At 39.8% G+C, this 72089-nt stretch overlaps 2 protein-coding genes across 2 annotated transcripts; both read right to left on the reverse strand.

Moving 5' to 3' along the window:
* Positions 1–8409: 8409 nt before the first annotated feature.
* GPR63 (G protein-coupled receptor 63) lies at positions 8410–36842 on the reverse strand. The gene is made up of 4 exons (XM_058802183.1): positions 36762–36842; positions 21418–21503; positions 16843–16920; positions 8410–13827 (listed from the first exon to the last, which is right to left on the reverse strand). The coding sequence occupies exon 4, from the start codon at positions 13683–13685 to the stop codon at positions 12426–12428; it is 1260 nt and encodes a 419-aa protein (XP_058658166.1). The 5' UTR covers positions 13686–13827; positions 16843–16920; positions 21418–21503; positions 36762–36842; the 3' UTR covers positions 8410–12425.
* A 24178-nt stretch (positions 36843–61020) lies between these two features.
* Positions 61021–66113, reverse strand: NDUFAF4 (NADH:ubiquinone oxidoreductase complex assembly factor 4). Its single transcript, XM_058802235.1, has 3 exons — positions 65965–66113; positions 65263–65357; positions 61021–63166 (listed from the first exon to the last, which is right to left on the reverse strand). Exons 1-3 carry the CDS (start codon positions 66089–66091, stop codon positions 62852–62854), a joined length of 537 nt encoding a protein of 178 aa, XP_058658218.1. The 5' UTR covers positions 66092–66113; the 3' UTR covers positions 61021–62851.
* Positions 66114–72089: the final 5976 nt, after the last annotated feature.

A 72089-nucleotide genomic window follows, 5' to 3' on the forward strand; every position in this document is an offset into this window, starting at 1 on the left:
TTGAACTGATATGATGATGCAGGCTCTTTACCTTCCACCCCAAAATAGCATGAGTTTTGCAAATCAGGTCATTTGAAAATGGTACCACCTTACTTGGGCAAGACATGCATTTTACATCACCATGAATGATGGCTTTGTCGTTTTCCACTCCAGCTGGGAAGAACGTCAGTACAAAGGACTATAGTAATCTCATTATTTTTACGTATTCAAGGTGCAGTAAGAAATGTGTAGCAGTAGAGCCTTCCCTTTTCCACTGTGGCTGCATCTATCTTTGAAGACCAATTCTAAACTATAGGATTCATTTTATGGAGCTTAGTGTAGATAAATCTGTAAACATAAATGACAATGATGACATTGACAACAACAATATGTAAGTACACACACACTCAATCACAGGCCACAGAATACTCTGATTTGAAAGGGATCCAGAAGGATCATCAAATCCAACTCTTAAGTGAATGGCTGATATGAGGATTGAGCCCACAGTCTTGGTGTTATTAGCACCATGCTCTGTGTAGAATCATACAAAAAATTACTTAGTTCTGGAGAGTGTCATACCTTTTATACTGGCATGTGCCTATGTTCAGAAAACTAGGACCTACTGCAGAAACATAACCCAAAATCCTCCATGCCAAGTTATTTTTGAGAACAATTACTCCACCAGCATCAGAACTAAGGAATTCTTGTTTCCCAGTTTACAGATTATGCATGCTTATGCACTTCCCCCTACATTAACTACATTTTTCTCTTCGTTCCTTATAATTTTGGATATAACAAAATGTACTGAAGCCAGTAAAAACAGTAACTGTTCTATGTCACTTGAACGCCAATTTTGAAGTAGTGCTAGTATCAAAATTTTGAAAACCATTAGTTTTCTCAACATTTTTATAAAATATAAGCATCATTACAGATATGCAATTGCAGCGAGGGTGTATCTGGCCTGGGATGGTCAGTGTCTGGCTAGCAGGGGCAGGCCGACACCCTGCTGCAATTCCATGTGAGCACCCCTGGGCGTCTGAGGGCCTCGGGCTGTGCTCGCACTACGAACCAGTCTCACCGCCGAGGCAACTGCGAAAAGAGCTGGACTCTCGGTGGGGTTAAATCCGGTTTAATGAATGAGCCAAGATGACATCCAAGGAGAGGCCCCAGGGAAGGACCCCAAGGAAGAACCCCAAGGAGAGACCACAAAATGGTGGTGAAACAAGGTTATAACGGGGGTGGGTGTACCAAGGAGGGGTTTACATTGAACCAGTCATGAAGGGTGGAGGGATGAACTTAACATAATTGACATAAAGGGGAAACCAAAAAATACAAAGTAAAGGAGGGGCCCTGGGACCACAGCCAACCACAACCCCTAGAGAGGAGAAGATTCTGGAAAGTTGGGAGGAGTGGGGAGTGATTGACTGGGCCCAGGGAGGAGAGAAAGTCTACAAATAAGGGAATAAGGGGGAGGAGGAATTATATAACTTAACTGACAATTTATACCAATGGCGGGAAAACTGGGGAGGGCAGAACCATTTGCAAACATAGGGGGGAACAATACAAAATGGGGGAGCAATGCAGTAAACTTAACAAACACACTACTACATGCAATTGACCTGTGGGAGCACTGCAAAATCTTTACTGCTGTAAGACTGAAAGCTATACTTACTGTAATCAATTAATCAGACTTCTCACAACTTACTTATTCCAAACCCTTGCTTAAATGATTTATAGCCAACAACATAAAATGAACATAAAATTAAAGAAGAGAACTTATTTCTAACTGCACATTCATTTTTAAAAGCCTTCCAGTCACTTGATACACATAATAGAAGCCGAGGAAGTGGTGATCTTTAAACTGAGCTGCAAAATTTCTGCATAGATTGGGGTGGGAGGAATATAATGGGTTCAGATTCCCAGGCATTCTGTCCCTGATTATTTTTACTTCATGTACTCTCACAGAGAAGTCACGGGGAAACAGACTGCCCTTTCTAAATCTCAATCCCTTTAAACTGAGTAAGGTTTAACATTCAGAATCAGTCATCTGGAAAAAATCCATCATGCAAAAGTTATGTACAAGATATAGAACGCTCTGGAAAAGGTGCAAGGCATTTCAGGTCTGAAATGAGAACAGACCTGACGTTGAGCACAGCCCTTATCTGCAGCTTCAGGTCAGTCCTATTCTATTTTCAATTTATTTGCCTGTTTGAGTACTGAGATAGTGCTTCATGGTGGTATTGCCATTCTCATGTGACAAGGCATCTCCCAGAACAGCCAGCCAAACATGAGCTGCCGAGAATTCCTGGGACAGCACCAAACTGTGCTGAGATGCTCATTAAGCCCAAAACCAGTTATTGCTACAATGTGTGGTGGCTGCAGGGACTTTTTGTGGAAGGAGAGAGACCTGGATTTAAGTCCTTGTGTAATGAATACACGTGTTTTATTAAAGTCCTGGGTCCTTGAGGAAAAGAGTGGGCATGAGATAACTGTACTGCCTCTGTAGGCAGGAGATGCATTAATGCCTGGACACTGGCAGGGCTTTGGTGTGACTTAAGCACCTCCATCACAGCCAGATGAGGACACAGCTGCTCCTAGAAATGTCCAAAGAACCTGCTTCACACAGCTTGGGAGTGTAGACACCTGCTGACCCTCAGTACCTCCAGGGACAAGGAAGCATCTAGCCAGAGGTTATGTTTAGTTCATTTCTCTAAAAATTAGTGTCTCTTGTGCCTCACTGGTCACTTCAAAAAACTTTGGATAATAATAAACCTTTCTTTCATGGTGTCAGAAGATATATTTTGGAAAAAAACCTGTGAATATAATAATCAGAGCAGTTAGAAAATACTTGGATTTCTCTGCTAACAACTGCTTTGTATATTCTGTTCCTACCTTTGGGGAGACATTTTTAGCTCAAATGTTTAGAATATTTTACTTATTTCCAGATTGTACATATCCTACGTGTACCATGATTAGTGGTTCAAGTTGCATGATATTGTAAAGTTCATTAATTCTACTGATCTTATTTTGAATATTGAAATTCACCTCGTACAAATTCTACCCCAGAAAACTGCACCATTTACAGAGTCAACCAAACTGAACACAAGAAAGAAAAGAACAAGACCAAATGAGCTCACTCAAACATTTCAAAGGTTATTGGAAGTAATCGAGGGGTTTGGGGTTTTCCCCTCTTTATCATTTGTACCTTATATTTAGCTAAGCTGGTGGGTAAAGGCAAATTAAAAGGACAGAATGAAATTTCTATCCTCAAAAAGCTGAATATCCAGGTGAGCTTTTTTACTTAAGCAAAGTGCAAATACATATTTCTACTCTGACACAAAGCTGTATAGCAGATGACACCATCTTTTGTGACTCAAGAAATCACTCCTGTATTTCATTTTCCTCTGCTCTCACAGCTGGAATAATCATTCTTCTTTTAATATCACTAAAGTATATTACAGGTGATTGCTTTTCTCCAAAGAATAATGGATGCTGAAATATATTTGAGACTCGTTCTTTTTTCCCCTAGGTCATGCTCTGGTGTACCTCTACATTTGAGTACAGGCTGAACCTTGCATTACATTCACCACAGATGGTGATACGGTTTATGCTGATCTTTTGCTATTGCAGGAGCTTTCCCATTGGTCAAAAAACAGCTTTCAAGGAAGGATACTCCAAAACAGGCCCTGGGCATGGTGCTGTATGTGGCCTCTGTGTCTGGGGATAGTATTTCATCATTTTTTGTGCTGTGTTTTGCTTTACTCTTTGTACATATTACAGTTTCAGCCCCCCAGGAGACATTCTGCAGAATCTGTTGCTTAGTAATAGTAACCTTCATGGAAATTAACTTGAACTTCAAAAGAACAAAACATCTTTCATTAGTCACAGGTTTTCAGTTAATGAATTCCTCTGAGAAAGTTGATTAGAAAAGCAAACTTTCCAGAATCAAGTGCCACCAATGTTGACCTAGGCTGAATTAGCCTCTCGAAAGTGCAATTTCTTTGTCCTCTTTAAATTATGTTTGAAATTCTTTCTATCAATAGTCAGGCTTACCTTGACAATGGCTCTAATAAAACTAAGTTTCCTGTAAGTGGAATCAGGCTCTCATATAGAATACAGCCAGAAAAAGTTACTACAGTCATGTAGTCTGGCCTCCTGTGTAATGTGAATCACATGAATTAATTATTGTGCTAACGAAAGCACCTCTCAAATTATCTCAATATAAAATACTTTTAGAAATTTTCTTTTTTCTTGACGACCTGCTTTAGTATTTAAAAAGTCTCCTGTTGTGTGATAAAGATGAGGCATTAAGGAGCAGAAGGGCACCAGAATTGCTGCAGCCTCCTGTTGAGAGGGTCCGAGGTAGGGACCCTCACCTGCTGCCCTGTGAGTGAAGTCAGCCACCCCTGCAGGCTGTCTCAGGTCCTCCAGGAGACAGAACAGCAGCTGTCCAGCAGAAATACTTGGCAGGACTGACACCTTCCTGCTAAAGTCCTGGTTTCCATCACCCACAGCACCTACCTGAAACAATACATTTCCAGCTCATGTGGAGGAAGGCAGGGATCTAATGATAAAAAACTCATCTTTAAAACACAGACACATGGAAAAGGACTTATCTCTCAGCAGGATGGTTCAGCACGTGCTGCTGAGGAGGCAAAGCGAGATCCAGGCGCCTCTCCCACCACGTACCTGGGAGGCACAGCACACTGCAGGAGGCCACAAAACTTCATGGGGACAGAATGAGGGGAGCAGGAATAAATGACATGCTGGTGCCTGGAGATCAGGACATGGAAAGCTTCAGCTCCCACTGACATTTACAGGATTGCTCCTGCAGTTCACATCAGGTAATACCCAAAAAAAATCTGACATCAAACGGGCTGTTAAGACTGTCTTCAAGGATTCTCACTTGCCCAAATTAGTAGGCTGCAAAGTCAAGTCCCTCAAGAGAGTCCCTTGGCTTCATTCTTACTTAAATTTAGTTTTACAAATCTTCCATTACTCCCTCTATCTAGTCTAACAAAATAGTTATGAGAGCAACTCAGCCTATGCAGTGATGTCTTCTGGATTTCTAAATTTGACATAACAGAAATGGTATCATTTTAAAACTCATGCTAGAAGGCTGGGTAATTTTAGAAGTGACTTTATAAAATCTTGTCTACACTGAAACACAAGAAATCAAAGACCAAGTAATTAAAGGTACAGGGGCAAGGCATTCCTAGTTTAACAATACTAACTCTCTTGTAGGGGTTCTCACATAGAAACAAAGGGCTCTAATTCCTTCTGAAAAATTGGACCAAACCGAGCCAAATTTAATTTTTGAGATGAAAAACCACATTGTGGTTAGAAGTACAGGAATTTGCATCTCATCTACAAAGAAGCAGTAGAGGAAGTGCCCAATTTTTTTTCCAGTGGAGTTATCACCAGAAATAAAAAAATCGTTTAGGGCTTTTTCATGCTCTTTCTCTCACTCCTTTTGGAAGGCAGCCTTAAAGAGGAGCTGCTTAAAACTTCACAGCATCCACTCATCTCCACTGGCTGCAAAAGAGCCTCAAGTGATTGGTGGAGCTACCTATGTTATAGATAGCTGAAATATGAGAGATGTATCTTCTCATGTACACCTGCTTCTGCCTATGTCCTGAAGTGCTGCAGCACTGATGGCAGTAAGCCATGCCCATCCCAAACTAGAATTTACAAAACAGGCTTTACATTATCTATGCCACAGAGAAGATCCAGCCATAGGCATTTTCAGAGCTCAACCAACAGCTTAGGCTGCAAAAAAAAGCCCATAAATTAAACAATAAGTCTTGGTAGACCACTCCCTTAACCTAATAATTCAGCAGTGAAAATATTAGGAAGAGGATGTGGTTTCAGTTGTTCTCAGGATCACAGGGGATTTTCAACAGTCTCTCACCTCTTGAATCAGTGATAATCCTATTACCTAATCTCAGTTAGGAAAAGAATGGGCACCCTCCCTCACCTCTGTAAAAGCTGTTTCAGTTTTAAAGATTGCTTAAACATTCAGCAGAAGGGAGACACCTGGGCTGGGGTAGTTCCTGCACTGATGGAGAGAGCCTGGCTTCCACTGCTGCTCTCCCAACAGCCAAACTGTGAAACTCTACATCATCTGGTACCAAAGAGTGGCTGCAGCACATCCTCCCACTTTCCTCCCACACTCACCCTTTCTCTCCAGCCCAAGGAGTGTTAAATGTGAAGGAGTTCGCAGGAGGGGCTGATGGTACCAATCCTCTCCTCTAGATGAGATGCAGAACACAGCCTGATAAATGACAGCTTCAATTCCCCTTCAGTGAGGAAGGGAAAGAAACCCAAGTCCAGGAAACCAAATTTAAAATCACTATTCTCACAGTTAAAGTGTCAATAAAGAAGCAAGAAATTATGTGAGATGCCATTTCATCTCTCTTCCTTTGAAAGGAATTACTTTTACCGAAAAAAGCAGCACTGACACCCAAAAGAACAGCGGGGCTCAAACTGTAGCAGTGAGATTTTAACATGGGCTTCAGTGGCTCCCTCTTGCCATCCTGGGTGTTCAGGCAATACCCTCAGCCACCAAAAACTTCCCTCTGTCTTTGACACAGAGCCTAAGCCAAATAAATCAAAGAAAGACATTGTTAAATTTATTACAGCTGTGATTACATCCCCTCTGGAGTTCAGACTGACTCTTGGAGGAACTGTCATTTATTTCACAAGACCTTCTCTTTCAAAAGACAGGGAAATGTTAGTGAAATTTCTACTCATGATGGCAAAAAGGCTTAATTTTATTTCAGGTCAACCACAGAGGTTTGGAGTGCAGTAACCTATTGAAGGCAGAGCACCGATTAAATAAAGAGATTAAAGGAGAATATCTCATTACTGCTATGTTCTGTGCCCGCACATTGCCAAAGCTGGTCATGCAGTCAGGATAATAATATAAGCCAGGAACAAGTTCTACTTTGGTATTTATGAACACTATGTTACCTACCAGCAGTACTGTAATGATTTGGTATCAAGCTGCATTCACTGTCACACAATGAGGCAGAACAACACAACCCAAGAGTCAGTGCATAAATATCCATGCATCAACTTTAAAAACAAACACCGTGTCTGTAAGGGGCACTTAAGAAGTCCCATCGCAACTCACATTTTCCTCCACCATACAGTGCAGCCACTGACTTAGGACTGTTTTACCACTCACTGAGCAGGGTTGTGGCTGTCTCCATGTATGCCATTTTGTTTTGGGAGCAAGCTGCAGGAACTTTTGTTAAGCTGGAAGCTCACTGGTGGATCCTGTGCCCAGAACACTCACAGAGACACAGGTCAGCTCAGGGATTCTTATTCAGTTGTGAACTGGCTGAAGATGGATGAAACTCAGTTGCTGAAAGATGAGGTAGAATAAAATTTCTAACACTACTGGGGATAAAATAAGGATCCTGCACTAGCACTGGAGGCAAGCCTATGTGCTCCTGTAACACCTCTTCTATCCTGGCACAATGTTAAAACCAGAGGGGGTAAAACTCATGCTCAGCCTGTCATTGATGGTCCAACCTGAACTCAGAGATAGGAAAGACTGGCACTGGGTGAGAGTTTTGCTGCCTCCACAGCTTGCCCAGGGACCTCCCCTTCCTCCTGCCACCACTGTACCCACCTGCTGCAACAGAGTGGTGCAGAAATAGCCACCTTGGGGGGATGGGGGGGCACCAGGAGAGGATGAGGGAGGAAAAAGTGGCTGTTGCAGAGGTATGGAGTCTCAGAATGAGGCACTTCAGCAGCTGAGCACAGCCATTTTCAAACAACCAGAAATATCTATCCCCTCTCAGGCACTCTTTGGGGACATGTCTTTTTTCATTTAGAGAAATTACTCCAGCAGCATTTCTGCTAAGTCATCGTCAAGCTGAAAGTTTTCCCCAAAACAGCTGAGAGCTTTTTTCGCTCTATTAATATGAGGAATAATCCATCACATACAGACATGAGCACTTGAATCATAAAGGTCACTGTCTTGTGTTGATATGAATCATGCCCTGCAGTACTACTGTCTGCTTTATTTATTGCACAGCAAGATGATCTTAATTACTTAGTGCAAGCTAAAAGGTGGGACACCCAGTTCAGGTAGTATTTTAGGAAAGTTACTTCCTTATTAGGCTCTCTCTCTGCTGGCTGGACACTATTCCAATTATTCTAGATATCTTGACAGTGTCTCACAAAAGAGCATTTTGCAAATGCTTTATGCAAGAAACATTTTGGCTTAAACAAAACCCCCTATATCAGGAAATCCTGGTTATTTCATAGACAGATAAAAGAAGTGTTTGAAATTATGCAGGTAGGCATTAAATACAAGAAACAAGTTCATGTACTAACAAGACAGTCAATTCTAAAGTCTTTTGCCACATTTTTGGGAATGTTTATGTTTATTTTCTCTTTTTTGTTGTTTCTCAGGTATTTTCATGGGTGTATTATATACAGAAAAGACAATGCAATTCTACTTAACAACTTTTTTAAAACAATAATTCAAGGTTTCTCCACATCAGAAAATGACTAGCCAAAAAAAAAATAAATAAATGAAACCAAAGTAGTGGCAAAGTAGTGGCTCCTGGAAAACCAGACTTAAGATATTTCTCACCATTCCAACCACAACAAACTTGTGCTCTGAATTTTTTGTTTTCACACTAAAATAAATAAAAATCTCTTTCAAGGAAGGCATTGTTGAATGATTTAGGAATTAAAAATCTCAAATGGGTTCAGAAAGATCACTGAAATCTCACAGTTATTTATGCATATGCCCAAAATAAAATATAAAAGCATTAAGCATACAAGTGAAAAAATAGGGACAGAAAGCAGTAAGAGGCAAAACAGTTTTCTTCTCTATATACAGAAATATTTTTACATAAGTAACAAGAAATGTCAAAAATACACAATTTTGAGTACAAAAGAATAATTTCAGCAATAGATTTGTACAATTGAGACCTGTGTAAGCAGCATGCTTTGACTGAATGAATTAAACTGCAACATACTTCAAAATACATTCATTTAAATCCTCCATACTAAAGATGTCTGAAAATAGAACATGAGGGAATACAGATTAGTAATGACTATCATCTCTGGAGAGGAAGAAAATAGTAATTTCCCTTTAAAGTCAAGAAGGATCAGTCTGAGTTTTTAAACTGCTTGGTCTTGGTCAAGACCATTAAATTGCCTCAGGAGACCCATTCTGCCAATATGGATGTGTTTTAACATTACAAATCTCAGTGAGGTTATGCAGGATTCTTGGCAGGATCACAGACAGCAAGACTGAGCAGTTCAGAGGTCTTCAACTTGGTCCTAGGACTTCAGCTGTAATTATCAAGGCACTGCTCTCGAGACAGTACATAGACACAAGAGCTCAAATGATTCTGTAAACACATAATTACCCTGGGGATACTTCTACACCACACCTTGTTTCTTTTTTTGAACACACTTTTGTTCACTATATGCTTTGATCGCCTCAAAAAACCTGGCAAGTGTGAATACTGTATCTCTATAGAAATCACCTCTGAATTTGGGCCACACAATTTGGGTTTCTTTTCTCCAAGGATCAGCAGATGCAGCTTTGACCAGAAACCTTGTTACAGTCAGTGTAAACAAGTGCTTAATTACCAAGACAAATTAACTGTCTGATGTTTGCAATTTATACTTCACAGCCAGTACATATCAGAGATCACAAAAATTCCACAAAATGTTTTTCCCTCTTCCTTCAGGAATGTAATTTCATTAATTTTCCTGTATTGCTCATCTTCTTTCCTTCTTGAATTACTGTGTTTTACAACATTCAAATCTCTTGCCTCATAGAGCTGGAAGACAGCAAAAATACCTGTTCCTGCCATTTAGAAAATGTACACTCTCACTCTGTTACATTAACTCTAAGCAGAATTTTGCTGCTTTCAGAGATAAACAGGTATGACAGCTTTGAAACAGAAAATTCATACTAACCAGGTCATAAACTTGTGCTATCAATGTAAATGTAATTGAAAAATAAAAGCTTTACTGCAAAGACACACTAAAACATTCTGCTTTATAGTGGAACTCCTTTAGATCAGAAAAATCTATACCATCATCAGTAAAACTGACAAGAAAGGGAAAGCATGGCCATCAATAACACCACCACTGCCAGATGCCTTTACACGTAATCCACAGTCTCAGCTGGCAGTTTGTTAGTTTTTTTAAAATGAAATTACAGAATTCAAAATTTTTCCTTTTATACTCCTAAAATTTAACAACAACAGCTTTACCAATAGCTATCAATGAGAAGAACAGAGCTAACTTAGCTTAAATTAGTTCTTTATTGAAGACCTTTAAAAAAAAATCTGGGATTGAACGCTTTGCTGCTGTCAGGAAGCAAGAAGTCCCTGGACACCCACATAGGACATTTCCTTCATACACACATGTACTGTGCAGACACACAGAAGCAGATAAAACTGCTATTATTTTTGCTCCTCTGGTACAAGAACAACAGAGAGCTCCCCATGCTTTGGGGCACTGAAAGACAGATGGAAGCAAAAGAAGCCCAAACCCTAGCTCTTGTTCTTCATCAATCCCTCTGCTCTCGATCACAGCCCCAAAAAGCTGATTCTGCAGGTATTCTTCCCAGCCCCAGAGCAACTGGGGATCTGGCTCCAAAGCCCAAACCTAAGTCTTAACTTTACTTGTCTCACAATAAATATTTATTTAGCTGATTGAAAAAAAAAAAGTATCTGAGTTTGGTTTGCTCTCATCAAGGAAAATCCTTGTTTTTCTGCTTTCCAGGAGGATGCCAACACAGTCTGATATTAATCAGAAAGGTAGTTTGGCATTTTAGGGAGAGAAGCTGATGCCTAATAGATGAGAACAGTGAGTAAATCCTTGAGGCAGCAGCCACTACAGAGACAAAGAGGTAATGAAAAAATCAATGTGAAGTAGTATCAGAGGGAAAAGGGGAATTTAACTTACATCCCCAGCAAACTCTGCTGGCTGACTGTTATAAGGGGTAATGGCTGAAAGAGTGTAGATTTAGAAAAGATATAGGAAGAAATTCTTCCATGTGAGGGTGGCGAAGCACTGGAACAGGTTTCCCAAAAAAGCTGTGGATGTTCCATCCTTGGAAGAGTTCAAGGGCAAATTGAATGGGGCTCCGAGTAGCCTGGTCTAGTGAAAGGTGTTCCTGCCCATGGCAGGGGTATTGGAGCAGGATGATATTTATGGTTCCTTCCAAACCAAGCCATTTTATGATTCTGTGACTGTTTATGGTCTTGATCCAATACTTAAATTGCAAAACACATCAAGAACTCTTTTTCTCCCAGCAATTACTATGTAGACCAAATGCTAACCTCAACTATGGTTCATTTGCTATCTGTGTGCTGGTTTACCCTACTATTTCTACTCCTACTCCAACAAATGCCTGACAGCATGATTTCAGCTCTGTAGAGCACACCTAGCCTTATATGAGCTCCAAGCAGAAACAACCTTACACCAACACAGTATAAATTGCAGGCCCAAAAATCACTATTTCAGATAGGTTTTCAGGCACATCATGAGGTTTGGATGACTTGTAATAGCCTCAAGTACCAACTGCAGTCACCCTTTACCCTGTAACAATTTTAACACAAACACTATTCTTCTAAACCATATGTGAGCCTAAATCTCAGGTTATAGTATTTTTCTTTCTTTCTCTTTCATTCCTCTGTTTTCTCCTTCTAAGTCTCCTGATAACTGAGCAAGTAATTTTGATCAATTGCTAGAAAACGAGAAAATCTACGACTGTACACATAGCTGTACCAACATAAATCACCATCCTAGAGCTTACATGGGTCTTTCATTGAAATTCACCAACTTAACAAATAATAATAAGCAATAATAATACATCTTCAATACAGAACAAAACATTCAAATGAACAAACTATATAGTAAATTTTGTAAAGTGCACAAAAATATTAATGGAAATATTAAAAAACCAGGATTTTAATGTTACCATGAAAACTTCTGAAATATCATTAAATTAGACAGAAATAATCTAATGAGACTTTTTGGCTCTAATATACTGGCAGACAGCAGCAACAATTTTCCAAAAAATTACACCAACTAAATACACTGTATCTTAGCAGCATAAAAAAAAGTTCCTACAATTAGGTAAAATTGCAGGCCTAGTAAGCATAAACCTGACAAGATGTTCCAAATATAGTTTTCATTAAAAGAATGGATTTCCATGGAATCCTAGAGGTAACATTTGTTATTCTGCTTACATTGTATTCTGGTAGTAAACCCAACTATAACCAATCACATTCCCTCCCTCTATCTTCCCAAAATTGCACAAAGTACTAAAAATTTAATCAAGTTATAAGATATGGCCACACTGAAAAAGCCATATGAAACAAAACAAAACTCAACCCAAAGCCTAAAAGCAAATTATCCCAGCAAACAACAATCATTCTCAAACAACTGCAGTTTCAAACCACCGAGCGATGCTCCCCACACACGTAGATGGCGCTGGGCCGGATGCGCCGCCGCGTGTGGCCAGGGAGCTGTGGCAAGAACTTGAAGAACCTGGGCATCAAGTCTAAGCATGCATCATGAAACTTCTTAATCCTCCAGTAGTAAATCAGTGGGTTCAGTGCAGACTTGAGGTAGCAGAGCCAAAGGAGCCAAGTGCTTATCTCAAAAAAGTTGTGCTTGTAGTAGAAGTGGCTGTTGAACGTGGCAATAAGGCTGTAAGTGGTGAATGGTGCCCAACAGACTATGAAGACAAGGAACAAAATCAGGATGGTTGTGAAGGCACGAGTTTTAAAGCTCATATCAATATTCATCTGGAAAGGTCTCTGTAAGCTCATGAGACCAAGTTTGCTGGCCTGGCTGAGACATATGCTATCAGGGTGGCTATGGATACGAACTGCGTTGTGGCGGACAGTGTTGAGTATGCCCATAAAAGAATACAGCATTACCAGGAATGGAATAAAAAAAGCAATTAGCAAGATAACTATCACATAGGCTCGGTAACCTGGGCTTGTAGAGTAGCCAAAAACACACTGAGGTGCTCTCGAGGGTATCTGCAGATTAGGATTCCCTACTGATAACGGAAAAGCAACAACAAAGGATGCTGCCCAGGAAATCACAATAAGAATCTTTGCACGGTAGGGGTTCAGTTTATCTTGCCTCTGAACTATGATAAGAAATCGGTCAATACTAATAATAAGAAGAATGGCTACCCCCTCTACGACAAAAAGCCAGAAGAACATGGCAGAAACTCTGCAAAATATATCCCCAAAAATCCACTGAGTGGTAATGATTGTTATCAGAGCAAATGGCATGTTCAGCACTGCCAGCAGCAGGTCTGCAAAAGCCAGGCTTGCTAAGAGGATATTAATTGCAGATCTCATAGCTGCCTTCTGGTAGACCATCAGGCAGACAACAAAGTTTCCAAGGAAAGAAACCAATAGGATAAATATCATAGCAGCAGAAAGAATGATCTGGAGTGGCAAACTCAAGCTCCTGAAAACTTCTTGTGACGGCAGGGTAGCTGTGGTGTTTACTAGGAAAGTACTTCTCTCAGTGGTGAGCACAACACCTGAACCATATCTCAATGGCTGCGTTGTGCCACTACGAAGCAAGAACTGGGGAGTGGTAAAATTCGTATAGGCATTTTCATAAACAATGAAAGTAGCATTTGAGGTCCCAGAGTGGGCCAGCGTCAACATTGCTGAGAAAACCATTGCTTCAAGAAAAATGAAAGCAGAACCAAAGGTCTTCAAGGCATTTCATCTTGTTCAGGCAGTATTTTGAACTGGACATTTAACAATCAAAATTCAAGGTTTGAAAGCATCAAAGTTCTTAAGTTCACGTCAGTATTTCCATCTGAAAAAGAAGAAAAAAATGTAAATACACAATATAAAACTCTCTGAAACCAGTGGTAACCTAATGATTGCTCAGCTTTCCTTAATAAGAATAGTATCCTTAATATATGTTTACATTTCAGGCAGACACAGTTTACTTAAGCACCAAATATAGGAGTCTTGTAACAGTTGGCCTTTCTCTCATAGGTCCTACTCCTGCAGTCCTGCTGATACTGCACAATACTCTCAACTCATCATGCTTTTTTCTACCATAACCAAGGCTGGAGAACTTTTGTGCTTGAAACTTTACTGATTAAGAATTAATAAATCAAAAAAGTATTTTTATTTGAATCTTGTAATTTTTGAACTAACTTTATTTTGTTTTGAAATTGCCTACAGATAGAAACTTTAATAACATTTCTAAATAGCTTAAATGGTATCAGTATATTGCCTATTTACCTGCTTGGTAAGTACTCAAAGCCTATTTATCCAAGTTATTGCACATAATACGGAATTCTTAGTTCCATGTCAGTCATCCACATCAGACACCTCAGGAAAAACATGCAAAATATCCTAACCTGTAATTATGAAATAACTTGTCCACAGGATAAACGAATTTTTCAATTTGTTTCACTTAGGGGCTGACTCACATTCAGGTACAGGAAATCATCACTTCTTTGGTTACCACAACTCTTCCACTAGCAGTAAACTTTCTTGCTTCCACTGCTCTGGGCATGTTTTTGTTAATTCATCTTGGTATCCCATATAACTTAACCATGTGCACTCTCTTTTTCCTTGTAAATCTAATTCCCTCCCTTGTGATTATAGCTATAGAATGGTTTGGACTGGAAGGGTCTGTAAAGATTTTCTAGTTTTGACCCTCTGCTCTAGCAGCAACACTTTCCACCAGACCATGTTGCTCAGAGCCCCATCCAACCTGGCCTTGAACACTTCCAGGGATAGGACATCCCCAACATCCATAGGCAACCTATACCAGTGCCTCATCACAGTAGAGAATTTCTTCCTAATATCTAGTGTGAATCTCTCATCCTTCAGCTTAAAACCATGGCCATGGCCTGGTGGAAAGCCCCTCCCCAGCCCTCCTGCAGGCCCCTATAGGTATTGACACAATCCAACATTTCCTTAGTTCCAAGCACTGTCTTGTTGCACTATTACTACTAGTATTGTATTGTTACATATATTTGTATGTACATATTCTTAACAAAGAAAATGCAAAGGAGTTGAGAGCTCCCTCACCTTTTCAGTGCTAGCTTCTCCCCTTTGTCTTGGACTACTAAATTAAACACTCTCAGAGCACACTGACATTTGATCAAGCTGGAAACCAGGAGGATTCAATGCCCTTTTCAAAAACAATCACTACACCCAGAAACAAAGTGGGCTTCACCTCATTCATTCTGGATGACTGCAATAGTCCCTTCTGGCTGTTTTCATGTTTATCATTAGAAAAGGGATAAAGGCATCTTCAGAGGGCAATCTCCCTCCTCCATTTCTGCACATGATGACAAGCTTGTTCTACTAACACAAGCAGCTTAGGGTAACACAAACCCTGCCCACAGTATTTATGCAGGTTCTGTTTAGTATCAATATCAGTCAAAAATAAAGGGAGAAAGGAATATTTTTTATGAATTTACACAAGAACCACATGTTTTGTGTAGGATAAAAAGTAGGATACCTTTTGCTGGATAATTCTTCACCAACAAACAAATTAACTGTAAGACAACAAAATCTGATCTACACCCCCAGTTTGGACTTCTAGCAGTCTGAAAGCAAGCCTGCTCAGGTTGCTGTCAGGAATTTATCAAATAAAATCAACACTATGACCTGTTCCTTTCATCCCCTGACTATGTAAGCCCTATCACTAGATGATTTTCAGGACCAGACTACCATCAGCATTTTTATTTCAGATAAATGATTACCCTCTCTGTGTCCTTTAACTTTCAACGGTATCACAAAAGATATTGTTATAAACATCCTAATTTAATTTACTCTTGTAGTGGGCTGATCCTGGCTGGACACCACATGCCCACAAGAGCTGCCCTTTCACTCCCTCTTCAACTGGCCAGGGGAGAAGAAGTATTGCAAAAGGCTTGTACGTTGAAATAACAACAGGGAGAGATCACTCACCTGTTACTATGACAGGCAAAACCTCAACTTGGGGAAATTAGATTAAATTATTACCAATTAAATCACAGTAGGGTAATGAGAAAATAGAGCTAAATCATAAAAACAGCTTCACCTCATCCCTCCCTTCCCTTCTTCCTGAGTTTAAGCTTCTGCCTAATTATCTCCTCCCCACCAGCAACACAGTGGGACAGGGAACAGGGACTGCAGCCAGCTCATCACACGTTGATTGCTGCCCTTTGCTCATCGGGGCAAGACTCAAACTCTTGCCCTCCTCCAGTGTGGATTCCTCCCATGGGGGACAGTCCTCCATGAACTTCTCCAGTACAGTCCTTCCCACAGGCTGCAGTTTTTCTTGAACACTCACATGTGGGTCCCTTCCACTGACATTTGCTCCATGGGTCATAGAAGAAGCTTCTGGCAGCTTCTCACAGAAGCCTCTCCTGCTACCAAAACCTCATTACACAAACCCAATAGAGTCACACAAGTTCCACTTTCTAGAGGTCTTATTGCTTGAATGAAAGTTATAATTTTATATTCTGTCCTATTATATTTCAAAGATTATATAACTCATCAGAGTTACATAAAGCTATGTACATTGACATTTTGCAAAAATGACCAATTCCATTACCTTAATCCTAGATTTTTCTTTCCCTCCATTCTCTCTCTTTATATTTTATTTTTACACTAACTCCTTTAGAGAAAACCTCAATGTTAATTACAGGCTAAAGCATATATACTAGCCAAAGCTCTTCTTTCTTTGATCTATATAAACTTTCCCTCTACTAGTCTTCTTTAACTTTTTAGAATAAAGTATGTAACCAACAGGAGAAAGGTTAACAGAACTTTCCGGAATAAACAATAAATAGTTTAACAATGAACAAGAAAATCTCACCCGAAGTTCCACTGAGGTTTATGACTCCACAAGCTGAGAACACTATGAAGGAAAGGAAGCTGTAGCATTCTGCAGGAACTGCAAAAGAACATAAATTCAACAAATAATTCTGGATTTAAAATCTTGGAGCAAGAAAATTACATCCCCAGGGTAGTATCTTTTAGAGCAGTGTAAGCAATAAGTCAGCAAAAGTAACTTCTGTATTTCTGATTGGCTTTGTACAGGTCTTTCTACCAAGGCTCTAAAAGAAACTAATCTGCCCTTAGATAAATGTAAAACCCTTCTACAGACAATAATAAGTTTCAAATAGGAAACAAAAAAAGGGAGTGTTTAGTTTGGTCACCAGAATGATCCTAAAAATAAAACCTTTACTGGGTTTCAAGCTCTTTAATCTATAGAGGAGAAGAGGGAAATGCAAAACCATGACATTTGCTGATGATGAACATGAACTGTTTTTTAGGTCAATTTAATAAAAAAAAAAGGTCAACTATAAAAAGGTACAGAGGGATCTCTCAAGAGCTAGTGGCAAACCAACAGTTTACCCCATAACATTCAGTGCTAGAGATAAAGCTATGCCTGTACTGAAAACAGTTATCTACACAGTAACAGACACTAAACCAATAATTACAATCCAGAAGAAAAACAGATCTTCAAATTTTCATAGTCTGCTCATGAAAACATCAGCTATGTGCTCAGAATTGTTAGCAAAGGAACTGAGAAGAAAACCAGGAGCTGGCTATATACACTGTATATTTAGATACACCACCTGCTACAATACACATCTATGGCATCTCTTCAGTACTATGTTCAGTTCTGCACCACTTGATCTCTATTAAAAAGCAACTGAAAAAAGCTATCATAGAGGTCTACCAAGTTTTTAGTGACACTTTAGGGAAAGTGAATGATTGCTGTCTCTCAAAGCATAAGAACAGGAAAAGTCAAAGAAATCACAAAACACCTCTAGAGATCATCTTCTCCAACCTCTCTGCTCAAGCAGGGCCACCTACTAAAGGGCCACAGTAGAGAAAAATTGTCTCCTGATGTTCAGGGGAATTTCCTGTTTCAGTTTCTGCCCACTGCCTCTATCACCTGGCACCACTGAAAAGATCCTGGCTCTGTCCTCTTTGTACCCTCTCTTCAAGTATTTATAAACATTGATAAGATCCCCTTGAGCCTTCTCTACTTCAGGCTGAATAGCCCCACTTCTCTCAGTCTTTCCTCACAGAAGGGATGCTCCAGCCTCTTCATCATCTTTGTAACCCTTTACTCTCTTCAGTATATCCATGTATCTCTCAAACTGAGGAGCCCACATTTGGAAATTATTATTTCACAAGTAATTATGAAAACACTTGTTACAGGATATTATGGATATCATAGAGCTTCTGTGAATTCAGACAGCATTTGGGACATATTTCATATCATTATACAGATGTCCATGTAGAAAGAGGTGAATCACCCATCTCTCTCTGCTGACTGATTTGAATACAGACATCTGAGCACATACATGGAGTTACTTGACTAGCTTTAAATACCCATAACAGAATTTGCTCACTCAGGTTAATTTTACATCATTATGCCACACAACCCCACACTCTGAAGGAAGAAGTTCAGCAGAGGCTTAGATGATAACCTGTATCATAAAAGCTTTAAAGAGGAAAACAAATCAAACAAAAACTAGAGAAACAACTGCTAATGTTTTATAGTAAACAATCAAAGCTTCAGAAAATACTGCTACATCCTAAATTTTCCTTCTCAACAGGAGCCAGACAAGGGGAGAAGGAGTAAAAGTGTTCTGCAACCTTAATTCAGCTGAAAAGATTGTGCTACCCTGCATTTCTCAAGTCAGTAGCACACAGTATAAAGCAAAGGACAAAGGACCCGCAAGTGTCTATAGTTTATTCCTAACAAACACAGAAGAAGAAAGAAAAATAACCCCACATATGTTCTCTCACCATCCCAGCTGTCTATGCAAGTAGCTACATCCCCTTTTGTGCTTTGTCCCCTCTGTGTGATGTCTGCATGTTTCTCCATGCAGCATTAAGAGAAGAGGAGGAGAATGATCTCATCCAAGCTGCTGCCTGGACCCAGCCTAATGCTCACAGTGGAAAGACCACAAGCCATTTGGCTGCTGCATAAGTCATCAGCCCTATCTTTTCAAGAGGAATGAGAGAGTGAGCCGTGATCACATGTTGCAAAGAAGACACCTAACCTAGTAAGAGAACTGCAGGCTTTGGATCCTGTGTTGCTCCTGTGTTCCTTACTTCCTGATGGCTTCCAGCAGCACCATTCTCCAGGCTCTGTTTATCACCCTGAGTGTGAAATATCTCTGTGCAGTGCACACAGAATCAGCATGCTCAGATATTGGTTTGGATTTACACTTATTTAACCTGCAGGCAATGCTCTTTCTTGGCTATCATCCTTCATGGAAGTGACTGACCAATTCAGCCAATAAACTCAAGAGGTTCCCTTCTATTGCCAGCACACATAAATTTTTCTTTTTTTTCTTCCTACTTAAAGGCCTTCTTCCATGAGCATGTACATGATTATTAACCATGTGCCTCCACCCTTCTTCCTACCCTTCCAACTTTTCCAAAGTTATGTAAAGATAGAAATATAAGATGAAAGAAACCAATAAGACAATTTCAAGCAACAGCATTTCAGTCCTCACTCGCTCTTTGAGAAAGGCAGATCCTGTAATTTCAAGGCCCAGTCCTTGCTGAATGGTAATCACACAGCTTGTAAAAGACAACCATGCTTTGATAGTTTAAATGGGCAAGTCTACTGATGGTCAGGCACTCAAGCAAGAGGCAGATAGGTACCTTTTTGTCCCAGCATTCTCACTTTTGGAACATGTACTCTCACAGATTCTTTTCAGATGCAAAAAAGATTCATACAATCACTTTTTTCAATTTCAGTGCTGAAATTTACTGTGTATGCACATTTTCTCTCAAGCAAGGTTCTCACTCATATACTACTTTCTTTTTATGGAACATAATAGACACAATTATTTCAATGAAGTACATACTTAAAGCTAAATAACACACAAATTCCATTCATCAAATATAATTATTGCTAGAACTATGGCGTCTATTTATAATAGCTTCAGAAGCTAAAAGGTTCCTGTTCAAAATCTGGATAGCATGCTCAACTGGAAATAAAAGATTAAATGTTATATGCAGAACTGACATCAGTCAAAGCCAGGAACTCCAAAAAAGGACAAAAAAGGGAACACAACAGTATCACAATAACAGTTAAGTTTAACACAGATCAGAACACACTATGAATAGCTGCCAAAATGTTCAATGACTTCATAAATTTGTCAGCTAAAATCAAGCATATTTTGGCAATACTGACCACCACCACGATTTCATCCAGCACACAAAAACAATTCAGAAACCTGAAGGCAGCACTGCCTGGTACAGTGATCCTATTTCGTTGGGATATTTTAAGTGGTCCCAGAAGCTTTTGCATGCTTTATAGCTACTACCAATGGTTTTATTTTACAGGCAAACTTCGGCAAAAAAAAAATTTTTACAACATAAAAAACATTTAAAAAGCAAAATATTCTTAGGGGAAAAAACAATAAAAAGAAGCATGAAGGACATGGGCTTATTTTATTTTCAAAAGAATTTATGTGCCATGAGAAAATACTCAAGTATGTGCTCTCTGACACCACGTTATTGTACAAATAAGCCCAGGACACACCCCTCTAAATATGAATCAAGCATTGCTTCCCTTGCAATTAAGCAGAGGCAGGAACATGTCACAATGGAATCCTTTCTGCTAACACCAGTGAAAAGAATGAGTCAGAGCACAAAGCAGCAGGGACAATGTTCTTACTCACCTAAAAGAAACCAGCAGTTTTCAGTTTTAATACCTATTTACATATAACCTAAATTGAAACTAATCAACTACACTGCATGAGCAGATGACCCATAAAACTATTCACAAGAGGCATTACTTTAATTTAGGAAATTGTTCTTTTTTCCACTCTATAAACACTGCTGTGGCAATTTTCATATGAAAGTACTGTGGGAAACAGTCACCTCTGCCTTGGGTCATTTAGTACAATTAATTGGTCTCTCGATGATATTTCCTTATGACCTTCATTCAGTGAGCCATTAACTGTCAAGAAATGTTAGTCATGGTAATCATTATCACTACTGTAAACCACAAATACTCAAAATGTAAAAAATAATTCTATTTTCTTAGCTCTTGGCAAAAATCATGTTCTCAATTTGCAGATCATGTGAAAGGACTTGGGCAGTTCTAGGTTCATTTCTAGTTCTGTCATATTTCCCCTGACTCCTAACTTTTACACCAGTTCAATGGTCACATTAACCATCATCATGATGAAGAGCTGAGCGAATACTGTAGTACCTTGAGTAAACATTGAACATTTTTGAAAACATTCGTAGTCTCCATCTAGTTATTAACACGCAACTAACAAGTTGAAAGTTTCCTAAATTCCTAAATTCTAAGTGAATCTTTGAATTATACATGTAACTGTATGTAAGTGTAGCAAAAAAAACCACAACCCCAAAACAACTCCACACAAAAAAACTCAAAGCATACCAATCCAGACAGGCTCCCATGAAGAACAGCAATCATAAGTCATCTTGTGCTGTTTTGTTCAGCTAATTATTCTCTTCCCAAATAACCTAGAAAAAAAAAAAAAAAAAAGAAAAAAGTGACATTCACATTCAAGACAGGACAAGAGCAGAATAGCAAAATTTTTCCTTTAACAAAACTTTATTTTTATTGGGAGAAGTAGAATATTCTGTGTCTCTTGACAGAAGGCAGACTGCATGCCTGCTTTCTGGCAGAAGGTATAGAAAGGACTAAGGCATCAAAGTTTCATCAAACCAAAGAAATCCTCAGCTATGTCATCTATGGATGGTAACAATCTCACCATTTCATACTAGGGTCTGTCAGGGCTGGAGTAACACATTGTTTCAGGTCTCATCCAGCTATGTTTATTTCACTTGTAGATAAGCACACAGCCGCCAGCTGTTGTAAGTCTTACTGCAGCTATCAAAATAAATTCTTACCCTTAACCATCAGGATTCTGATCTTTAAACCCCTAAAGGAGCTCAAAACAGCAACATTTAAATCTACTATTGAGCATCATAAAGAAGCCAAATAAATTTCCCCCAAACAGTAAAGATAACAGCATTGGACAAAATACAAGAAAACGGGTCTAGAGAGAATAAATCATTAAAGTTTCAATGAAGGATCTCAGTACTTCCTTTATGCATGATTGTACCAATCAATCATCATCACACTGCTAATATACCTCAGATAGCTAAATTATTTCTGCAAACTGGACCTAACACAGCTAAAAACTGCATATTCTATCACGAGTTCATGACAGAATCAGTTATTATCAGATATCATCAGTTCTTATCTGAGAATGTCAATTTTTGAGGTAGCTTTTCCTTATACTCTTAGAAGAAAGCCATAAAAATTCAGTGAGCCTTGAAAACTGAGTTTATGTCACACTAATAGTTTTAAGTGACCTAATTAATTTATAAATATCTATATATTGAAATCTATATCTATCTACATCTTTTTATATACAAAAAGGACAAATATATGAGACACTTTGTATGCTTGGTTTTAAAAGGCTATCCACCTTTTAATTTCTGCAAGAATAAGCTTTAGGAACATCTCCAAGTCACCTCCACACTGGGACAAAAGATATCAGGATCCTTCAGGAACAGATTTCTAAATAAATGATGCACACAGGGGCTGAAGGACAAGCCAGCCAATGAGTTTACAATGGCCTTCAGCAAGGGAAGCAGTAACAAGCTGCACTCTAAGACCTCCCATAATGTACTGACCCCTGCAATCACTCAGTGCTGAGTTTCTGTGTCTGCAGCCAACCCAAAATGGACTTCAAAGACCCAAAACATAAGGGTTGATTTGCCAGACTGGAGTCTGCTGAGACATCTGCCTTCTGCAGAACACATTATCTAGCCACAAGGGAAGCTGGTGTCTGAAAGATTTTTCTGATAATCTATTAATACAAGTTGTTTTCCATGAGCACAAAATTTGGTCTTTGCATTTATTCCAAAAAACAAAGGGGGAAGGAAAACAATTCTCAGATATACTTATATATAAAGAGATAAAACGTAGCTGTTGGATTATAATAGACTTTCTCCATTTGGTTTGTTCCCTCTTTCGTGAGATAAGCAATATAAACTGGTAATCTTCCCTCTTCTGCTTTTTGAAGTGCCAAAAAAGTGAATAGGTCTGCAAGGAGGCAGAAAACTACTGGGAGCCAGGACAAGATTAAATACCTCAATAACCTGTAAGACCTTCCCACCAGACATGCACATCCTCTGACACAAGAGCCATTTCCAATCTCTACTTACATGATCATAGAAAATATTCCTAACTCTCACTAAAATAAAAGTATCTTTAAAATCAATTTAGACAAGCATCTGAAACACCATGATGAACTAGGAAATTCTTTCACTTCTAACTTCCAAGAAGAAAAAAAAACACAAGTACTTTTGCAAAGTAAATCTGGAAAATTTGGAGTACATTGCGGAGCTTGCTGGACAAGATTGCTTTGGGTAGTTTTCTGTTGACATTTAGGGGTTTAAAGTGTTTCATAATGAAATTCCTTTTTCCCCCACTCCATTATAAATTATTAGTCAGGCTTTTTGCTAAGAACAGAGGGGAAAAGCTTCGTAACCTTTGTGAAAATTGAGCGCAAGGATTCCTGACACTGCAAGGAGCTCTACCTGTGGAATTACAACCTTGATGATATCAGCATTTAGACCTGGCAGAGCTACTGAAAGGGTAGTCCTGACCTTTTCCTTCTTCATTCACTCATTCCTGAACCCAGCTCCCCAGTCCCAAAGCAGAAGGAATAAACTGAACTAAAACTGACCCTGGCAAGCAAATTTAAAAGCTTCACATTTCTGGCCTGAAGCTGTGAGATGCTGGGGAACACAGATCAAGGCTTAAAAAAAATCTCTTAGATTTACATACTAAGAGACATTTTAATTTAACAGTCAGTCCTGTGCCACAAGCAAGAACGGTGCAAAACCTGTACTTACAGGTGATCACAGAAAAATCTGCACCTTTGATTCCCCAAATCAGGAGCTGACATTTACAAAAAACTGAAATAGTGGAACTAAAATCACAAAGATCTTACACATAATTAAACTTTAAGGAGTTAACCACAAATACCCAGATTACATTAAAGACTTAGCAAGAGCCTAGAGAAGATCAGAAATATTATGAAATTGCTTTTCAAGTGAGTTGTAATTTTGTTACATACTTTACTGACAATTCTCTCTGTCTCTTAATGCCTAGTCTATAGCCATATTTTATCAAGTTTTTCTAACATTTTCTTAGGATACTAAGTCAAACCACAGGCAACAATGAAATGAAATACTGAAAGCTTACTTCCTTCACAAAAGAGCCAGTCCATCAGAAGACAATAAGCAAGGAAAAAAGTCTGCTTCAAGTCAGAAAGCTTTGAGAGAGTTGTCCTAAGGCTATTTTGGCTTTTCAACTACGGAAACTTCTCCACTATATTCTCTGAGCTCTGTGAAAATGTTCCACCTTCACATACCTTAAGGTAAAGACCTTAAGGCTCCTTGCATTACATCATTCTTACTTCCTCTGTAGTGCCCCAGCATATCCAACATACACTATTGCATTGCCTACTGCTAAAATCAGGGGAAGATTAATTTTTCTGTTCATAGTTTGAACAGCTGTTAGCACACTGTCTTCTTTTGTAAGCAAGGGCTTAGAAAACTCAGCCTATTAAAATGGTAATGCCAGCAGCAGCACTCTACACTGCTGGAATTTAAGCTGTATCTCCCACAGAAACATATCTTCTTGAAACGAAATTTATTTTAACAAAAATTCAGCTCTTTATGAAAAGATGCAGGGATGCTAATGAAAAAGCGATTAGAATGGCGAGATGTGTACACTCTTCACACAGTGTGCTGCTCACAGATTCCTGGGATTTGATTTAGCTCCCAGAGCAAAGCCCTCAGCCCTGCTCCTGCTTTTCCCTCAGGGATTCAGGCCATGCTGGAGCCAAGCTCTGTGCCTGCCCAGGAGTGCTGCTGCTGCAATACAGGTGTTGTGGATCTCACTTCTTGGCTCCCATGGAAGAGATGCCGGTAGCGAGTTAAATGAGGCGACTCCCACTCACAGCATTCTGCCCTGAGAGTGCTCAAAGGCTGCAATGGCAAGATTCAGCTGAGAACTAAGCAAAGATTTACTTTATATGCCTATTTATATAACCTTTTTTCTCATACATATACACACATGTGCATATATTTCCAATAGTTATTATCACCTCTATTCAACCAAAGACAAACATAAAATGTTTCATACAAAAAAACCATCTAAGTCATAAGGTTCCTTTGATTCTTTCCCCAGATTTACCCTGTACTTAGCTTTTAGTCTAAATTAGTCTATTAAAAATCAGCTGCATGTTACAATAGTAACTTCTTTTTCCTAATACAGAAACGGAGAATAAATAAACAATCAAATTTTTGATAGTTATCTGTGTCATCTCATATGATAGCTTCAGAATTATTTTTGGGTCATGTCAGCCAACTGGAATAAAACTTTAAGACAGCAGCTATTTTGGAGATTCAATCATAGTCAGAAATCCATTCACACTAGGAATTAAAAGACAGTTAAATCAAGAGTTCCCATCTGGACACTCTCAGGGTGAGATGACATATTGCAGACATTCAGACCCTATGCAATACAGGCACTAACAATTTCTGTTCAGACCAACAAGCAGGGCTTGTAACATACATCCCAAAGAGATAAAAAAATTGATTACATTTGCAAGCCAAAAACATTTAAATGAGCTAGTCTAATGATTTTTAAAGCACACTTTTTTTTCATGCAATACAAGAGATCAGTACTTCAATTTTTTCCAGGCTTTTTAATCATAAAAATGCAACATAAACAAATATCAACTGAATAATTCAAATCCTTTTTAGGAATGATTTTTTAAAGTACCTTATAATTCCTTGTTACAAATAAATTAAGTTAATCAAATGGACTCTGTACTGCCAATTGGTTCTGTGCTACTTGGTACCTTTTAGGCAAACAGATGACCTAATCAAATGCCTTCCATAGATAGTTACAGCAGTTCTGAGTTCACAAACTTCATATTTAAGAAAGGTTTCTTTCCATGGAAAAGCTCCTTCAGCAGTAAGTTAGGAATTTTCACACTACTTTTAAAACACAGAAAAATAGAAAACCAAAAATCTGAAAAACACATACCTCCAAAAAGAACAACAAACCAACAAAAAAAAAAACCAAAAAAACCCTAACAACAACAACAAAAAATAACCCAACAAAAAAACACTGAAAAATTAAAACATCCCAAATCCCTCCAACCTACAAAGTATTACCTTACCAGAAAGGTGTAATCCATTAATTCTTGTTGTCTTCCACTTTGGTAGCTAAAGATCCTATTTCCCTACTCAACCAAAGGCTGTTTAAATATGCTCAACTAATGAATTTTGCAAATAATAACAATGTTTCTTCTGTTACAGAGAAGTTTATTCAGTCTGTCTTTAGACATGAAATTGAACCTGAGACAATACTGTATGGAATTTATCATCCTGCAACCAGAATGACTCTGAATAGCATAAATGTAACATATAATTATAACATATGATTTCTAATTCAATTACAGTTACTCAGTAACAGCTGAAAAATTCAGACCAAGGGAGTTGTACCAACCTTTTAAAACACACAAAAGTTAGAAATAACTCAAAGTTACAGGCATGATTTATAGGAAAACAAGTGCAATGACATCTGCCATGAGACCAGAAAACTAAACCCTTGTCTCTATGCTCTCTGTAAACCTCTTTACAGACCATAATGATACTGCTGAAATTAACATTATTCAGCCTAAGACATCAAAAACCAACTCACATAAAATCAGAAGTGATGAGTCTCTTGTATTTCCAGCTCAGGAGAAAAAAAGAAAAAAACCTCTTTATTGACACCTTCCTCATGGGTCCTACCGCTCCTTCCTCCACAGAGAGAGTGACACAGGAAGATTCAAGGCATCAGGAGCAACCAGCCACCAGGACAATTGAACCTGCTCAGCTCCATAGCCCCTCAGCAAAGGAGTGATTTTAGAGGAAAGGAGGTCATGTTTTACATGCAATGAAGTTCTAGCCTGTCCCTAGCTACTGTTCCGTGAAAAGACAGTGGCAGATCCTGATCTGTGTGCAAACTGACAGCACTCATATAAATCAAATAAATCCAGTCATTTGACAACGACAGAGGGAAAAGTTATAGTGCTTTAATGCCATATCCACAAAGACCTCTGTTGCCTACCTGGCAGAAAAGACCAGAAACAGTTCTCTCAAATGCACTCTAAATAAAAGTTCAAATGCTGCATGTTGAGAAGGTTTAACATTGCTGGAACAAAGACACATTTTCAAGAATGGGTTTTATTGGAAACAGTTTAATTTCAATTCACAACGCATAGAATGGAAATTCTACCAACCACCTGTACATACTTGAAAACCTTCCTTAGCCTTCCACTTCATATTTAGCTTACAAACTATCTTTGCTTGGCAAGTTCTTACCATTTTCGGTCTTACCAAGAGCTCTCCAGACCTTTTTGTTACAGAAGTAGCTAAGGCAAGTTTCTGAAGCTCCACAGACTGAACCATCATGTGTCCTCCTCTCAGTCCATTTTATCAACAGGAGAGGTTGCTGTCTGTCCTGCAGGCTCAGCTTACTTAAGTCTTCATCTATTAGCTGCATGCTTAGCTAGAATGGCTCAGGTATGCTTGCCCTTTTCACTGGTAAGGAAAGAAAAACCAAAACCACCACCTCTGATGTATCAGTCATTAACTCTGGTATGGGAATATGATACATTTTCAGCAAAAGCACTAGGAAAAAAAGAGCCAGGTATTTTCTTGGGCACAGCAAGTATCATTCTCCTACTCTGAGCAACTTCATGTATGTGTATCAAATAGCTATAATATATATGTTTATACATGAAGTTCAAAATCTGTAACTTCACCAGGTCTGTAGAAGCTCTGTTCTTTCCCAAGTACTCTGAAACAACTCAGCTCCCTTCCTTATATCAGTTTTTCAGTCAGACCATACTGCTGCCAGGTCGTTATACACTGTTACCTATCCACTAGTCAGTAGTTTGAATGATTATTTTAGAACCTGCGTCTCTGTACAGCTTCTGTCCATTTTCTAATTCCCATAGCAATTTTTGGTTCAGTGACCCACACGCCAGGTAGTGGGAGTGGGAAGTTAAGGTACCTTTTCTAAATACTAATAAAGCAATGAAAATTAATGAACCATAAAATACAGGAAATTAACTTCTCATCACATCATCTAGCTACCCACCCAAACGAGTTTAAAATACCAGCTTCAAGCAGTCTGATATTCTAGGGACACCCAGTTGCCACTTCATTTATAGTCTGTTTCCTTAGCAACACTATAATCCATCTGGCTGCAGAAAGCTAAATTCTCAAACCATATCCTCCTGTACACCGGAAATAGGCTCAAAACCATTTATATTTTAAACAGTCATCGTGATTACTGAGCATGTAAATGAATCTGAAAAGGCAGTAATGTCCTTAAAACACACACACAAATTCTCACTGCTCTAGTTTGAAAAGCTGGTTCCCATACTGCAAATATCTTCCACCAAGAGTTTCAGAAATGAAATACTTCCTCTTTGTTTCACCATGTCCAGCTGAAGAGGCCTTTAGAACTGCACCTGGTCAATCAGTTCTCTTAAGACTTTTCAAAAAGTAATTTGCAAGACCTAGAATGCAATGCCATGAATGACAGCCAGAAAACCCTGATGAAAATTGATCACATTACAAAGTAGAGCCACTTGTCTTAGAAGTACTTACTCTTTAATTTTTTGCATCTAAAACTATAAGCATCATCTATACAAACTAAACTAAAAATTCAGTCCACAACAGTAATGGGGTATAAATAACAGGGTCAAACTATTCAGGATATCCAGGCAAAGAACTGGATGGTAACTAGCAATTTCCCAGTGAAACTGGATAACATCAGACCTTCTATCACAGATGAATTGATACAACTTAAAATCACAGAATGTATCTTAAACATACACCATTTTGCATGAATTTGACAACTTCAACCTTGGAGAGTTCTGTACAATAGAACCACCACTGCCTCTATCTCAAAGACTCATCAACAGCAAGCCAGTCTTTAATCCACAGAATACCTCTGGCATGCAGTGAGCCATTTCAGTTCTGCACAACTTTGTGTGACTCAGCTGTACAGTGGTGGCACACAAGTCCTCATTGCTTGACCTGCTGACAGCAATGAAGAGAGATTTGAGCAGGCTGAGGATTGAACTGGGTAGCCCTTTAGGGAATGCATGACAAAATTGGGAAGTGTTTATCAATATGAATCCCCAACCTCAGACCTTAGGGAATTCCATTTCCTTACCAGCATCTGGTTTTACACACACTATCCCCCTCCTCCTTTTCTTCCTACTGGGGCTGAGACTGATCCCACCTAATTCAACATGGCTTTCAGGTAACCACATAAGCTTACTCAGCAGTCAGACAGAACATGTATTTCTAGAAAGTGAATTCACCTAAATCATTTCATGTACCTATTTTATTTCTCTTGTTTTGTAACAGTACTGTATATGAACACTTCTGGTACCTATAATGGTCTGCACACATCTGCCTGAAAATCTGACTCAGGATTCCATATAAGAGTAACATAATACTTAATAGGTGCATTCTGCAATTCTGTAGTTTCAGCAAACTGCAGAAATTGCCCTGTCAACAGCTGACACCAGCCTCCCCAAGGAGTGATTCACCAGGCCCTGCTCCCTGGAGTTAAGATGCTGAGATCCTCAGTGTGCTCTGGAGCTTGCCACGATCCCACAAACACTGTAACTGAATCAAGATAACCCATCTTTCCCATCATTTCACACATGTGAAGTCTTGGAAGACCACCAAAGAGACAGGTAAGTCTCTGGACCAATGCCTAATTCACACTCATTTATGCTGGCATCGATAAACAAAGAATCTGATTGTTTATTCAAATAGCTACATATCCAAGAACAGAGATAGACTTTGCAAACAGTGCAGAAAAAAGAGAGAATATGCCAGGGCTATTTTATTTTCAGCCTTGCTGAAATAGCTTGAAGCGTATTCACCATATTGGCAGTGTACCATGAAGATGCTTTTTCAAGTCTATCATTTGTGGCAGCCTTGAAAACACATTTAATCCAGTTCATTTGGATCTAACAGTTTAACAGCATAAGTGCTATTACCTGAGATTTCATGCTTTGATTTGATATCTCCAGAAAAGATGAATGCAGTCGGAAATTGCCTTCTTATCAAAATGAATGGAATGGAGAGGGAAAACACTCCTAACTTCAGTCAGCAAATGCACTCAACCCCATCCCTATTGCCATAATAAATGCAAAGGAAATTTCTGACAGCAGATGCAGATGTCCCAATATCAGTAATGCATAGTACAACTTCTCCCTGTTATAAATACTCTCAACATGCCTTATGAGTCATTATTAAATATTGTCAAATTTCTTTTAAATGTCACCTCCTTATCACAACTGACACACTTGGAGCTTGAGCAGACATCCTGAATGAATTCAGTTGTGTAAAGGATTGAATTAGCTTTTCTCAGCTCTACCAACTCACAAACCCTTCAAACCAGAAATAAGGCATGTGGTGGGAGGCCCTACTGCAATTCAGTTGATTTTGCTTCAAAAATAAAGAGGCCACATGATTTTCCCAGAGTACTCAAGCATATGAAGGTCTGGGGTACTAGTGGGCATGTGGGCACTGCCGGGAGAATGGAAGCACAAATACAGCACATTCATTTCTTCTATATTTCATAACATGTCTTGGGCTAGATGTGGGAAGTTTGGATTTTTGTTTGGAGATTTTCTTTGGTTCTTAAAGTCATTTTGGTAATAGGATGAAGCACAGGAAATTTGGGTATGAATTTTAAATCATTATTTGAAGTTTATATATGCAAAAGCATATGAACATATAGTTAGCAATATCAAAATATCATGTGTATATGATGTACAGTGCTTTTAAACACACCCACAAGTCTCACATAAGACTCAAGGAAATGGTCTAGAGAAAATTTAGAAGTGACAACTGACAAAAGAGTCAAAATCAAAATGATCACATAATAAAAGGCTTGTTGGAACATCGACTGAAAATAAGAACTTAATCAAGATATATAATGTGTTTCCAAATTACATTTCAAGTCTTTGACAAAAAGAAAGTAATCTCTATTTTTCACAAGGTATCAGTCTCTTTCTATCATTATACAAAATGAACCTTGTACAATTCTTTGAAAGGGATAATTTTATGAACTACACTACTGATATGGAAAACTAGTAGCAATAACCGCTTATAAGTAGTAGCAAGTTTTGAAGTTCTAAGACAGCTTTAGAAAGACAGGATTATTATTTCACAATTTGCATTAAAAACACATGTTTTTTCTTCTGCTTTGTTGCACAGTTTTCCCCTTGTGCTCAAAGCAATCAAAACCTCTTGTTTGTGAAACTTTCTGCCCTCATCCCATCACTTTTTGCCTTTTTTAAGAGGCAGGATAACTTGCACAAGACAGTAGGGTAATGAAGATAATTTAACTTTTCCTGAAGAACTAGATACAGAGATGAACATCACAAAAGAAATACACATTGAATGTAATTATTAAGCATTCAGAATTGGCTGCAAGTAAGACATGTGATCATATATTGAGCAATGACAAGAAAATAAAGGACTGGAAAGGTGCTCACTAAGGATTAACCTTGCCTTAATGTAGCTGGATAGAAAGGCTAAGAGCCATTGAGACTCTAATGATACAAAGCAGAGAGACACTGAGCAAATAGGGAGAATAAACTACTTTCTGAACAGGCTCATTTTCTCCCCACTGATTGTGCCTGAAAGGCTAGTTGAGACTACTTCAGTGTCAATGTAGTACTCTGTAGAGCATTTCTAACAGAGCCCTCAAAAGTAGTCAGTGGGTTTAAATTTGCTATGCAGGGGGTCCAATAAGGTGAAAAAAAAAAAAATCACAGGATGACAAAGCTGTCTTTCAGAAGCCCAGCTTGAAGACTTAAATTTACCTCCTAAACCACTGGCATCTATTCACTACACACAATGAGGTAGTCACCTGATGGAAAATACAATGCATGGTCACGTGTGAGAAAGGAGAAATTTCAAACATCTCATCTGATTCAAAGAGCAAGGCTGGCAAAAGACTTTTATTTTGCCCCCATTAAAAAAAAAGTAATCCAACTGATTTGATTAGCCTCTTACAGAATAAGGTGTGCAACCATGGCTGGCACAGAATTGTTTTTTATGTACTTGGCAAAAGTTATCTATATTCCAAATAGAAAGTGAGCTATTAAGCATTAGAAAAGTATCTGTTGCTTTTAAGAGCACAGGAACCTCATTATTCTTGGAGGCTCATAGCAAAGGACCACGACAACTGACAGTATGGTAACTTCAGTAGGTAACTTCTGTATGGTAACTTCAATTAGGCCTTAGGGAAAAAACTTCACAGTGACAGTGGTCAAACACTGGAACAGGTTACTCACACAGGCTGTACAATTTCCACCCTTTGTGATTTTCAACACTCAAGTGGACAAGACCCTGAGCAATCTCATCTAACTTTCAACCAGACTCATCTCTCAGCAGAGAGGTGGCCTACACGACCTCCAGAGGTCTCTTCCAACCTCAGTTATTCTGTAGTTCTGTGCCCCAGCCTCAGTTCACCTAGGTTTTAAAGTGATTATTTCCTCACTACAGCCTGCAAAAGCCAAGCACTGGGTCTGAAAGCCAGTTTCCTCTTTGCTTTCTAGACCTGATCTGCTTGGCCAGCTGACCTGACCCATGCAACTACAGGGCTGCAAGCTAGAATAGGACAAAATAGTCACACTGGACAAATGAAGTGACTAGCAACTACAATTAATTAAACCAATAAAGAAAAGGATGTGGCAGAAAAATGTAGAAAGCAGCAGAACAATAAGATAGCCCAGGAAGAAAAAGGTAAGTAGAATATTGCAGGGAAAATGACAGTAAAGTCACCAGACAGACCTGCCCACACAATGGGTGGCCAACAGAATTGGAACTGGGCATCAAAGTTTCAAGTCAGTTATATCACATAAAGAGTAGGAGGGTTATTTCATAACAAATGTATAAAGGCTGCCATCTCTCTTAATTGTCAATCCACCTATGGATCATGACCTACCACTACATTTTAGACAGTTACAGCCTGAGCTGGCATTTAGAGGTTCTCACTTTGCTAATGATATCAGAAATTATCAAAGATACTCCAGGAAAAAAAATACAACTTTTGCTTCTATTTCTTTTAGGGATAAAAAAAAAAAACACACTGAGAAAATTACACCCAAAACTACATCCAAAAATTGTTAAAAAATTAGTCTTCAAAAGTCAAGCTCTGAAGACTTGAGAAGTAGCAGTCAAACCCTGTGACTTCAATTAAACCCTGTGACATAGGCTTTAACTATGTGACTAAATTCTGCTTATCCACACAGAATCCATCTTCTTTCGGAAGGTCACTAAGACAAACAAGAGTTCAAACCCTTGCTTTCTCCACAATTATTGTATGTCACCATGTTACATTTAATCAACATGATTCAAGCCTTGCTTTAGTAACTACAAGGAGGAGAAAATCCAGGAGAGATGCAAAAGTGATAACCAGTCACCAATTCTGGTTGCCTTACTCGAGATGCAAAGCATTCTGAAAAAAGCTGGGTCCTAGATAGTTCTAAGGCACAGTTCCCACAGGCCACATCTTCACTACTTCAAAGCTTTAAATTTCCAAACCCTTCTGTGCTTATGTGGTCTTGGTAATATTCTTTTAAACACAGCTTGTGTATAATAAACATCTAGATTGAGGTAAATTAGGTTACAGTTATGCAAGAGATTTCTCAAAGTGCCATTCAAGCCAGTGGGACTCCTCAGATACCTCCAACATTATTTAAGTGTAATACACCTTACTGAAACAGTGTTTTTACACAGGCAAGGAGAAAAAAAAAAAAAGATAGCTCACCTTTCTCCTAAACTACACACAAAAATAGCTCAATATTAAGAATTGTATTTTATGAGGTTTCATTCTAATGAAATCAACAAGAATTTGACTGTGCCAAGCTGCCTGTTTCGGAAAGTACTTTAGAGCATTAACCCAGTCCTATCACATACTTCAGGCTTACATAAGTATCTAAGTATTACCCTCAGCTGGAAATTAGATGGTTAAACAATTTCACTACTCAAGTTCAAACTGTGCTACTGTCTAGGTTAGCAAAATAAAGATTAACAACACATTACAGAGATAAAAAGTTCACCATTCTATTAAAGTATTTTATATGTCTATGAGAGGTGGAATGATCTGACAATTTTTGATCTGAATTCTGGATACTACAAGTAGGATTTCTTGGATGATACACTTTCTCTTGCCTCACCTCATCTTTAACAACTAAATCTGACATTCTCTGAAGCATTAAAAAAAAAACCAAAAATGAACAAACCCTACTTGCTCTGCCCAACTTGCTACTTGTAGCAAAATAATTATGGAAGCTCCATGTGACTGCGGGCCAAGGAGCTTCACATCCAGCCATCAGGACTGCTTATGGACATGCATTGCCCTAGGAGAACATTTCCAGACAACCAGAACAAGTCACAAAAGCCTCTTATGGACAAGTGGGAAAACCACCAAGCCTTCACCCACTCTGTCTTCAACCACATGCACAAGCAGAGAAAACAGGAAGAAAGCAGTCCTGGCACTTCTCAGCAGCTGACTATGAAAAGCAGCATTTTATAGTGCCAGAGATCCTCAATGCAGGGAAATTAAATCTCTCCCATTGAGTACAGAGTTAAGGGAGGCTACCTGCAGATAGACAACGTTACAGATGGACTATGGCCACACCAGTAAAGCAAGCAATGCCAGAAATACTTCCCTGGAAATGGAATTCACTGTCACACAGACTGCTGAGCTGCCACACACCAGCACATCCTTCTAACACAGACAGGGCTGCTACAGGTCTCTCATGCAAATTTCCTGTTCTGGAAGGCAAGAGAGTTAAACAGCATTGACAAGGGCTAACCCACAGCACTTAGCTTCAGAACCAGCAAATGGTCTTGGGTGCATTTCATTAACTGCAGAGAAGCAATCACATCCTCTCCAAGCTTTATGTGCTACTGTTCCTAGAAGAGTATTTTAGAAGTGGCAGATGCAATGATGAAGCACACAAGCAATGCCTGATCAGCAGCACCTGACAAAAGTCACCTACGCATTGTAGCGCACACTAAGAAAATTAGAAACTTGGAGAGCTCATCTTGCCTTCTTCCTGTTTCCTCTGAGTAGGCAGACACTGCATGTGAACTACTAATTTCCAGAGTCTCATTTATTTTCTCACTTTAAAAAAAAAAGTTTTATACATTTAGAATATATTCTTACAGTAAGGCTGCTTCTAATAAAGGAGTAAAGTAGAACAGCTAAGAGAATGTACTTTAGAGTGCTGATCATTTGTCAGTAGATATTTCAAAGGGAAATTATTTAGAAATTACTCTAGTTCTAATTACTAGTCATTACTAAATTTGCTTCTGTAGACTAAGAATGTAATTACTCGTGGGTCTATACTGTTATGCTGGAGCTACAGTAACATTGGTAAATACATTTTCATAACAGATTACAAAAAAACCCATTTTTGACACCCGACAATACGCACGTATTCTATGTTACCAATCTTGAAACAGATCTCTTTGACATTTCTTTACATTTTCAGTTAACTTGAGATGGTCTATTTAAAACTGCCCTTCTCATAATCTGATGCCTCTGACACCTTTGCTCTAATGTTAGAATGTGCAATATGTCCCACAGAAAATGCATTATGTAAAACCCATTTGCCACTGCTTAAGCATTCATTATCCATTTCAGTAAGGACAATTTTGTTTAGCAAGCTTCTTGGGCATGGATCTAACTTTCCAGGCATGCCTAGCTCTGACCATTGAAAACTCCTATGTTATCTGTATCTTCCTGTAAATCAACTGTATCCTTCGAAAAGTGTTTTTGTTTATTTACAAGAAAAAGTTTATTGTACACTTTGTTATATACATATATATGAATATATACATATCTATACATATCTATATATATCTATACTAGGCTGTACTGTATCATTCGACTTTTACAAAACAAGTTTGGAACACCATGTTGCACACCCAAACAAAAACTAAATACGCTTTTAAGTAGATGAAAAACAATCAAAACCAAGCGAGGCGTTTCTATTTCTTTTCTGCAGGAGCGACACGCACACACACCGTACCGACAGCGGCGAGCTCAGGAGTTGGGCAGCAGCAGCAGCCAGACGAGCAGGTGACAGCCAGCAGTCAGTTCCCCGTGCCGCTGGGCAGTGTCCCGGGAGCGGAGGGAGCCCGGCCACCTCCCGGGACGGAGCCCGGCCGGAAGCGCGGGCCCCGCCGCCGCCGGGGGAGGAGCAGCCCCCCACAGGCGGCACCACGGGCCCCGGACGCGGCCGAGCGCGCCCACCCGGCTCCGGCAGCGCTCCTGCCCCCGCTGCCCACCGACGGCCCCGGCGGGAGAAGAGACGCCCGGTGCCCACGCAGACTCCTCGGGGCGCCGACCCCCGAGCAGTCCTGGCCCACGGGCACGGATCCCCGGCGCTAGGACGCCGTCCCGGTGGTGGGACCGCGGCCGGGGGAAGCGGCACAGCCGCGGGCGCTCCCCGCGGTCCCCGGCGCAACTCTCTCCGCGCTCCCGCCGCCCGTCCCGCCGCCCTCGGCCGGGCGGAGCAGCAGCCGGTCCCGCGGAACTGCCGCGGCCGCGGCGCGACGCCGCCGCTCGCCTCGCCTCACCTCACGGTGTGGCCGGAGCCCTGCGGAGCCCGGCGCAGCACAAGCCCGGCCTGAGCCCATCCCTCCGGGAAGTTTCCTGCCATCACAGCGGCCGCGGAAAACAAAAGCTTCAGAGCCGAGAGCGGGAGGAGAAGGAGGAAAAGCAGCGCAAGCAGAGAAGTGAGGGGCATTGCTCGCCCGCCGCGCCGCTGCCCTCGGCTGCCGACTCCCGCGGAGGGCAGCCCGCTCAGCGCCGCCTCCCCATTCGCTTCGGCGGCGGCTCTGCTGCCCGGGCAGCGTCGCGGAATCGGCGAACCGAGGAGCAGGCGGGCGAGCCAGCGCCTCCCCCGCTTGCCTCCGTCCGTCCCTGCCCGCCCGCCGGCAGCACGCCCCGTCCCGCCCGCCGCCGCCGCAGAGCCCCGCCCGCGCCGCGGCTCCGCCTCCCGGGGGCGCGCGCACTCTCCGGCCCAGTGGCTCCCGCCGCCCCCGGGGCCGTGGGCGCTTCCCGGCGGGGCGGCCGCGCCTCCCCCGTGCCCCCGCCGCGCCTCCCCCGTGCCCCCGCCGCGCCTCCCCCGCGCCCGCCCCGTGCCCCGCGGCCGCGGGCGGCACTCGGCACATCCGCAACCCCCCCACCCGCTCCGTGTGCCGTTCCTCATCGCCCAGCGCCGGGCAGGCTGCTCTGTAAAGTTGAAGGCGTCTCCTTAAAAATCCCGGTAAAAGATGCTGAGGAGCAGCATTAGCAAATGCAGAGGAGCGCCAAGCCTCCTGCCGGGCAGGGACATCAATACGGTATGCGCTTAGTGGTACTGCAGTCCTGCTGTACATAAAGGGAAAATTAATTTATTTCTAAGCATGGCTTTACTACACAGAGTTGTTCCAGCTGATTTTTAAGGACCAACAGAAGGCGTTGTGTCTCCTCATTGTCCACACAGCTAACTTGGTAAGGAGGATCTTCCAAATAGGATGTAGTTGCATTGCTAAGGTTGCATAGTATGTGGCACTGGTAGCCATGTCACTTCCAAACTGGGTTAGGGTGACTCCTGATTCTGAGAAGGGCAAGGCCATAGATGGTCATTTCGAGCCAAAGTCTACATGGCTTAGGGTAGCTAATGTAGTTTTTAGTAATTGTTTTAATATATTAGTATGTATTAGTGCCAAGACTCACTATATCATATTAAATGGCTATAGAAGGATGCAAACTGATGTGAAAGCTATCTTTTCTTACAAAGCCTGCTGTCTGAAGAAAGAATCTTTCACAATCCCTATTCCTATTCAAAGTGCATTTACCTGATTGCCAGCAAACACCTTTCTCTCTACATTAGATCACAACTGCAGAAAGTGGACTCAGACCATTAAAAAAGAGGACAAGGAAGCTTCTCGTTCTCCCAAATGGATCTCTTAAGCACACAGCTGATGGGATGTCAGCAGAATGCTAGCAGCTACATCTAATCAAAGCACTGATACTGTTTGATTTTTGAGGAGTTCAACTCTTGATTGAGTTCAGCAGCCCTGCACCCACAAGGCTATGGCTGGGAACTGCAAGGCAGAGAAAAAGTGATTCTTTCTGTCTGAGTAAAATTATTTCTTTGTTCTTAAATTTTCTTTTACAAATGGGTGTAAGCACTATTTTTCAGTTGCAATTTCCCATCAGAGTCAAGTTCAGTTCTCATCACTGTTAAATTCTGCTGTTCATTTTGAATGCAAAAGAAAAGACCTAAAGGAACCTGTGTGGTTTGAGTTTTGGGATGCACTCTGAACTCCTCTCATCTGAAATAGACACAACTAACCTGATTTGTCTTGCTGTGGTTGGATAACGTTTTTTAAAGGGTTTTTCTAGCATAGGGGAGACATGATATATTGATTCAATTTGAAAATCCTCAGATATTATCACTGCACTCCATCTTGTGGAAGAGACAACAACATGTTTTTAAATGATTCTGTAGTGGTTTGAGTAATTAAACGTAACAGTGTTTGGTTCTTACTGCCAAAGCAGAGAACTACATATAGCAATGGATTTGAGAAGTTGCTTAAGTCTTAATTAGCCTAATTGTACCCAGTGGATTTCTGTAAATGTCCCTTGCTTTTAGATATGAGCTTCACATATTCTCTGTTTTGGAAAGGAGCTTTAGGAAAGCATTCGAAGAGCCTAATTTGAAAAGCAGAACTAAAGAAGAAAAGACTCTGCTTTCTAGGTGAGGCTGCCAAGGAGCACTCCAGGTCTGGGAGAGATTTGGGGATGGTAATCTGTTGGGAATATGTGGCTGGGGTGAAGACTGCTTAGCAAGATTGCTCTGTAAGGAACTTGCTGGGTTTGGGGTTTGGTCTGTGTGGTTTTGGTGGGTTTTTGTTACCCCTGTATTAAGGACAATAATCCAGTTGTATCTGGACACTGTTTTGAGGATCACTGTCTTACCAAAAAAAAAAAAAAAAAGAAGTGATGAGATTCACTCATGTATTTCTGAAACTGCCTTTCATGGCTTGTGACCTTTTTCCCCTTGATGTCTAGTGCTGCTTTGGGAAATCAAAATAGGTATTGAGGCAACAACTGTGAACCATAGCAGGGGCATAGTCATACATACCTGTGTCTGACCAGATTCAGAGAAAATTGAGAAACTTATCTGAATTCACTGCTATAAAAAGGTTAACCTTATAATAGTTGCCCTAGGACAAGCTTGAAGATAAAGCCATTTAACTTTAATGAATAACTTAAAATACAAAGGGCTAGCTATTCTAACTGTTCCTGGGGCGGAAGCAAAAAGGTTTTATTGAAAAAAGACTGTAGAAAAGCTTAGTCATTCAGACCCAAAGAAGCAGGGAAAAACAGGTCTTGCATGGGAAGATTTTGGAGAAAATTCTATTGTACAAATGAGGATCCTCTGAATTACCTCACCCCAGAAGTAGGTTCCACAAGGAGACTGAACTTAATTAGCAGCCATGAACTATGCTTTTCGTTTTCTTTTTCTTTTTTTCTCCCCCATAACTCTCCAATTTCTTGCAGAAGCAGCAATGAAGCACTGGCCGTTCCTGTATCATTTACCAGGGAGGGGGTTGGACAGCAACTTGCTGAAGGCTGGTGTGCTTTACTGCTCCAGACTGAGCTGTCTAGTAAGGTTGAATTGATCTAACTAATGCCTCAGTGCAAACAAGGCCTCGAAGGTGGAGTGTCTCTGTCTACTATTCTAATAGTGGAGACAGGTCTCATTAATCCCTGATGTATACTGAAGGCAGGCAATCTTCATTGACTACAATGTTTGTTAGCCTTTTCCAGACTCCTTGGTCATTTTCCTAAAGCAATGACTCACTACTCCATCACTGCACCGATTACATTAAATTGTTGTTATTATTGCAGTGAAAGTAACATAATGTTTATGTTAATTCACTTTGTGCGCAACTGCCAGAATTCTTGTAACAGTCCTCAGTTGAAAGAAACCTACACAAGCATTTTGGCATTATTTAGACTCTTTCAGATTATACTTTTCAATATTGTAGGTAAAAACTTGGAGCAAAGAACCAGACCTATTTGTGAAACCACTAGTATTGTTTGAGGGGAAATCAGGACATAACTGCTCTTGAGCATCTACTCCAGTTCAGCCTCACAGATTCATTTTGTTTTCTTACAGAACAGGCCAAGAGTAATGTTGGGGCAGGGGTAACAGGGAAGATTTCCCCAAAATGAAGTCTACTTTTTCAAAGCATTCAACAGGGATGACAAAACAATGAAGTTAAGTTTGGGGGTATTTCCAACAGTAGCAAGAAAACGTGCAGAAGAACAGAACAAAAGTCAGATGTTAAGCAAATTTATATTTGGAGTTATTTGATTAAGCAGAGAGTTGTACACAATCCCAATAGAGTCTTGAGTTTCAAAACTGCCTCTGAACTCTATGCCCAAGAGAGAAGAGATTTCAAAATGTAGTTTCTGCTATATGCAACATAAAAAACCCCATATCATCCTTTTTGCCTGCTTTTTTTCTTTGTAATGGAATGAATTTGAAGACATGAAAAAACACAGTATAGTGTAACAAGGGAGAGACAGTACTGAGGTCTGACCTCGGTGGATTATTCATGTGCTTGAAGTTACACAGGTATTTTGTTCTGCTTACCACAGTAACTGGAGCAGGGGAAGAAGGACTGGGTGAGTAAGGATTATAGTGGAAAAAAAGGGCTGCTATTTTGAAATGGAAATTTATGACATTGACCTGAGCATTGGTGCAGAAGGCTGGCGAATTGGAGCTGAGTTTGAAATGTAGCACGAAAATGCTTTCACACCTTTTGTCTAGGAAAATTAAATCCTCTAGAGCTGTGTTTGCAATGGGGCACATGTCAACTAATCATTTCCTCACAGCTTCGTTACTTTGTTTTCTATCCTGTTTTCACTCTGAGAGGAAGAGAAAGCATGCCAACAAATTTTTTTCTCATTGCAAAGCAAATATTGAGATAGTTTAGTATACAATTTCAGGTATTGCCATACATTCAGAGTCTCTTGTCCTCTTTTGGCCATCTGACTGCTATTGAAGTAATTCTTCTTTTATTTCTTATAACAAAGATGAAAAGATGGTCAACAAACCTCACAAATTCACCTGCCTCTCAAAGGCCATTTGCTGCTTCAGCTGCTACTGTTTGCCTTTGAAGCAAGATAAACCAAAGCTCTATTGCATCTGTGCACCATCCACATCAGCACAAAAAGAATGTTTTGAGAAAATTCAGCTTTCAGTTTCCAATCTACAAGACCCTCTAATGTTTGGGCTATAACTTAAGTAACTCAAATCCTTCAGTAATTATAATAATTTAAGGAGCTTGGAGGAGTAGAGGACATAGCACAGAATAGTCTCCAATGTGATATTTTGCTCTTATATTTTTTGCTCAATTCTGAGAACCATGTATATTCATCCCATATCCTAGTTTTAAGAAAGGAATGAGACTCACTACACTTCTCTTCATTTGAACTCTCCCATAATAGAACCAGCAAACTTCTTCTTGCAGTTAATATGCTGGACAGGGAGGCTACATCCAGTATTACTGAAACTGATAAACTCTTTTTAATTTCTTTCCTTTTATTCTGTCATCCAGGACCTAGGGGCAAATAATATTTTCTGGATTTCCTAGAGAGAAACTATAAACTTCTTTCCCCCTCTCTGCCCTCCCCTCCTCCCAGTTCAGTGTTTCCCATGCTTCCATGGTTAGGGTGTAATAAAAGAAGTGTAGTCTTTTTCCCATTCCAATTGCATCTGTGCCTTGGCTTGGAAATTTGCTGTTGTGCCACTTTCAGCCTAGATTTATATCTACTTCAGTTACTTGATATAATTTTCAGTAGGATCTCTATCATACATATTGGTATCTCTGTTTCAAAACAGTTTTTTTTAAACTGATAACGTAGGAATTAAAATTAGTAATGTTAGTTTTCAGCAAATCCTTTGGGATCCTTACATTACAGTCTAGTGAAACTGGCTGGAATGATTTTCCAATGTCTTTGTGAAGGAAAGTATCTACAGTGTAGTGTCTGAGCATGTCCAGTTTTTTGTTCAACTACACTCTAAGAAAAGAGTGTAGTTGAACAAAAGAGTGTAGTTGAACTTCTGCCACAAGCACCTTTCTTTTGAGATGGCATAGATTTGGTTATCTAATTCTGTGCATCATGTTAGAATTGTTGCTATTCATTCTTCAGCAAATTTGACTTTTAGAAGATCCTAGAAGTGAAGATGGACAGCATAGATGATGTTCATTAGAAACATTTTCTTTTGTTTTTATTCAGAACCAAAATCAATGCCTCATGAACTTCATCTTATGAAGTTATCTTTATAATAAAAGAGGTTTCTGAACTGAAAGCCAATGACAAATTCTTCACAGATCCTCCAGTTAAATAAAAATAATGGTGAAAAACTCATTTATCATTGAAAAGAGCATTGCATTAAATAAGATGTTATTCTTATTTACCACTGGAAAATACCTGTGTTGGAATCCCCTTCTCTGAACTGGTAAGTAACTTCAGCAAAGAATGAACATGAAATAGTACTTTTAAACAAAATTTTATGTTCAGTCAGTTTAATGAAAATATAATAATTTTACTGAGATGTTGCACATAATTTTTAGTTCTCTCTTTAAAATAGTTGCTACCCTATTTTAATTGCACCTGGGATTATCTAAGTTGTCAAATTCTTTGTAAGTCCCCTTTGTCGTAAATATGCCAAACCATTTTTTGAACAGCACTAGTAACTCAAGAGTGACTTTCACTTGTGGAGGCCTTTACAATTCACACCCCTCAGGGAGAAAAAAAAGGCCTAAGAACATCCATGAGTGGGGAAGATGCCCTACTGAGTTGGACTGTGGTTCTTTTTTTCTCAGAGAGTGGCAAGAGACTCTAGCACACATCAGGTGTTTTGAGTGTACATCAAATGCCATCTCTCCTCCAGATATGCTCATTGAAGTTCCTGCTGTGCTTTTCCCTCTGCACTTTTTATTTCTACACTCCCTAACCAAGGCCCTTTCAAGCTGCAGAATCTCCTCATCAACAGCTTCCAGGTCCTGTTGGTTGTTTGTGTCACCAGAGGAGGGAAGCTGGATGGAGGGATCCTGGTGGCAGTGGAACCTGTGTATGTTCATGTCATCATTCTCCCACATCTCCAGGCAGAGCAGCCCTGGGCAGCATCCACCTGCTCCTTGGTCAACCTTCAAGAAGTGATGAGTGATGTCTGGGTTTCTCTGCTTCATGCCCTCCTCCAGTTCCTAGCTCTGTATTTTCAGTGCTGTAACTCTTCCCTTTCTATCATTTGTTGTTTGTTGTTGTCTATTTTTGTCCTTGTTTTCATTACCTATAGCCCTCTCCCTCCCTTGGGGGGTCTTCAAGGTTTTGCTTATACAAAATTCTGTTTTTCTAAACAGAAAAGTAAATAGAAATAGCAGCAGTAGGAGAAACTATTTACAGAGTGCACACAAGTTTGGCCACCATCTTCAAACTCTTTTCTTTGTACTCCCCTAGCTTCTCTGGCTCTTACAAAGGTAAATCCTTGCCTAGTCCTTTCACTGTCCTTTTTTGGACTTGTACATGAACTTATCCAATTCCTATCTGAATTTATTGCTGGGATCTGCTTCCACAATATCTTTTGGTAGCAAGTCCAGAAATACACTAACCACTGTAAAGGCATGTGTTCTTTTTAGCTGTTTTAATTTAATTCCACTGAATGAGCCTAACTCTGAAATTTATGAATTAAAGGATGCAAAATATTCATCCTTTTAGTCACCTTCATGATTTCATAAAGCTTGAAGAAGTTTCAACCCCTGCCTTCTCCCCGCTGAAAATTTTTGAGTCTGATCTCCTAAGACAGCCTCTCCCTTTAATCCCTTTAATAATTTCAGTTTTCTTCTGTATACCTTCCCTACCTTTTTCATGTCCTATTCCAGATATTGAGACCACTTTCTTTTTAGGTCCTGTGAACTTTTACCATCTTTTGTATAATGCATGAACATGTCTATTGATCCCAGTGCTATAAGTCTTCCAAAGGAACAGCTCTACTTGGAATGAAGTGAAACTTTTATTTAAATAAGCTCAAACATATCTTTGTTATAAGGTAGATGAGGTGACAAAACATTAGGTCCTAGCTAGGAAGACAATAGAGAGAGCAAATTTGGATCAGTACCTGAGACCTAAGATTGATAAGCCAGCTGCTTATTTTGGGGCTGGTTATGTCCATGCTGAGTATGGAAAGAGGAGAGGAAGGAATGTTCCTTAAGCATCATTGAAGTCTTCATAGATTCTGGGTTTATTTCTTAATTTCATTTCCAATTTCTAGATGCAGAAGTGCCAAAAGTGAACAACTAGGAGAGGTTTTTATCACAGACTTTATGATATTGAGCTGTTTGTATGTGTATGTGTGGAGATATCCCTCATATGATGCACTCTTTGACTTGAAGGCCCTGCAGTAGAGCTCAAACAAAGAGGTAAAAGAATTTTTTTTAAAAAATCTATTTCCTTAAAGTAATTGCTTTCCAGAAATGAGACATTTTGCATATTACATTTTTCTTGGCACATTAGCTTTTGTCAATTCACTATTCATATAAAACAGCAATGTAGGGCACCTGTAAAGGCAATTGCACAGACAGCAGACTATTCTTTTATAAGGTTCTTTGCTGTTTTAGTTTTGTATTTTAAAAATCCAGACATTTTAAATCCCATTTTATAACAAATAAAAGAAGGTACTGTCTTTTGGGGGGTTTTAGGGCATATTGTAAGATATCCAAAGAATACATAAAATACCTATTTAAAAATTAATATTTTCACACTGTTCTATTCTTATGAATGCTGATTACTGGAGAGGAAAGGATTGGTAATGTGAAAGCCCTGTGTCCTTTTAAAGCAAATCTGTTATTAAAAGTAAACAAGTTTGAAGAATGAACCTTTTACTAATGATCAGCCTACCCTCTCCATTTTTGTTTTCAAATAGACCAGCTGACACCAGATCCTTTTTTTTTTTTTTTATGCAGGGAGGCAATGATTACAACAAAGTTGTGTTTTACCTAAAAAACTTGATAAAACCATCCTTTTTTCAGTTTCAGATCATGTCTACTGAAGCATATTTCTCTGGATTGCTCTACATAGTGTCCTCTCTAGTATTATGATTGATGCCTGTAAGTACTCAGGCAGTGAGATGGCAATCACCAAAGAGGGAGAAGAGCTATGAATAAATTTAGAACGTTTCTAATAATCAGAAGAATCAGGTTCTGGAATAGTTTTTCAGCAGAAGTCTTGGTGGGATGATCTTTCAGTACAGAGATGACATGTGTGTTTTCTAGCTCTGCCAACTTAATCACAAGACTGTAACACAGCCTGCAGTCTTTATTTCTTGTGCAGAACCAAAAAATAAAAACCCCAATCCTGAATTCCACAGCCTAAGCATCCTACTGTCTGTGTGGGACATAGCTGCATTTCTAATTTAGGGGTTGAAAGGAAAAAAAATCCACATTCTTGTCCACTACACCTTGCCTGTGAGCTCTTCCTGAGCTGTGGATTATTTAACATAACTTTTGTGAAAGCATCGGTGGAAGTTTTAGACACGATTGTTTTTCTGCTGGAGGGCACTGCCATCAGAGTAGAGCTGGCAGAAGCTCTCATACAAGAGCTTCTTCTTTTCCTCAGCAAAAGGTCAGCCAAGATTAGATCAAAATACATTAAACAGTAGGTTAAACTATGCCAGCTGACCTTGTGCAGAAGTAGATTAGGAGTGCCCACAAAGGCCATTCCACAGCTGAGCTCCAGAGGCAAGTGAACTCAGAAGGAAAGGACAGCTTCTGCCATTTCTGTGGTGACTGACACAGCTCAGTAGCTGTATCCATGCAACCAGTTATTTCTGCTTCAATCTGAATTACAGTCTCCTTGCAGAGAGGCCACTGAAATATTAGGCTTGTAACATTTCTGGACAGGTTGACAATGCTGTGCTTCCAGATATATGCATTCTGAGATGCTTTCCTGTGGTGCACTGAAAAATGCCTGATAGATGGAAGGAAAAATCAATGGGCAATGCAGACTTGTGCTTGCTTCCATGCTGCCCTGATGCCCATTTCTTCTGGGCCTGTTTGGATGGATCTGCACCACACTGCTGGTCCTTGCAAGTGCTGAAACGCTGCTGAAGGGGTGCTTGACACCATGACCAATGAAAGTCAGTAGATCTTTACAGGAGCAAGAAGTAAGAAATATGTGCCAAATGAGAACATCTGCTTTCCAGCAGTGAGTGATTTATGAACTTCCTAGACCACTTGTTCTTCCTAGGAGTTACATCCCAACTGCTGTGTTTATTAACATATGAACTTCTACTTCAGTGTTGATTTTTTGGGATATTTTTCTACTTTGTTTTAAATCTACTTATGCTTTTGACCTCTGTAACATCTCATGGCAATGAGTTCCACAATTTAATTACACATTAAAAGAAGGACTGTTTTGCAGGACTTGCAATGCACTGTAGCAACACATTTCTCAAAGCCTGTTTGCCATTTTAGTGCCCTTGTTGCAGAGTTCCAGCCTACAGGGACACACAGACAAACTAGAAATTGAGAAAATCTGTTGTATCACAGTGTTAGCTCCAGCTTTAATAGAAAATGTTTCAGTCACAGCTTGACATGATAACATCAATGTACTTAAAAGATACAGCAGGTCTCAGAACAGTCTGCAGGGTGTGAAAACAAAGACTTCTACAGCCCCCAGGGTGTTTTTCCTCAACAGAATGAACAGGGCAGGATTCATTCAACAGGGCTAGAGCTGCTGTGAACATCTCTATTGGAATAATTGATATTTTTGAGTAGGCTTGTCATTTTCCTCACCACTGTAGTTCTAAAGATATTTCCTGTCCTTCTTCAACAGTTGCTAGACTAACACTGTGTGCATTTCCTTGTATAGGTAGTACAGAAATTACATTATTGTATTAATGAACCACAGATTGTAAGTATCTTCATGGGGAATACAGTTAGTTTTCCATACCATAAACATTGGTTAAAGAAGAGGCAACAAATTGGTGACAGTTTACCACAAACTGTCAGTCTGGAAGTAGATCTCAGTCTTGAAACAAAAAAAGTAGTAACTCACTGTGGAAATTTTCTAAGGACTATGCAGGATTGTTTCTCACTGGAAATTACTTGATCAATAGTGGGTTTCCTATTTTTTCCCTGAGTTTCTTCTGTATTTTTCAAGAAAAGAAATGGGAAATTAAGGAAGCATTACATCACTTTATTTTAGATCATATTAGAGTATCACAGTGGTCATGTCTAAGATTATATAAATTATGAAATAAAAATAAAAGAACTCAGAATAACCATGAATGATTGAAAAACACAATTTCCTCTGGAACAATTCAGAATTAATAAAGATCAGCTAGTTTAAACAAAAACTCCTTCAGTAACCTACTGAGAGTTTTTCCTAATAAATAACAACATCAACACTGCAGATTTATGTAATACATCAATTTAGTGCTGTCCAAAGTTGTATACAGGTGATGTATGGGACTACTTCATACATCTCTAAAAAAATCTCTTATTGAGTAGAAAAATTGTAATTATCAACAATAATACACTGTATTCTGATTTCTGTGATTTCTGGGTATCTGGATAATTCCATATGTAGGCAAAATATATGAGCTGCTGTCCATTTTCCTCCTCAGAAAATAATAGGAAACAAATGTTGAAGAAAATGCCTAACTATATGCTAAAAACCTTCCTCCAAATCAATCCTCAGTATTTGATTATGATATCTTAGATTTTGCATTAACATAGATTTTTTTTCTCAAAGAGGAAAATTGTATTATGGGTTTTTTACTCAGGAAGTTTTAAATCCTTCAGTTCTATTATTGGATGAAAAGTTTTATTTCCATCCTTTTTTAATTGAAGTTTCTAAGCCTTATGATTGTAGAGAAAATATAAACCTGCAGCAAAGATTCAGTAACTGTAAACTAAATAAACCCTAGGATCCCATACTTCTTTTAAAATTCTTTGATGCTTGAGGATAGTAATACAATTCTTGACAGCTGGGACAAAAGACTTTACCATGCTTGGAACTGAACAATATTGTAATTCCTACCTCTTTTTAGCCATTTGTTGTAATGAGAATTTACTTAGATGGTTTTATAGCCTTACTTTGCATTCCCACAAACTCATACAGATTAAGTGACTCCAAAGTGAAGATGTTACTTATTTTCAAATGTGTATCCTTTGTTCCAAAATGCTCTCAATTAATGGGAACATTCAGTGGTATGCTGAACAAAGACAAAAAGCTTTTGTAACAGATAAAATTTTGAAAAACTCGGTAATTCATCACATCACCTGCCTGAGTTTATTTTACCTAGATAGAAATGTCATACACATTTTAATTAGCACACAATATACTATTGCTAGGTTTTAAACTAGGTTCAGGTTTTTAATATCTGATAATACATGTAGCAAGAAGAATAAATTGCCAGTTTGTAGTTAGCTGAACACAAAATTGGCAAAATTTAGTACAGGGCAATAACTTAAAAGAACTCAATTCTATCAACCCAGATCTCAAAGCTCATCACAGGCTTTTTATATACTTTTAACCATTATAAGTGGCTCTGATTTATATACATTTCTAACTGAAGCAAGCCTTCCAGACTGCACACCCATGAAATCCACCTACCAGGCATATGGGGACTATGGAACAAATAAGATACAAGGAGCTCCACAACTGTGCATTGACTTGGAGGAAAAATGGATGCCTAGTGAACCTTTAGCATCACCACGATGAGTTCTGGAACTCTGGTCAAGGCTGCCCTTCTCCACCCCCACTGAGAATTCACATAGTTAAAAATAGTAAAATGGTTTTATCCAATATTCCTATTCCTTTTTTTTTTTTTTTTTTGATACTCAACATTAATTTTCAGTGTAATTCTCTTCCAGGTGTTTGTGTTCTACAAAAGATTTTGTTTCTAAGTACATGTTCTGCTCTGGTAATTATCCCTCCTGCACTGTAATTCAAGCCTGAAAGTTGATTTATTCTCCATGTGTTCTTTTTACAATTAAATGTGTCGCCTTTGTAACTGACTTACATCTGACAAAGCTGATCTAAACAGTTGCAGAAATGTCTCATTGCCTTCGCAGTTATGAGCCCAGTTAACTTGTCAACATTTTCCAATTGTTATTTACTACAGATTTACCACAGCTCTAATCAGCTACAGAGGCAGGAGAATGAAGGACAGTTGGGGTAGGGAGTGCCTTTCCTTGCAGTTTTGTAGTAACAAGTGGATCCTCATGATACAAGTATTTTAGGATCTGTAGGAGTCAAAATGGTGATGGGTCAGAAAATCACAAAGACTGATGGTGATCTGACTCTGAAGCCTACTGAAATTAGTTTTTGTTTGAATAATTATTTCATTCTTGGTTATTTCTACAGTCACATTTAAAAATGAGATTATCCCATCTGTTTTAGCATACTTCAGATGTCATTAGCATGCAGTTTGCTGCTTAGACCAGCTTCTGCTACTTTGTTCGTCATATCTCAGAATACCACAGCTGCATAGAAAAGGTGACAACAGAATAAAATGACAACATAAGCTATTGTTCTGATAGCATTAATCCCTTTTATAATTTGCTTTCTGCATGTATGCTGTATCACCCAAACTAAATTACTGTAGATCCTCCTAGGGAAGTATCACAATTAAAGTTGTGTGATTTAAATATACCTAGAGACAGCAAGGCACCTTGCTAGAGAGCAGGTCAGTGCACATCGCACTTTCTGGAGCTGTTGAAAAGTGCAGAGATCAGAAAAGTGCAGAAGCTCTTGATCTAGCCTGACACCTTTACATCAAATACTGTGTTCAAAACACCTTCATTCCTTTATGAGACACCAAGCAACTGCTCACTTTGAGAGGGCTCTGCTCTCACACTGCAGATCATCAGAGCAGCAGAGCATTCCCTCCTGGCAGGGGCAGGAGCAGCAGCAGCACTGGTGCTGCCGGAGGTTCCCAGCAGCCTCCTCCAGCTCTCAGGTCCATCACTGCCCGCTGGGGACATGAAGGTACTGCGGTGTTGGTGGTGCCAGATGGATTGGGAAACACATTGGCTCTCAGGGTTCATCAAAATCTGTGATGCTCAGAAGGTTTGGCACTCTTTGAAAAAAGGGTTATTTTCAAACCTTGCTGTAGTGAGAGGAGATGCTTTGGGTCTGGGAAAGTAAATAGTGTTCAAATACAAAATCATGTTGATCTGTCCATAGATAGGTCAAGTTGTAATTCTGGTTTTAAGATAATTTGAGTTGTAATTTTGGTTTTAAAATACCTAGGAATTACATGTAATGAATATAAACCTAAAGTTGTTTCTTTTCCAAGAGGGCGTTGTGGCTGAGGGGAAGCCATGGTAACCGGGGTGGCATAATGCTGGTACCTTGCTCCTGGGTGATAAAAATGCACATAGAGTAGGTTTTGGGCTTAGCAACAAAAAGGTTGGGTTTTCAAACAGCTCCTTCTAGCCCTCCATTACAGCTGCCACCCTTGTCCTACGCAGTATGTATCCCAAGCTTCATTCTTTCATGTTCATTAAGCCTTTAGGCATTCAATAAGCAGCAGAAAATACATTTCACACAAAAGAAAGTAATTTAATTTTTTTTGGCTATTGCTTTAGAAGAATACAAAACTCAGATCTCTTCCCTGTAGAGCTGTTGTGAGGTATGACTCATCCTTGCCCAACATGTTGGATGTTCACTTTAATTAGATATGTGCATCTAAAGATTGTTGTAAACACTTGCTGTTAATAGCATTTTACTCCCTCTTCTACAATGGGAAGTATAAGCAATACTAATACATTTAATACATAAAGCTGTACATTTTAAGTCATGTTAGGGCAGCACACTTTCAGAAATTAATTAGGAATATTCTCTAATTAGCATATGTTGGCTGCCTTACAAATCATGTTGGCATGAAAAATTGGAATAATGCAAATTTTATTCTACAATGATGCTTAAATATTTTATAAACACTAAATATTGTTATACAAATCTTTGATATCTACCTATGTGGTAAATCTGGATGGAGATCCAGTTTATTTATAATAATGAGTGAAGAGATAAAGTATTGCTACTTTCTTGTTGGTGATGGTACAGGAGAAATAGGCTAACCTTTATAGAATCACAGAGTAGTTTGGTTTGGAAGGGACCTTTAAAGGTCATTTAGTCCAACCCCTCTGCAATGAGCAGGGACATCTTCAACTAGATCCAGTTGCTCAGAGCCCCATCCAACCTGACCTTCAGTGTTTCCAGGGGTGTGGCAGCCACCACCTCTCTGAGTAACTAGTTCCAGGGTTTCACAACCCATGTCGTAAAAGGAAAATATTCCTTATAGCTAGTCTACATTGACCCTCTTTTAATTTAAAGCCATTCCCTCTTGATTTATCACTGTCTGCCTGTGTAACAAGTCTGTCACTTTCTTTCTTACAGGCCCTCCCTAAGTACCAAAAGGCACCTGTAAGGTTTGCCCAGAGTCCTCTCCAGGCCTCTCCAGCCCCAACTCTCTCAGTGTTTACTCATTAGGAGAGGAGCTCCAGCCCTGTGATCATCTTCATGGTCCTTCTCTGGACCCATTCTAACAGGTCCATGTTCTTCCTCTGCTGAGGAGCCCAGGCTGGATGCAGAACTCCATGTGGGGTCTCACTAGATTGGAGTAGAGGAGTCCTCCCTTGACTTGCTGCCTCATTTCTTTTTCATTTCACATACACATATTTTCCTCAGTACAGGCAGGTGAAATGTCTTTATACTTAGCTGGTATTAACCAACCCACACACCAGTGCCAGCATATGACACAGCACAAATTGATGATCCAGAGATTTTACAATCTCTCTCTTGGGAGATTGTAAAAAAAAACCAGGACTATTATGTCTTTCCAAATGTGGCTTAGGATACTTGAGTAAGCTTGACTGCTCTCAAAATCTAATACAACAATGATAAAACCATGTGGTTTTTTGTGTAGTCTTTCTCTGTTGTGCAGAAATGAATCATACTTGTCTGTAAGCAACATATCTTTTTTTCTCTTTTTAAAGTTCACTGACATTTACTGACTCAGGATGTACAGTATTTCATAACCATAATGCTATATCACCATGTGTAAAAGGAAGGCTCTAGGGTGTTAGACTGGCTTTATTAACATCATTTGTAATTTAAGAGTGTTTTCACATGGTCAGAACAATAGCACATGATTTAAACATTATTTTGCCTTTTACTGCTCAGAAGCCTTCACAGGGTACCACTTCACACTTTCACAGAAGAGCATATTTCAATGTTTTTATCTGTCAGCCAGAAAAATCCCTGAACAACAAAATCTGAACTAGTCTTATCTCTGAGAAATTTATAGACACCTTAGTGTTAGTCTGAAGACCTAATTGTACATACTTTTGATCACATGCATCATTTCTTTTGGTGGAAACCTGAGCATTTATGTAAATAAAGAGTCATATCTAAGCTGCACAATCAGGAGTTGAGAGTCCAGGTCATTCCATTCACTTAGCAAGGATAATGGTGCACCCCTGGACTTCACCTTTTCTCCCATAGCCTTTTTGTGGCAGGTGAGAATTTTTTGGCTTTCTTTTACCTTTAGTTTGCACTCAAACACCTGCCAGAAAGACAAATGTGTATATGTCACAGGACTATCAGAGAGTCTTCCTGAAGTGATTTAAGTGACATGATAACAATTTGGTGTATGCTCCTAAAGCATTGATCAAAAAAATAGCAGCCACATTTCTTCATGTGTCTGATGTAGACCTGAAGCATTAAGAAATTGTGGATTTTTTTGTGTTGTGTCACTAAGAAAATGTGGGAGAACTTGAAAGTAAAATGTCACCTCACTTATGCCTTTCAGTACCATTAAAACATAGAATCAAGATTTGTTTCCAAATATTTCATTAAGTTTGATGCCTTAGAAAATGAATAACAACTGTGGATCTTTTAAGCATGTAATAAATGGAAACAATTTTCAGAAAGTGTTCAGACTGTAATGTGGATCCTGTAACCTTATTACCAGAAAATGTTACTACAGAGGAGTTGCTAAGAGAAGAGGAGCAGTTGTGAGCTTATGTATAATTTTTCTACATTACTGTTCATTAAATAAAATAAAGCAATATTATTTCCATTGGTAAACCACAGAGAAAAAACAGGAATAAGTTTTGCCTGGATTTTTGCTCGTTTCCTTGTTCACCCACCCACAGCCCTGGCTGCTGCTTTCCAGAGACAAATGCTTTGCCTGGTCCTAAGTATATGTAGAGAAAACATGCAAGCTGACAGGAAGAGTGATGGTGTTACTATTGCAGGAATAATCCTTAAATTGTATGTTTATATTCTGTTGAATGATTTCTTTGTCTTTTAAGCTGCATTATAGTGCCTTTTCCATCTATTCATGTTTTATAGATGAGGTGGTAGAGTTAGCTCCCAGTAGAAACAGGAATTGGAAAGATGACTTTCCCAGCAAAGGAGTAAAGCACAGATGGATGGAATCAAGTTTCTTTTTGATAATTTTTAATATTCTGGTGATGCTGAAAGATATTTGGCCAGGTATAAGCAATATGGAGAAACTCTTCCATCTTCCAGTCTTCTAGCAGAACAACAATGGGCAACAGTCACAAGTTGCAACAGGAAATTTTGCCCAGCTGTACAGAAATTCCTTTTCCCACAAAGACAGTTAAGCACTGGACTGGGTTGCCTGTGTTGTAGAATCTACAGGTTTGGAAGTATTCAAAGCTTGACTGACAAGATAAATTATTCCAGTTATTAAAATCTAAATTACTCTGTGATTCTATGAATTCAAAAATGTTTACAACAGAGTGCACAGTGCTTTGGGGTAGCAAGGGGTCTGCCTCATTCCCAAATGAAATGCTCAGTTCTTTTTCCAAGATCATTCCTCCTGCCATTAGATCCCACGTCTCTAGATGGTGTCCTGCAGTTGACTTGGAAGCTGCCCAGCCATGATTAAAGCTGTCACCTGGGTCCTGCAGGTCAGTAAGACCCCAGTGCTCCTTATTCCTGTTGCCTTTGTATAACCTTGATGCAATAAGGACAAGCTTTGAAAGTATTACAGACCTTATAGATGATGTTGATGATCTGCAACTTTATGAGCAAAATTAAAAAGTGAAATAGAAATATTTTGGTAGCATGGCAAGAGATGCATATGTAAAAAAACATGCCTACGAAAAGTCTATATTGATTTCTCATACCTGTAATTTTTTTTTCCTACTCTGCCGCTAGCAGACCTCAGGAAAAAAATAGGTAAAACTATTCCTAATAGCAAAACAGAGAAAAACATAGCAGTAAATCAAGTAATGTTTTGTGTAATAACTTATCCCAGAGCTATGGAGTGAAGTGTCCTTGCAGAAAACAGAGAAAACAAATATTATTCTTGTTATCATAGCTTTTATTTAGTAGTTGATCCTGGTAAGTTACCTTCCCAAATGATCCAGACAGGTCCATTGAGATGTCCCTGCATAAATTTAATGATGTTCTTATAAAAATCTCTGGCCACCTGCAGCATATATAGATTTGCCAGGGCTTGGGGGAAAAGTTTGATTTGCAGAGAGGGGTTATTTGCAAGGATTCAGCAACAAAACCATCTGCCTGCATCTCCTCCACAGCCTGAAACTCTATTTTTGTCTAGTGTATCTAGTGAAGGGACACAACAGATAAGCTGTTTTCTCATCTTTAAGCCACATTTTTTCAGCTACATCTTTGATAACCATTCTGCAACTCCAGAGACAGTTTGACCAATTGGAATGCATACTGGATTTTTATCTCTTAAGTAACCATTTTTTCTTATCATGAAAATAGCTTGAAATTCAATAGAATGTGAAGGTAGTTCAGATTCAAGCTGTCTTCCATTTGAAACAAACCTTTGATGAAGACTGGAAAAATACAGCATATCCATGTCTAGCACCAGGTGTAGAAAGGACATAACATTTGAAAATCCCTCATAACACATTCTTCAACCTGACATTTGAATATTTATCTACCATTTCCCTCTCTCTTCTCTTGAGGATGCCAAGATAATCTGTGCAGGAGAAAGCAAAGGAGATGCTACCATTTCACCAAAGACAAAAGATGATTTTAGAAAAGGCATTTCATGTTGTTAGAAACTAAAAACAAGGGGAAATGTCACAGAGCCTGTGTTAAATTCAAGACAGAAAGGAGTAGTAGCACATCAAGAGCTCTATGTAATTTATATCAGTACGTCCTGCATTTTGACTTTAACTACATTTAGGTTTTCATCTTTTATTTTCAGAAGTATTGAGCAGCTAAGACAGAAGAAGCAGTTCATTTTTCACAGTGTGTTTTAAGTTGCAGCAATCTCAAGAGGATTTGAGTAAGCGTGGCTTACACTCAGTTCAGTTTTTGCTCTTGATTGAGAATTAATTATGCTTTTCTGGCAACATTAAACATGTTATACTAGAGTGCAATGTTGTAGCAAGGGCTGAATTCTGTAACAAATTCCACAGCAGCAGAATGATAGCACAAATTCCTGAGCCTAGAAGTCCAACAAGGGTTTCTCATACTGCTCTGTCAGTAAAACTGCCTATTTCCGTAGCCTTTCTCCCAAACATTGCAGTTTTGCTGCTTTCTGAAGGCCAGAGAAAATTATGTATGTATGTACAGAGTCATGGACTGTATGCATCACAAGCAGGTATTTGTGCTATCTGTTGAAAGAACAAACTTGCTTTTAGTAGCATCTTCTCAGCTTTTAATCATAGCTATGTGTCCATGGTAAAATTCAAATAATTTTATTCAAAATGTACTCAGCAGTACATTTATTTCAAAGGGTTAAGAAGTCATGATTAAATGCCAGCCTATTAAGAGAGACACAAGAAAAATGGCTCCATTTTTCAAATTGCTACATTAATGACAACTTTGCAATATAAAAAGGGTTTAATCTTGAAGAATTGCATGTGCTGAAGTGAGCTGATAGAATTTATCTTTGTTAAGTGATGACAGCTGTGAATTTGTTCCCACAAAGGAAATCTTTAACTGGTGACAGCTAATTGAGAAAGGCAGAACATAGTATGAAATTTATTTCCACTTTCCTCCTCTGCAGAGAAGCAAAGCCAAGAGTCTGGCATTATTTCTTCCTGAAGACATCTTCAGTAGCCTGTTTTACACTGATTCATTGCTATTCAATGCACTTGCTTTCTATTTATTCCAGTTTCACTATAGCTTTAGGTAGACAGTAAATCAGCTTCACTCAATGTACACAATTAATTGCCTATCTATGAAACAGGACTAGAAACCTACAACTTTACTTGTCAGCAAAGTAGAGCAGTATGAGGAGGACTGGATTTAGGTAAGGGTAGGAATGGTAATAACCAGAATGTGACAAACTTTGTTTAACACAAGTCTTAGCATTTATTTTGAAGACTGACCAAAGGAAAAAAACAGCCTCATTATTTTGTAAAAAGAACAAAACAGGTGTCTGAACAAAATATTTTGTCTTCAGTTTGAACTGTTCTTAGAAATAAATGTCATCTTATACCACCACACTTAAATATGCTTTTAAAATTTAAAAAGAAAAAAAGCTTTTAACAGTATACTTTTCAAATAAATAACCTAGGGATAATGCATTTAAAAATAACCTAGGGACGATGCATTCGTAGCAGCATTTTGGTACATCTGCATATTCAGCTTTTTGTCCCTAAATTTTGTGCAAGAAAAACATACAAAATTTTAATAACTTGTTTCTCCATGTAGATATGTCCAATAATACAAGTAAGCTGAATATATGGTGGCTCCAGCCAAAGATGCTGAGAATGGTAAAGACTTTATTCTTCTCAGTTATAAAATTATCTCTTTTGCTTTGTTTTCTGCCATGTTAGTGAATTAAAGTGGTTCATCAAGTGGCCTGACAATTGCCTGAGCTAGCAAAAAGAGAGAAGGTGGGCTGTAGTGGGCTGTAGCACTGGGAAAGGGGTGGGGTGGTAAGGAACAAAGAAGGCTTCCCTCCCTGAGCAGCAGTGAGCCCCTTCCCCTGCCCACCAGGCTGTAGCCCCTACCACTGCCCCACCTGAGCCCCACCAAGAGGGGCTTGAGCCCTGCTATGCTTGGTTTTCATGAAGGAAATTCATGGTGTGGAGGAATTATGCAACTGAGACACACAGGTTCCAGCTTTTAGGGGGCATGGAGACTGCTAAGATAGGCTCTGTCTAACATTCAATTTCTGCTTGGCCTTAAGAGACATGGAAATCCACAACCCCACTTTACAAGGGGACACCTAGCCATCCTTTAGGCCACAGTGTCGTGCTGTGAACCCCAGAGGCTGGGACAGAGGGCAGTGAAGGGTGACATGCAGTGCACAACTCCTGTACATATGGCAGCTGAACAAGGATCTGACTGTCCAGGCTTACTGTGCTCTGCCCCTGCTTCATTGCGCTGCCTCTATTTCACACTCCACACATTGCTGAACATGAACTGTATTGATTTTTTTTGGAGCAAAGCCCTGTGCAGTTAACAAAAGGGCACACTTTAGGTCAGAGAAAATGTCTCAAAGAGACTCCACTTTTCTCTTTTCACTCTGCCAAAACAGGCAATTATAAGCAGCTCTGCACTCCCAGTGCACCCAAGTTACCAGTGCTGTCTGTTGTCCTATCTCCAGACCCCAAGCTCTGTGTAAGTAGAGCTTTCAGCTGTGACTTTACACTCAGGCTTCCAGTTCCAGCAGCCCTGGCAGGACTGATTCCAGCTTTCACCAGCACCACATGCAGCTCACCCCACTCAGCATTGGGATTCCTCAGTCCCTGTGTGATCCCAGCTTCCAGACAAGGGTGCCACTGAATGACTTTTGAAAAAGTAGAGATTGATGCAACCACACCATCATTTCCCTCAGCTTACTAAAAACAGTGGCCTCATGCCACTCATGCATTTTCTATTCCCATGTGAGAAATCCTGATAGGAGATACCTGTGTGGTCTGTCTGGCCCCACTTGCTTCCCTCCAGGGCAATGCAGCACTACTCCTCTCAGGAGGCCAAAACATCTCACCTAAAAACAGCTTCTGCAGTTGAAGCAGCCCACACTGAAAGGAGATTTTGCACAAGTCACAAAAGAACCACCTCGGCAGACTTATTTTTAAAATTCTTTTCCTGGTGGCAGGCACATCAAACCCCACTCCACCTTGCAGAGACACAAGAGCACCACAGTGTTCTCCCTCCAGCACGATACAGATGTGCTGCTGTTCCTTACCACTGCTGCTGTGTACATCTGAGTCTCTGTTTCAGACCAAGAAAACCAATGTTAAGTTTCTAAGAGAATTTAATCCATGGGATTTGTGGCTTTTTTCAGGAGAAAAAACTTAGCTCTGGTAACAACACAGCAGTACGTAAATTGTGAAAGGTTAACACAATTCATTAGACTTGTAGATTGCTGGAAAGAGATTTAATAACAAGCACCAACAGGATGTTTTGCTTGCAAGTACCACCTCAGTTGGGGTTCAACTTGCTACAGTCTCAAGTCCCAAAATCTGTTTGCACCTAAAGCTCCCCTGCTCTGGTCATGCCTGCCCTGTTAGTTCAACAGTGGCACCATCTGATTAAGAGCCAGGAAACTCCTGTATAAAGGGGCTTCAGAAAGAGCTGTGAAATGTGAAGCTTCGTGCAAGCTCAAACATGCAAGCATGATGCTTACATGTAACAAAGTGAGACAGCCACCCTTTTTTAACTTTTGCATTTTGATCCTGTTGTATGTGCTGTACTTGAGCTGCCCTTAAGCTTTGATTTGTTTTTCCAATACAGAAATAAGACCTTCCATTTTGTAAGTTTAATACACATGTCACACATATACTTTTCTTCTCTCCTTGAGCAAAAAAGGCAGCTTAAAAGACAAGTTTCCTGTGCTGGGAGGCTACAGAAAATTCACATTTTGTACAGAAGGTCCCTCTTACTAAACTGCATGGGGAGCACAGTTAAAACTCACTCCTGCCTCACAGCTCCAACCTTGCTATCTTGTCATCACTCTGCAAAAACAAGCTACAATTAATACATATATGGTGAGACAGATTACTTACTAGGTTCACATATCCCTAAAGAGTAGCTTTTGAAGATGTCAAAGCTAAATTCCTTTTGAAAACCTGTCCTGTTCATAAGTTCTGCAGCGCAAAATGTGCTCAGTCTTTTCATCTTTATCTCAGCAGATGTGCTACTCTCAGAAGGCAAGAGAGCTCTGCAGAAATAAAACAGTTGTTACTGAAAGGGCAGAATACAACCAACATTTGCATGTGATCTAGAACAGAGAAAGAATGCAACTGCATGAAGTTTTCATAGCAGCAAAGACTGGCTGCAGAAGGCTGGGAATAGACTTAATGATAGAACAAGACTAGAGAAAGAGGAGTATGTCCAAAAAAACCCAGGTAAATTAGGTATTTGACTACCCCTAAAGAAATTTTCTTTAAAAAAATTCAAGCCAGGAATTCCAGTATACCTGCTGGAACTCCCTTGAAGACAGTCAATTTTATGACTCACCAGGAATGTAACCCTCATTATCAAATGAGGCTCAGCCTGCTCCTGTGTATTTACTCTGCATTGGTGCTCAAAGTGGTCTGGGGTTTATTCTGTGATGTTTGAAACTCTGGTAGAATAATGTCACATGTAAGAAGTTTGTCAACCATGTGCCACACTAGAAATGAAACAAATCCCTTGCAGGATCACAAAGTACTTGCAACACGTTGCATTAATTCCATAATAAGAAAGCAGTCAGTGAGACAGGCTGTTCCCTACCAAATGTAATGTTTCTGCATGGTGGACAAAACCACCTGAGCTAAATTTGTTTCACCATATGCATGGCAATGACACATGAAAAATTCTTCACATAGAAGTACCTGAAAACAGAACTGCAGGTTCCCACAAATTCCCCATAATTACCTCTTCAAAACAGTTGCATGAAGAATTTCTTAAGCTGACAGCCAAACAGGAAAGGGATAGAGACACAAAGGGACACAGACACAACCATGGTTCAAGTGTAAAGAAAATACCATTGTTCTTCCAATTAGAAACTAGTAACCAGGCAAGATAACTGATGAGTAAAATGTCCCTTGAAACTGAAAGAAAGGATATAAGTACTTCTAGAAAAGATGCAACAGTGAGAAGAGTTGTTCCATACATCAAGCCTAAAAGACAGCATTACCTTCAAACACATACTGGAACACTGTAGGCACACACACATGCTGTGGTCAGAATTGTACAAGATAGTAGTGTTGGAGAGCTTGATCAGGGACAGGGTTTCCCAGCAGAGTAAAGGAAAGATCCATGCTCCAGGTTCTTGTGAGCTTTGGGGAACTGACATGCTCCATGTTGTAAGATACAGTGAAAGCTAAACATTCAGACCTCAGATGATTTGGATAGATAATGGTACAAATTTTTACATGATCCTGTACCGTTGGCAATACCCTTTGGTATTGGTAATACTGGTTTGACACTGCCCAGCAGGTGGGGCAGGTGACCAGCAGAAGAATCCTTGCTGACAAATTGCATTGCATCCAATTTTCCTGGGGCCTTCTGGGCCACAAGTTCACCTGCCTGCAGGGAGCTGGGATCCCTACACCAACTCTGCTGTGGGACATCTGCTTTCCCACTGTGGATAATATATTCTGAGGAAGAGATCCTGGCTCCACAAAACAGGGAACAGCTTTGCAATCATCACAGTTGTGGATAGGATTTTGTCCTGAAGGTAGGCTGGGGCACTGGATGGGATGACAGCAAACATCCCAAAGCACAAGCCTGCTCCTGGAGGGCCTAAGCAACACAGTAGAGTACAATGAAGTGAAACAGAGCACTGTCATGGTGGGGCCACATCACAAGACTTTCATGAAGGCACACAAAAGATGCCAAAATACATATCAAGGTAGTCAAAGGGCATGGTTAAACTGGTGTCTGGTGCTGGTTGTAGTGTGTTTTTAATCAACTTCAATCCATAATAAAATTCATTTTACAGGAAATTGCAGCATCTTCAATATCAACAGTATCTGTACCAAATGCATTCCACAGCTGTTTTCTGAGTGTTACCTTAAATATTACATTAGGATGAACAGTACTCAAACAATTAAGTATTTCTGTTATAACATTTTATAAAACAGTATTTTGTGCAAAGCAATCTTAATGTGGTACACAACTCAGGTGTATTACCTTCAGAGTGCAGCTCTGTATCCCATTGTATTAGAGGACAAATGACAAGCCACACATCCTAAGACTAACAATTTTGAATTTTTATACAATGCACATAGTGACATCTCCCACTATTGTACAGCGTTATGTACTTCAGAAATGAATCAAACATAACCTTTAAATACACTGTGGCAAACTGTACTGGAGATACTGAGTTCCAACTCAAAGAAGGTGAAGGAATCTTGCTGTGAAATAACAAAGTTGATCATCTTCTTGCTAAGACGTTTACCAGACTCCAAATCAAAGACTTGGCAGAAAGGTTCTTGAAAGTTACATTGTAAGCCTGGCACAGACTTACACCCTTTAAATTCACCTTCTTTGGTGACAGGCATAAAATTAAAGATTCTGGGTTTGTTTTTTAAAGGAAGGCAACCACAATGCTTTTTTAAATATCAATTCCGATTATCTGCTGCCCCATCTCCCCAGCTTATCTGACCGCATTTTGCTACAGGATTAACCATCACTGCAAAACATCTTACCTACAGACATGACTAGTCACAGTATTGGGGTTAAAATCCACCACCGCCTCATGGTGTGTGTTACCCTCGTGGCATCTGTATAGATGCATGCTGTGAGTAAACATGACCTGATCTAGCCCACACTTGGATCAGACAAGGCTTCCACAGGGAAAAAGGACTGTTGTAACAGGAAGGGCAAACATTCACAGAAGACCTACCAGTGGGTCCAATTAGTAGATCCAGTTGTATGTCCTTGCTACCTATTAATATGAAGCATTGTTCCTCATACAGCAGATGCCATGGGCTGCTGCAAGAGACTTATGCCAGAAGATCATCACTACAAATTCCCTGACAAACAGCACCTGGAGGGGTGCAGGTACTTAAGCTAAATGAGAATAGAGTATAAGAGGAGTTACATATGAACCACTGCTGTTCCAGCACCAGAAAGAGGCCTTCTTGCTATTCACTTTCTTTTTATTTTATGTTTGACACAGTTGAATTTTCCTTGTGGTTAACCTTCTTTACAAAGTATAAATACCATTCCATTCTTACACAAAAGAAACACAGCTATTTGTTATATACACACACCTTGACAGCAACTCCTTGAAAGAGCAGTGCAACATGAAATTACAGAGCCAACACCCACAGAGCACCTCTTTAGCTGTAGGCCAAGAAGTCTCTGCTGAGAAAGGCAATCTCTTAAAGTAAAATTCTTACAGTAAAATGCTTTAACTGAGTTCATAACATTTGAATGGGGTAGTCAGAACTGTGTGACATGCTGTCATTCCATGAATTAGTCATATTCTGGTTTACAAACTGTAGTTGCTGCATTTCAATGAAGCCATCCAATGGAGAATGGAATTGCTTGAATACATTCACTGGCATAAGGAAGTAGCCTTGCTGAATGACACCTTATCAACTGAATTTTCAGACATGGAATATACTTGAGAGTAAAATGAAGACACGAGTGAGATCACAAAAGGTTTTGGCAAATATTTTTATGTTAACTGTTTTGGTTTATGGCTTGTTATAGCTTTTTTGGTTTCTTTAGGAAATTCCTGCACAGCGAAAGGAATGAAGAATTCCAGAAGAGAGTTGACCTCCTTCAGTTCCAGACTGTACTCTGCTGCTATTTTCTCTGCAGTCCATACTTGAGGTTGAAGTTTATGATTATTAAGAAGTGTCAGAGCCTCCACAAGGGATATTTTGCCTTTAGGAACTTTTTTAACATCTAGACCTTCCAGGTGGCCTAATTTTGTAAGTCTCTTTTCCTCCTGTTTACTTGGAAGATGTTCACCACCTCCATCTTTTACCTAATTGAGGGAAGGAAAACAAAAAGAGCTCAACAGCAGTTCTGTTTACTATGTATACCATAGCAGCTAAGCTGCTTTCCTAAATATTTTTTCTGTTTAGCTTTTCCTGTTAGCTTTCCCCATTTTTTTAAAAAAAGCTTAGCCAGCCTAGCTTCTTCTACAGCTATTCTACACAGAGTATCAGCTCCCAGCCAAATGCTGAAAAGCTCCCATTCACTGCACTCTAAGTGTTGTCTTGGCTTGGCAGCCCTTCACACAAGGCAAACTACAGATTGTGGTAGGCAAATGTAAATCCAGATACCCTAATACTTGGTAGTGATTCATTGGAAGAGATAAAAAATCATACAACAAATTGGTATCCTTCTGATACCACTGGAAAACTTTTTCATGTAGTCTCTCTCCCCTTCCTTTTGTTTTCAAATTTTGGTTTTCCTACTAAAATAAATCCCTTCTTTTGCTCTGTCTAGAGAACAAGCTTTCCTGCTCTTTTGCAGCATCATATGGAGTTTAATTGCCATGATTACTGCAACAAAGCGTCTTCTCTAGTGTCCCTTCATATTTCCAAGTAATTTCCAAAACAGCTTTCACTTCCTCATATTTCCTTTTTTAACATTTAATCAGTGAATCACACTGAAAAAAAAAAAAGACACAATTAATCTTATCTTAAATTTAGAAGTGGTTATATAGTAATCAGAGCCTAGAACCACTGATTATTACACAGACACTCAGTATTAACTCAGATGCTGAGAAAACTGATGTGGATCCTACAGCACCTGTGTGTCTGTTTCTCAGCCACAAGGAATGTCTGGCCTGTTCTCCATGTCTTCTGCTTTTTGCTAAAACTGCGCTTGGATAATGAATGATTTTTCAACTCTTAATTAGATCATCTGTCTCTGGGACTCTGCCACTTGAGGGCTCCCAAGCTGGTGCTTTTCCACTTACCACAGGCAGACACCCCAAACATACACAGAGGTGTGTGCACATCATGTACACAATGCACAAAGTCATCAGGACAACATCAGGAATGGGAGAAAGCTTCTCTATTGCTTTGCCCACAAGTCTCTGTAATTACATTTCAGTTGTGCTCTAGCAGCTGCAAGCAGACACAGCACAAGGGCAAGTCTGTGGCAGCAAACTCAGAGTAGGCATGGAATCAAGCAAAGATCTGTTCCACTTTGGCTTTTTCTCAAATCTCTCTTGGCAGCTTTATACATGAATATTCAAAGATACTGAATTTAGGCCTTCAGCACTTCAAGATTAGAGTCCTAACCTCTGTGGTGGAAATTAAGGATAGAGATTTCTTGAAAATTTCAGGTAGAAACTACAGAAATCTATTTGAATTTTAAATATTTTTAGACTTGAATACCATATAAATGGCAAATTAGAGAGACTTAGGGATTTTGCTAGCTGACTATAAAATTTTTATTGCTGAATAAAGCAGCTGGAATAAAGTGGTCCTATAATGAAACAGGTAAAACACACAAGCCACAGCACAATATGATAGAAAAGAGGACACTGAACCCCAGTCTGCATTTTACAAAGGAGTATGCTTAGCCTGTCAAGTAAAAGATTGCAGCCAGTGGCAATAAGGAAATGATGACCATACAACCCACAAGATTATGTAGAAAAAACCTAAGGCACTTCCATGAGCTGGATAAAAAAAGTCTCTGCATTGTATAACATTTAATTGAGTTAAAGAGTAATCATATTTGTCCTCTACCACATCCCTGCTCCCCCAGCAGCCCCAGTCTTTTCCAACAACTCCACAAATGACCTCTGGCAAACTACTTTATCTTTGCAAAAGCCTCAAGAAGGATCCTGCCTCATAGGAAGCAGAAATAGGAATTTAGGTGAAAAACAATATAAGAACAACACAACGTTAAAAAGGAAGACTGTGTTAGCATTTCGAACTTGCATAATTACGATTTGTCACACATTCAAAACCTGGAGTCAGACACACTCAGTGCTATTGATGTATAGAAGAGTAATAAAAATACCACTTTTATCTACTGAAAAAAAGGTAACTTTTATGCACAAAGAGCATTTTTCTTGACACAGGCTTTTGCTGCGTTTGAAGACTACAAAGCTGCACTCACCCGCACCGGTGGGTCTCTGGACTCGACATAAACGTCTTTGAGCAAGGTGAGGAACCTATCGTCCTTTCTGAAAACTTCTTTTATCTCTGGGCTATCTAAAGGCAGTGAGAAGAAGAAGGGAAGGGAGGAGAAAAAAAAAAAAAAGAAAGAAAAGATTGATCTGACTCAAATCGTTTCCTCTAGTTCTTCCCCAGCGGCACGGCTCCCGCAAATGCACCTGCCCTCTGGGAAAGGTGTCATTCCTCTCCCACAGCCCTGACCTCAGCGACACGGCTTCACAATTGGGGCTGGGCCTGTCACCCGTCACAGCACGGCGGGACACAGTGCCCACACGCTCGGTGCTGCTCAGCCACCGCTCCGTGCCACCATCCCTGCCACCACCGACCCCACCGCCTCCAGCAGCTGTCCCCGGAACCACCCGCGCCATCAACTGTCCCCAGGTCCTGTCCCCACCAGCCACCTCCACCGACCGCCCCGCCCCCCGCAGCCGTCCCAGCAGCCGCCCCCGTCTCCCAGCCCACCAGGCCAGCTCCACCAGCCTCCCTCACGCCGCTGCCCGCTGCGACCGCCCCGGTCCCCCACAGCCGCCCCACGGCCACTGCCGCCGCGGCTCCCGGCATGCCCCGCGCGCCCCGCGCCGCTCTCAATGTCACCGGTCCCGCACCGGGAGCCGGCGGGCGGGCGAGGCCGGCGCTCACTCACCGGCCATGGCGTCCAGCCGGGCCGTGCGGTGCCGCGGCGCGGGCGTGGGCTTCTCCTTGCTGATCTCGCGGCTGGCTCGGTTCTCCACATTGAAATTCCGGAACACGCGGGTCACCCGCCCGCCCATCGCCGCCGCCGGCCGCGCCTGCGCACGGGGCACGCCGGGGAGTGGCGGCGTGCCGTGCCGGAGATGCACCGGAAGGAAATGAACCGAGCAGCGCGGGCAAACAAACAAACAAATAAAAGAACAAATAAACGAGTGAGCGAGAACACAGCGCGGTTCGCTTTGCGCTTCGCGGCGCCCCGGCGGCGCTCTCTCCTTGCCCTTGGCGCTGCCTCGGACGGTGCTGCCGTGGCTTTTCTAGAGGCGTCCGTGAGGGGAGCCCCGGGCCGGGAGGTCCCTCCCGGAATGCTCCCAGAGCCGCGGGCTGCCCCGGAGTTTCCTTCTCAGCCGTGGCGGCCGGGCGCCTGCTGAGCCCCCGGACACGTCATGTCGCGACTGGGGCTGCTTATTTATCGGTGGGTCGAAAAATAAGCGGCGAGGGGCAATTCCCCAGTACTGCTGAGAATTTGTAGGCTACGCAATGCATTCAGGGCACAGACCCTCTTTTCAGCTCAGCCAAATAACCTTTCTTCTGACTTCGCAAAAATCGCGAAAACTACTTGTGAGAAAATACTGAGAAGGCCTTAAGCCATGAAAGGTAAATTTGTCAACAGAATCAAAATTGTTGGGATGAAGTCAGCAGTTTATAGATTCAAGTGTGAAAAGATACAGAATCCTCGGAGAAAGGAAGGCAGGAGGAGTAAGAGCTACTGGCCCGATGCAAAAAGCATTAAAGCCTGACTTTATTCAGCCACGACTGATAAGGTGTCTGGCCAACAGAGATTAATGACTCGTTCATTCCAGCTGCTGTGTGAATTAGCCAATAAGTAATTCCCTTATGGCTTTAAATTGTGTGTGCTGTTTGCAGAGTCTTAGTGCCTTCTGGGCCAGTAGCTAGTTCATGGTACTAGTTACCTGAATCAAGTAATAAAGTCACCTGGGGTGGGAGTGTTAATGAAGGACAGAGAAAAGACCAGACTTCTTGTGCCTTTTTTTTTTTTTTTTTTTTTGTTTAAACCTGGGAACCTGGGGTTTCAGAACTTGGTCTCCTACTAGTCCTACTAGTAACATAATTTAGTAATAATAATTATGATATGATAGTTGTCAAGGCTACAGTGTGCTTTAATGCTGGATTAATGAATGGCTGTGTTTTCCTTAGAGAGAAGCCAAATGGATTTTGAAAGGCAGTGGAGACAAGGCAGCGTAAACATGGTGTGTGCTGGATTTCTGCTCTCTTTGGGAATCAGGAAGATGCAGTTTCTCCACGTGTTTATTTTACAGACTCTCACAGTCTGTAGGAGAATAGAAACATGTTTTTGTTCTCTGGTAATAAGCTTACTGACCCTGTCTTATTTTAGACATCGCATGCAAGTGAATTAAGGAGACCGGTGATACAGTGATAATAGGAAGCTGTTAAAATGTGCTGAAGTCAGACTGGTGATAAGTTTAATTAAATATCTGTAGGTAAGTTTAATTCAATATCTATAGTCAATTACTCAGGAACACACTTACCTGTGTTCCTGAGTCCGGGATTTGATGCTTTTGTAAGTGGTGAGTCTGTGTGGTGTGGCTATAATGGAGAAATCCACATGGATGCATTTGGTGGTTATAGACCTTTCATAGGTACTTTAGATTTGTATTCTTACAAATTCTTCTGATCCATATGCAGATCAGCTATTGTGGCAAATTTGAAATAAAGTTTCTCCTTCAAAAGCTGAGAACTCCCAGCTTGTGGAATCAAACTCAGCACAGAGCTTCTGTCTTCGTAAAGCCTGAATGTGATTAACACTGCTGTAATATGTACTGACAGCAAAACAAATTCACCAGAAAGCAGTCAGTTAAAAATAAAAGTGATGTCATGCTCTGCCTGTCACTTCCTACAACTGAGGATGGCACAAGGCTGTTCTTTTCATGTATAAATATGTATCAAAAGTCCAAGGTTTTTATTCTGAAGAATCTTTCTTAGACTGTAGCAAGCAGAATAACTGAAATTGAAAACAATATTTTTAATACAATTTGATATTTTACCAATTTAGTATTTTACCAGTTTGACCATGTTGATATTAAATGTCAGTAATCAAGAGGTTGGATTTTTTTTCCATATAGAACATCTGCAAGTGAGATGATTAAAAAATGAATGTATGTGTACTCAGCTTAGATAGAGTTTCAAATGGGATGCATTTTTCTTGAACGAGGAGTCTGAATTTTTCCAGAGAATTCAAAAATAACAAAATAGCCCATGAGAAGAACAGAGACTATCCAGCTGGATTCATACACACCTGTTCTCAACAGGTTTTCATAGCAGCCTGTTCTCAACACTGGACAGCACCAAACACATCAGAGAAAAATACTGTAACTCTCATGATATATGCATGCTGTAGGCTTCCACACTAGATCTCCTTGTAATCCTTCCATACCTTTTAAGAGAGAAATTTCTGAAGCTACTGGGTACCTGGGAAGTAAGAAGTACATTTGTTCTTTTAATCTTTTTTTGTTTTCCATCTCAGTTTTCATTATATGTTGTGTGTATTTTTTTTTCTCAGCTAGTTCTGTAGCTGAGTGAAAAATTAAAAATTAACTTTTGTATTTAACTAGCATCAAAAGTCTGATTGACCTATTGAAAATTCCCTTTAGAGAAGGGAGAAAAGGAATGTCTGTTGCTAACTTGTGTTACTGCGTGGTACTACTAAAATTTCTTTGCTGTCTTTATTACTCAGAAGATCAGGAATCAGAATATGAGTCCAGATGGGCAGGTAATCTCAGTGAAATAACAGTCTTTTTTGGTAAAAGGTGCCCAGCTGGAGAATTTTGGAGAGGAGGCAGGTGAGGTTTGCTTTGTGATTTGAGGTGTGGGAATGGCACAGCAGTTGACCACAGAGGGAAGTGAGGAATGCCCTCATACAGCAGCACAGGTTTGTGTTTGATGCTGTCCACATTTTCTACCTCTGAAACTGTTTTCCTATTCTTGTCTTTCTGTTGTTGTTTGTTCATAATTGATGTCAGTCTAAATGGATACTTGAGCAAATTCATGTATCATTAGGATTCAGGGAATTGAGTCCTCTGTCCTGATTACTGGTTTACCAGTAAACACAATGAAAGCATTGATCCTTTTGTTCCTTATCTCATCAGTGTTAGGCAGAACCAGAGAACACAGCATTAGCAAGAATTGATTATGAGCCAAGTAAAAATGACTGTCCTGCACTTTGTAAAGATGAACTCAAGAGAGATGGATTTACTGATGGATCACTTTCACCTTTCAGTGATTTTTTGGTTGTTCTGTTACCTAATTCAGATTATTTCTCTGTTACTGGTTTCAACTGATCCATCTTTTACTGGCTTCTGAAGTATCTACAGAAGGATCTACACTGAAGGTTTTGCTTAATTCCAGTCTGTGATCAGAGTGTTCCTGAACACTTGCATATTTTCAAGGCTAGGTGGCTGCAGTGCTTTATTTAAAGGAGTTTTTATCAAGCCCTTATGTGGATGAAGTTTATGGCAAGTGCAGCAAGCTCAGTGTTCCAGACTCACACACCAGCCCAGACAGATCACTAGCTCCTTGTCAGATAATACTAATTCCAAAGACATTGCATTTAAATTCTCCTGATGGACTGTGGCTTGATATACCTGACATCATCTTCCATCTTTTTCCTGTCTGATTTTTGTTTCTCAATTAGCAGGTTATTTTGACTTGGAAATGCACAGTAAGAGCCAGCATATTTGGGAATGAGGCAGCCTGGTGCTGGAATAAATGAATTTCATCAGTTACACATGCCTTTTTCCTTCATTTTTATTCACAGGGTTCAGTACCCCCTGTTCTCTTCTCAGCTGCGATAGTAGTTGAGACAGCTGACATCCCTGTTGTTTCTTGTAACCCTGGCTTGAGTTCATCCCTCTTGCCAGCATGAGGTTGTAGGAACACCTCCAGAGCAAACAGCATCACACAGATGGTCTGATTTAATAATTTTTCTAAGCTGTATCAATCACACTGGAATAACAACAACAACAACAAAAAAAGGGCTATGAAAGGAGTAGTGTGAATACTGTGAACTGGTATTGCTGCCTGGTTGGTTGGTTGGTTTGTTGGTTTGTGAGTTTGCACTTTGCTCCCAGATTGTTTCCCTGCAGCAGTGACAGAAACAACTGTACCAGCTCCAGTGAGGAGGAGGAGGTGAATCAGGAAGAGCCTGGATGGAATGGAGTGGTGGCTGCCTCATCTTGGGCTGGCTTTGCTGTGCTCCAACAGCACCCAAGACAAACAACATCTTTGTACTGACTTGAGGCAGTAACAATAGCCATGATTTTATTTCACTGCCACTGCAGTAGCTCTCTGATAGTCCTAGCATGTGGGACATAAATGTATTTTAAACAGTTACATTTACTAAGAAGAGAGATGGTGAATGGATTCAGAATATTAGCTATCTGCTGGAGTTTATTTTATGAAATATAACACATAAAAAATAGCAAATGTATAACCTAAGTGTGCTGGCAAGATGCTCTTCTACAACAATGTAATATTTTTCCATGCCCAAAGGATATTTCTAGTCTCTCTATATGGTTTTAATTTGTGATTATACATACATATTTATACAGGGTTCTGCATTTTTGTATACATAACTTTATAATTTAGTTGTATTGTCTGTGACTTGATGTATCAAGTAGATTTTTCATGCTTTTATAAGTAGTTGCAGAACCAGTTTTATTTAGTAATTTTACACTTTAATTGCATCCATCTGCAATTTACAAATTGGGTATTGGCAGGTGTGAATTACATGAAAAACTCAAGTAGTTTATTTACCTGTGGGGAGCCAAATTGTGTGTAGAACAGGAAAGCCAAAATGACCTCAGTGAACACTACTAAAACCATTTTATATATATCTCAGTCCTAAAGAAGGCTTATATATAGATCTTAAGAAGCTGGAGAAGTTACAGTGTGGTTTAATAGCTCAGTGGCTTAATCAGTGTTATGCTGGGTAAGTAGCATTTGAGTCCATGTCCTATACCTGTGATTTTTTAGATGCAGTAGCTAAAAATCTGCCTGACACATGCAAAGGATTCTTTGCAGATATTCAAGGAATACCATACTGAGATTACATTTCTTTCTTGGCAGCTTCCACAAGCCATTTCAAGTCCTCTAATTTCTAAAAAGCAAATATATCTTCACTAATTCTGGAAGAGGATTCTATCAGGGGAAGATACCAGACTGCAGAGCAAAGAAAATGTGACCATAGGATTACTACCTACAACCTTTAATTAAAGGCCTTGAAGTAAAGATGAATGTGCAAAATTGCATTACCATAAGACTGGAGAAATACATTAAATTAATTTAACATTTAGTCCAAGAAACAAATGAGTATTCTGAGATGTGCAGTCTCCAGTAGAGTTACAATGTTAAAGTCTGGCTGATTTAAGCACAATTTTTCCTTAAATTTCTTGTTGAAATTACTTTATTCTAAACTCTAAGTTTAGAAGCTGATCTTAAAACATATAAAACAGATAAAATCCTATTGACTTCAATAACATTTATACAGGATAAATAAGAATGAAAATATTGGGAAAGAATCCAAAGCTCTAGACAAAAATCTTCATTTGAAATGAACCAAAAATTCTTAGAATTTGGAGTGTAATTCAGTGAGTGTCGGAAAAGAAATCTGCAAGGGAAGATTTTTCATAATTATGTTCTGTCTACTACATGGGTTTTGTTTCTTTTACCCCTTACTGTGAAATACCCTGCGGAGGCCCTTATTAGAGACACAGTTTTAAATAACATGATTCAATATTGATGATTGGGGAAAATAGATTTATTATCTACTTTTATTATCTACTTTATTTACCATAAAATATTACATTTTATTTGATTTTGGACTATAGCAGTATGGATTATTGTACCAGTGTTGTAACAGGAATAATATCCACTACAAAGGATTTGGTCTACACCTAATGCAGTAGTACCCATAAATGTGTGTCACAGAGAAGGATATAGTTAAGACAAATAATGCTGCACTGTTTTAGTTAATTTTGCATT

This window comes from Ammospiza caudacuta, chromosome 3 (genome assembly GCF_027887145.1).
Source record: "Ammospiza caudacuta isolate bAmmCau1 chromosome 3, bAmmCau1.pri, whole genome shotgun sequence".
In the NCBI taxonomy this organism is placed as follows: Eukaryota; Metazoa; Chordata; class Aves; order Passeriformes; family Passerellidae; genus Ammospiza; species Ammospiza caudacuta.

Bases quoted from the DNA above. Each gene is read 5' to 3' on its own strand.
- GPR63 (XM_058802183.1), bottom strand. From the start codon at position 13,685: ATGGTTTTCTCAGCAATGTTGACGCTGGCCCACTCTGGGACCTCAAAT.
- NDUFAF4 (XM_058802235.1), bottom strand. From the start codon at position 66,091: ATGGGCGGGCGGGTGACCCGCGTGTTCCGGAATTTCAATGTGGAGAAC. The intron at 65,358-65,964 runs GTGAGTGAGCGC...CACTGCCTTTAG, and splicing joins CCGGCTGGACGCCATGGCCG to ATAGCCCAGAGATAAAAGAA. The intron at 63,167-65,262 runs GTGAGTGCAGCT...TCCCTCAATTAG, and splicing joins CCAGAGACCCACCGGTGCGG to GTAAAAGATGGAGGTGGTGA.